This window comes from Diadema antillarum, unplaced genomic scaffold (assembly GCF_040938485.1).
Source record: "Diadema antillarum isolate AM-2024a unplaced genomic scaffold, OU_Dant_1.0 seq00000738_RagTag, whole genome shotgun sequence".
In the NCBI taxonomy this organism is placed as follows: domain Eukaryota; kingdom Metazoa; phylum Echinodermata; class Echinoidea; order Diadematoida; family Diadematidae; genus Diadema; species Diadema antillarum.
This window is the reverse complement of record NW_027271636.1, coordinates 676,249-745,161: the sequence shown is the minus strand read 5'-3', so window position 1 is coordinate 745,161 and position 68,913 is coordinate 676,249. Positions and strand designations below refer to the sequence as shown.

At 38.5% G+C, this 68,913-nt stretch overlaps 2 protein-coding genes across 2 annotated transcripts; one reads left to right on the top strand and one right to left on the bottom strand.

Annotated features, from left to right (window-relative positions):
• The first annotated feature begins 11,873 nt into the window (after positions 1-11,873).
• Positions 11,874-43,618, top strand: LOC139738354 (transcription factor RFX4-like). The gene is made up of 15 exons (XM_071648991.1): positions 11,874-11,886; positions 13,143-13,224; positions 14,464-14,587; positions 20,835-20,896; positions 21,349-21,426; positions 23,544-23,682; positions 23,973-24,164; positions 30,672-30,822; positions 31,102-31,160; positions 32,281-32,428; positions 32,686-32,780; positions 33,589-33,706; positions 33,988-34,107; positions 34,826-35,118; positions 43,484-43,618. The coding sequence occupies exons 1-15, from the start codon at positions 11,874-11,876 to the stop codon at positions 43,616-43,618; spliced, it is 1,809 nt and encodes a 602-aa protein (XP_071505092.1).
• Positions 43,619-57,749: 14,131 nt separating this feature from the next.
• On the bottom strand, positions 57,750-66,435 carry LOC139738372 (F-box only protein 30-like). The gene is made up of 5 exons (XM_071649009.1): positions 66,306-66,435; positions 61,088-62,079; positions 60,170-60,490; positions 58,534-59,550; positions 57,750-58,042 (listed from the first exon to the last, which is right to left on the bottom strand). Exons 2-5 carry the CDS (start codon positions 62,075-62,077, stop codon positions 57,770-57,772), a joined length of 2,601 nt encoding a protein of 866 aa, XP_071505110.1. The 5' UTR covers positions 62,078-62,079; positions 66,306-66,435; the 3' UTR covers positions 57,750-57,769.
• Between the last annotated feature and the right edge of the window lie 2,478 nt (positions 66,436-68,913).

The window sequence follows — 68,913 nt, the reverse complement described above, 5'->3', positions numbered from 1 at the left end:
TAGATTACACTGACAGTGGACAAGCGCATACACGTGATCATAAAAAAAGAAACCCAACAATAAAATCCACAGAGTGTGAACTTGTGAAATAACCAATTCAAACACATCGATGACTTTAACAATGCGAGACATTCTTTATTCAATATCTGGAAAAAAACGACTCTTGAATATTGACGTTTGTAGAGCTTTGTAAATTTGTGGTGTGATGACTTTTCTAGACTCAACTGAATCTTTACTGTGAAATGGCATGCAAAATTCGATGCTTTATATATACCGTGCACCAAATGTATTTTCTGCATGCTTCATTGGAAATTACCTTTTCAATGCCTTAGAGGTGCCCTGAGGAGGGAAGGACCAAAGAATGTTGATTTCAAGAGACAAGATGTTTTCATAACTTCCGGTGATTGTCTTCTAATAAGGACCCAGACTCCTCAGTGGTCATGAGGTAATCTTGGTTACACTGGGGTTTGCTACAAGATACATATTTCTTGTAACGTGACCGGTTGTAAGATGAAGAAATCAACGTACCCACCTCCATTGCTAACATTTACAGTCACGTGACCCTTTCCGTCCTCTTCAGAAACCCAATAACATGGATTTCCAATTATCCTGTGAATGAATCCACGGTGAACATATCAGAAGGTTGTCAAAGCGTTCAGCTTCAACGCAGCAAAAATGTCGGGCCATCTAGTTCATTCGTAGCGTGCATTCATGGAGGTTTATCATCAATGACAATTCGAGCTGATCCTCAGCAATCCGTGAGTCCATCTTTTTCCTCCCTCCATTCACGATTTACCAACGGACGAGTATAGATCTCCTGAAAACTGGTGCACTTTCATTTTTCCCCCTAAACCAGATATTATTACGCCAATTTCCCTTTCCAGATTTATTACTCGGATCTTTACTGGAGGGTTCTACTAGTTCGCATGCACTGTGGACCAAAGGGAGGGATGGTAGTCAGTCATTACCGCATCTTCTTCGATACCCCGCTACCGCGAAAATACCCGATACCCCCCCCCCCCCATCCTGAGTAGGGTAAGTGATTGGTTGATATACGATGGTACTTATTTTGTTTATGGAAGTCCTAGAATTAAATCTGTAATGAGGACTGATGAATAAGGATGGCCAACATGCCAGCTGACATCTTTAAGATGCCACAACGAATTATCTTGGATGCATTTCTGGCCTTTTTTTGTCGGACGTTAGGCTTGATGTGACTTTTATAACCGGAGATATACAAGGGAGGATGCTGGAGAACGAGGCAAAGTGTCACTGATCAGCGAGTATGTGAAAAGCGCGACCTTGGCTTTCTTTAAGGTCCATTCAATAATCTTGTTATTTCTGCTGTCTCTCAAGATTATTATTGCACCATTCGCCCGTGTTTGTACGGTGTATGTATGTGTGCGTGTGTGTGTGTGTGTGTGTGTGTGTGTGTGTGTGTGTGTGTGTGTGTGTGTGTGTGGTGACCTGGAATCTGATACAGAAAACGAATTAAATATCGAGTAAATGGATGGGGAGATTTGGATTGACTGAGGGAAGATGTAAAGCCCCTCTGAAGTCAATAAGCACTGCATTGATTTGATGGTTTTTATGTTTATACAATACATTCGATACATCATATTTACGTTATATTCATGCATATATTTGTTATATATCTATTCATATATATGTGTATATGTGTATATAATCACATATAAACATAATTATGAGTATGTGTGTTTGTGTGTGGTGTGTGTTAGTCGCAGTGACATTGTTTTGGCATCGCAAAAAATGATTACTTTAACATTACTTTATTTATGACATATTCTGTTTTCTGTGCATATGAGTAAACGCTTACGTGAATAAAGTAATGGGATAATACCATTAATGCAAGAAAAATGAAGAGATACATGCATATTACGGTTTATTGAGGTTGTGGAGGATCAGTAGAGAGATTAAAGAATGAAAAAAAAACTTTTCCTCCTCAATTTATCATTTTTTCATCAACAATTTAAATTAGAGACCGATTTATCGATGCAGTGGATGTGGTGGGTAAATAGTTCTTCGGATAACAAATGATTCAATTTAATTCAACAATTTACCTGAATTTTATATCAATATTAATTTGGAACAATATTGATAAATTATGGAGGTTTGAGGTGGAAAAAGGTACACACGCATAGATATGGAGTACCAGTATTAAGCATGTCGTGCACATTGCTGTGTCTGTACAGGTTATGGAAGTTTCTGAACCATCGCTCTGATTTACTTTTTAGAACGGGTCATAAATTTGACGTCGATCTTCGAGACGATTTCGCTGACTGCGCTGTTGTTCCAAGCACCAGTCATTATCTGATAGGTTTAGCCATCGATTATTTCTGGAGGCAATATCAGCTGGGAGCATCCTCCCACGTCCCCTATCCCAAGCAAGCACAGACAGACAGACATGCACACACACACACACACACACACACACACACACACACACACACACACACTTTCTCATTGTATATGAACACACATGTGTATACAAGACGTGTACTCGCCACAGGAGTCTCTGCGGGTGCTCACGCTGGCATTGCGCGGGAAAATAGTTTGGCGGGCAAACGGGCGAGGACATCCAAACACTGAGATTTCAATATTGCCCCATCACACGAGTTTGTGTATTCTATGTCATTTCTTAAGACGGTTTAGACAGAAGAATCAATTTTCAAATTGCAGGTAGGTTGATCGTCATGGATTTAACAGGATATTCTTGTCAAACAGCAGGAAAGAAATTGATTAATAATTGATTATTTCTTCGATGCGTTATATATATATATATATATATTATACAGATATTGTTGACTTATCAGAGGTGGAATATAACATTTGAGATCCTAGCGGGAAGTTATATTTTTGTCGAGGATTATCATATTTTTCCGAAGCGCGTAGCGCTGAGGAAAATTGTAATATTCCAAGACAAAAATATAACTTCCCAAGGAAATGAAACGTTATATTCCTACCGAAGGAAAAAGTCAATATCTGTTATATGACCTACAGTGAAGAAATAAACTGCTGTATAAAGCAAAACGACTTCTCCTTTTTATTGTCATATTCATGAACGCGCGTACCGCGTGACAACAGTGCGCTAGTGAGCCATAGGTAAAATAAGTAGATCTAACTACGATGGCTTTCGCGTACCGGTAATTCGTTCTTCCGTGCTTGGAGCACGACAGCTGCAATATTACCATCGCATGTTTGTTGTCACATTTCTAGAACAGTCGTTATTCAATCGTACGTAGGGCCTAGTTTCATAGCGGTATGAGAGCTAGATTTTGTAATGACAGCTGTAAAAATTGTAGAAGACTACAACTGCCGCTTTTGGTCTGGGTAAAGCACGTTGTTGAGATAACATTTGTTTGTGGTGATGTATGAAAGTGGTGAACTTTCTGATAATGTAGGGCCTAATCTCTTCTGTCTGCAGTCAGTGGTGCAAGAGCTGTAGACTACGGACCTGGCCCTGGTCCAGGTCCTGCGCTGGTACAAGTAGCATGAAACTTTACTCAGTTCAGGCGCTGGTAATGTAATGGGAAATCCTTGGCTTTCCTGTCACGACTGTTTGACATTAACTGGAATAGTAGGCTCTATAACTTCCAGGACAACAATTCTTTCTCCCTCAAGCGAAGCGCAGCTGCTCATCAAAGCTACTATACCAGTTTGACGAAAACAAATCTGTTGCAATTTCGTAATTCGGGCTCGTGTATCGTGTGTCTGTGTGATGCTCGTATCATATCGCTAGCGCGCTGCTGTACTACTAGCGTGGTACTGGTCGACTGGTCACGATTGTATTCGTGTGTGCAAAGCGTCTCTGTGTATGTTGCGTGCATCGTAACAATTGTTTTTTTTATTACGTCACCCCTCCAGACATAACGCTATCTGTTTAACGTAGTCGCTGTTATATTCCATGGTTGTACGTAATTTACGTCATGTTATGAAAATATAACGCTTCTCATCCTTGTGACCATGGTTACGTGACAGCATTTTGACCAATCACACATTGGTATCTATGTAGGTCATATAGTACATATGATATATATATATATATATACCTCGGAAGATAAAGAATATTCGCCCCCAAACAAAATCTTTATGGTCATAAACAGAAATATCCTTTCCCGCCGTGGGTACATGAAATATAACCTATAAGCCAGTGCGAAGTTACATTCTGCGCATGAGCAGACAAAGGTCACGTGAGAAAAAAACAAACAAAAAACAACGCAATGAGTTACAAATCAGCGATGTTTTGGACAGCACCTGAACGGTTTTGGGCATTGCAGTATAAGAACATTCTAAACATTCCAAGGGAGCTTGCTTACACAAAAGCAGGTTGGATTACGTAAGTGGGTGATATTTAGCTTTACAAATGTTTTAATGGTTCAAAATTCGGGGTCATTTGAACCAACGCCAACTGCTGTTTGTTCTATTACAATGTACTTTAAGATCGTAGCATTTTGCAATACTAATACGACTCTGAGATATCCAGTATAACACGTATATACTAAGACGATCAACACACTAATCATGTTAAAATGCCATAAACATGACATATTTTGTGGTGTATATGCAAATGATTGTTTCCTGCATTTTATCAGTGAGAATTAATACTCCTGCTGAAAGTATTGACACTAAAAATGAGGACATGAATTCGCACTCACACCTACAGTTTTTAGGTATGTCATATTTCAGATCTTGTAAGCTTATATTTTCTTGTGTCTCTTTAGTGTAAACAAATATTACACATACAGTTTTAGAGCTCCCAATGTCTTCAATTTTGTCTTCTAAGGAAACAGGCTTCCAATGGTATTTGAAATTTTACATTCCTCTTATTCATTGAAACATAAAAGCATATGAAATTAAGATTGTTTCAAGTAAAAACATAGTTTGAGTTACTATGAAGTGCTTTCCTTGTGTGAAATCACACCATATTTGAAGTTTGCGATATTCTTCAAATATATGAAGAAATGAATATCATTTAAGAGGGCAGATGTTGCTTGTAGAGAGAAATCACATACTTTAGATTTGTTTTCTTATTTTTGTTCATCTGTCAATCAATTTGATAGTGCAATATAGGCATGTCTAGCTGCTTGTGCCATGGTGTAATTGTAGTGTGTGATGATCTAGAGTTGAATGGTTTACTTTGCCTGTCTTTCTGCATACCTCAGTTTCAATGTTAAATGAATATTAGGTTTGATTTCAGTCAGTGTCATTTCTAACATCATTGAATGGCTGCAAGCATTGTGATAGAGAGTTACAGTATTTCTTGATTGGGAGTTAGTAACAAGTCATACAACATATCACTTCTTTTTATGTCGTCTCGTTATCACGGTTGCATTATGTAATTGCAGATACTCCATGGTAGACAAGTGCGGCGACTTCCCTATGTCACTATTTTAGATATTCTGTCTGTCATATACTGTATTTAAATGTATTTATAGCTCCATACACACCTACAAAAGCCCACAGCAATGGACAGCATATGAAGCCTGTGGAAATGAAGAAATGTTCAGGGTCTTGTACTGTGACCATCTATGAGAAACTTTGACAGCTTTGTTGTGGAAAGCAATAAAATAATGGCTAGGCGGTCATTCAGTGATGCATATATGAAACAGTGTGGCTTTGGTCTCATTCTTTCAAGTCAGTAAGAGATATACAAATGTATATGTGTATATATATCTATCTATCTATATATATATATATATATATATACGTGTATATCGAGATATATTGAGATATGAGAAAGGAAGGAGAAAATGGTGCGTAGCTTTGACATTATTATTCCTCTCACTGTTCCTCCTTTTCGGAAACGTGCAAGAGTTGAAAAGTTGGTCTCGAACCCGGGTCTTTCGCATGGAACGCCAACGCCTTCAACCGCTCGGCCACGGAGATGTCATAGTGGTTCAGGCAGAATCAAGCTCGATTACCTGACGGACCAACCTTTCAACCCTGTATGCGCATGTAACTTTTTTGGGGCAGAGAGTTATGAATATATATGTAATTTTATATGTATATGTATATATATATATATATATATATATATATATATATATATATATATATACATATATATATATATATATATATATATATATATATATATATACATATATATATATATATATATATATGCGTAATGTTTACATAAACATACATTTTTATATGTTTATATATTTTGTTTTGTTTTTCCATAATCTTTTTTTGATTCCATATTCAATTCAAATACTAGTATATATATGTATGTTGTACATGAGAAATCAAAATACATACAGTGTATATACCAAAATCAACAGATAGATAGACAGATAGATTGAGAGAGAGTAAGAGGCCGGCAAGGAAGCCAAATGTTTACAGGTAGTTGCCATGGCAACTGACAACAAGCATGTGCTCACCACGGATTAAAGGAGAAGTCAGTTGTGTGTCGCATTCCGATCAGTGTCAATACGTTGCCCGCCAATATTATGTACATACTAAACCGCATTGTCTGAATGTAAACTTGCACTTCTGTCGTGAGAATACCGTCGACCGCCGACTCAGGCGGTCCTTTACAACAATACACGAATTCATTACATACTAAAATGTTTATATATACATGTATGTCATATCATAATGGTGCCCTTGCCAACAGACCTATTGTCACCTTACATGTATTAAAAAAGTCATGTATTTGAATGCATTTTGCCAAAAAGGTTGAGAACGCCTTCACAGCAAAATCTTGATTATCAGAGGAGACATTATTTTGTTATTTAAAATGTCTTTAAATCTGAATAAACTATGAGTGATCTAGCAATGCAAATCGCAGTCAAAGTGCAGTTTGCCAACTTTATCAAAGTTAATGCATTCCTTCTTAAATTAAGAAGAGGACGCCGCTGACAAGAGAAAAGCTTTCCTTAGGATTGCCTGACATAGCAGCAACTATTGCAGGTAACGTGGATTCCAATTAAGCTTTGTAATACATCGAGAGGATTGAATAGTTTGTTATAAGAGAAAATGGTGCATAATATTTTAGTACAGATGATAGTCAAGCTTCTTGCATTTGCTGAAATGTGAACCAGTTAAACAACCAATCAGCTACAATCACTGCTATTATTCGTTGCTATGGTAACTGATTATTAGAGCTTACAGTTATAATTGCAAAAATGGGTTTCGATGAAGATAGTGCGTAGTCTCTTCTGACTGAAATATGAGTTAATTGATATAATCACTTACTCAAATGAGATGGTTGCGAGAGGAATAAGACATTTAAATGTTGAGCTCCTGAACCTTCAAAATTGAAGCACATGTAGCAAAACTCGTCGCGAAGAAAAGAGCATGGCATTTCCTATCCATTCACCGCGTCAGTCACAGTCAATGTATAGCACTTCTTGTGTGCAGAGCGTACAACAGTGTATTCTGTATACTGGGAAACAGTGGAATCGGCTTGTGATTTACCTACTATGTGCAGTTAATACAGTATAGACCATAATATGACATTCATTAACTAGTCCCGTACTGAATAGACAACGCTTATTTCACCACGACGGGTGGGGGATAGATCATGAAAAAGAACAAAAGCGTTTATAATTCTTGCTCCTCAACTGCGTCTGCTGATACTACTCGGCTAATGCTAAGGTTATCAGATAAATATAATTTTTTCTTTTACAGTGAGTTTCTAAAAGAGCCATACCTTGCTACCGAAGGACACCGATTTTTAGACCAGTGCTTGAGATATTGTTTGATTTCCTATTCGTATCACAATGAACGATTTACCAATATTTGTTCTCTAATCAACCTGACATCAAGATGGGATGAAAGCAAATAATGGAGCTGGCTATCTCCGGCTGCCTTCTAAATTTGACCTCGGGAACAATTTTTTTTTTTTTTTTTTTTTTTTGTGGAGTCCATTCCTTCATACACTTTGATACATGTTTCTCTTTGTATACTTCTACGACACATTGATCAGTGCTGATGGTAAGATGCTCAAAACATTTAAAGGGGCACTGAAATCCAAATGCATGTTGATTTGTGTTGATTTATGATACCCTCAACATCACTTTTGCGGTGACACGAATATCTAGAAACATTCCATATATTTCTAACGATTTTTCTTCTATTTTTCATCAGATTACTTGGGAACGTCCACGAAAACTGTCAATCATTGCTAAAGTACTGAAATGCTTAACAAAAGACATTGGGCCGGATGCATTTAAACGCTAGCAATTGCTTGTGCTAGCCTTTTACTCGAATCCGTATGCATAAAAACAAGCAATTGCTTGTGAGCAGAAGCTTTTGCTAGCAAGCACAAGCAATTGCTTGCTGCTCGCACACAAGCAATTGCTTAGAGACCAATCATTTGCTTAAAAATGTATGCATAAAACATACCTTTTACTAGTTCTTGCTAGCAATTGCTTACGCTTTTCCAAGCTCTGTAAAATGAGCTTGAGCTTTTGCTTATCTGGAACGTCCCCTTTTAAGTATGATTTTCATATTCATGAAAGAAAGACCACACTTGTGAAGGAGTGGTATAAATATACAAGAAATTACTCATGAGTAGAGTAAGAAATTTTTCATTTCAACAACGGGAATGTCCAGTGGTTAGCATGCAAAATGTGATGAAAAACATGTAGGATGTCTGACTTCGGTGGAGAGCAAGGAGACCTATCTCCACGTGCGATCTGGCAGATCCGGGCAATTGCAAGCAGTGATGGGAATCAGCCAGTAATGCGTGTGTGTGTGTGTAGTTGTGTGTGCGACTGTGTGTGCTTTTATGAGTGTCACTTCATAGCTCTTCTGCTATGTCAGGAAATGTTTCCGCACACACATGCCCTTTCAAATACCTGCTGCCACACTTGCCTTTGTTCTTGTGTTCGCACAGGCGTGACGTCCCTTTTGTTGAAAACGCAAGCAATTGCTTGTGCGGGACAAGCAAAAGGTATAAGCACCAGCAAAAGGTTATGCATATGGATTTAAGCAATTGCTTGAGCTAGACCTTTTGCTAAACGAGCTTGTGCTTTTGCTTGAAGCAATTGCTTACGAGCAATTGCTTGTTTTATGCATTCGGCCCATTGGAATGCACCTTCCCCTCGACTCAGCATAACTTGCATGTTCCCTCGCCATGTGATGTTGAGGGTATCATAAATCAACACAAATCAACATAAATTTGGATTTCAGGGCCCCTCTAAAGAAATAAAGAAAACAGAAAGTAAACAGAGTAAGCAAACTTTATGTAGTTCATTCAAGACAGATGATATTATACATGATCCTGATACAATAGCAAATAATTTTAATGAATATTTTGTTGATATTGGTTTGAAAATGAATGAGAATTTTTCTGAAAATGAATATGCTTTCACTATCAGAGTATATTAATACACCCATAAATGAAAATTTGTTTTTGAAACCTGTAACAAAAAAGGAAATCCTGGATGTATGTGCAAAAATGAAATCTGGGAAAAGTTCAGGATTTGATGATGTTGATGGTGAAGTAGTTAAAGGGGTAATTGATGTTTTTAATCAATCTTTTTCTAACGGTATTGTAACTGATAAGTTGAAAATAGCCAAAGTGATTCCCGTTTTTAAAAAAGGTGATTCTCAAGTTTTTAGTAATCATCGACCCATTTCAATTTTACCTTGTTTTTCTAAAATCCTAGAAAGAAAAATGTATAATAGATTTTACAAGTTTTTATTGTCCAAAAATGTTTTATATCCGAGTCAGTATGGTTTCCGAAAAATGTTTTTCAACTGAAATGGCTATCACTGAAATACAAGACCGAATGATTAATGAAATAAATGTTAATAAAAGTGTAATTGGAATATTCATGGATCTTTCAAAGGCTTTTGATTATTTTTCCCATTTTATTTTATTAAAGAAATTAGAGTATCATGGTATTAGAGGTATTTGTCTGAAGTGGTTTAAGTCTTATCTCTCTGATAGAATGCAATATACTGTTTTTGATTCTGTTTCTTCTGATTTCAAAATGATTTGCATCGGGGTCCCACAGGGGTCGATTTTAGGTCCTTTGCTTTTCTTGCTTTATATCAATGATATTGTTAATTCTTGCCCTGATTTCGATTTCATTTTGTATGCTGATGACACCACTATTCTTGCTTCACATAGTAATATAGATATTTTATATGATATTGTAAACAAAAATGTGCTTAAAATTGTGAATTGGTTTCAGTGTAATAAACTGTCATTAAATGTCGATAGAACTAATTATGTGTTATTTCAAAAGAAGAAGGGAAATGTGCAATTCATAAATGACATAACAATATATGGAAAGCCAATAACTCAATGTAAATCAGTTCAGTTTTTAGGTATTATTCTGGATGAAAATATTGACTGGCGTGAACACATAGAAAATGTATGCAGAAAAGTTGCGCAGTTTGTAGGTGTTTTATATCGTTTGAAGTTTGAATTACCATCTTTTGTTTTATTTTCTCTTTACAATTCTTTTATATTATCTCATTTGTTGTATTGTAATGTCGTATGGGGAAACACTTTTAATTCCAGACCTGATAAGTTATTTAAATTACAAAAGAAAGCAATTCGTAATGCTACAAAATCTCCACATTTAGCTCACACCTCTCAGTTATTTAAACGATTGAATACACTTAAGCTGCATGATATAAATAAACTTCAGATAACTTCTTTGATGCAACGTTTTCACACAGATACACTCTCTCCCTACATCATGAACATGTTCACACTAAATTCATATATACACACTCATAACACACGGAGCTGCAATAAAGTTAATCAATGGAAATGTTCTAGTACGAAATTAAAACAAACTCTTCGTCATACAGGACCAGTTTTTTGGAATGCAATAAACCCAGATAATTATAATAAGCAACATAATGATTTATTTAAGAAGCAGTATAAAAGACATCTTTTGTCTTTTTATTGAAATTACATTGATGTATTTAACAATCCTTTTTATGTTTATCTCGTTTTTTTTGTTCTTTTGTATATCTTCTGTATAAAACTGATTCATGATTTCTGAAAATAACTTAGATTCCAATTCTCGTTTTTTTTTTGTTGTTCTTTTGTATATCTTCTGTATAAAACTGATTCATGATTTCTGAAAATAACTTAAGATTCCAATTCTACATGATTTGTAACAACGGTGTATGCGCGCCTACAGGCCTGTGTGGCTTTTTATGTGTACACCATTTTCCATTTTACTTTTTGCCTGCTGTAATCTGTAACTATTTATGACTGTAATTCTGATGTCGTTGTGGTTTCTTTTATATGTCATTGTTTTTTATGTTCACCTGTAAAACGTAATGCTTCATGTTGTTTTTATTGTGATTGAAATGGAAATAAACGAATTGAATTGAATTGAATTGAATTGAAGATTCTGTATATCAACATTAATGAAAAGGCCAGTGGAAATGACCAGCCATTCATTCTCACTCTAAAAAAAGAGAGTGGGTTCTAGCTATTATATATATCGAAAATATTTGACACCAATGTCACTTTTGTTTGTTTGAAGATTAGATATAAGATGTAGCGCGAATTATTATCTTTTCTTTGTTTTGCTTTGTTTTATTTCGACCTCCAATAACACCCAGTAGGGCTTCAGTCTTTCCCTGCTTCGGATTTCTTTCCTTCACTCTTCTTCCTCTTTCTATTTGCTCTCTCCTCTCAGCTTTCTTCATGTCTCATTCGATTAGCCGCGTTCCTTCGACTTAAACGTGTTTGTCTTTGGATGTAAGTCAACAAACCGAGAATCACGATTGGCAAATAGTCTTATTTCAGTAAATCTCTCTTGCTCGTGTTCGTGTAAAGAACACAATTATTATCGCCCAAGTCATCCGGCTTTCAATCACATATCACTTTATACGGCTTGAAGCTCTTGATCGTCAGAGAGACGATGGATGCAGCAGGTAAGCAGAGAGATTGTTACAAATAATCATCTTATTACCATTACTTTGGACAAGGACCCTGATAGGATAAGTCAATTTCTTTATATTTTGCATCCATTTTCCTAGATTCATTGTCCTGTATCACCTGTATACTCGGCTGTTCCCACGTTTGTAGTTTGCTCCAGAACATTTCAAATTGACTTAAATAGGGTAATTGCCGCCGAAGGCGATATAGCAGGGAGGTGCTTCAGATGGAGTGACAACTTTTCGTAATTCAGGCAAACACATGTTTGGTTTCAAAGCATTTCAATGGGATGCCTAACATTTCTTTCAGCTCGAAGGCATCCATGGCTCCGCTCTTAAGCTCCAAAACGAACTTCGGAGACGACGCGAATGTTTCAAATTTCATCGAATTACAATCAAGCTGAATTTCAACACAACATTTGAATAAATTCTACAATTTATTTAGAACAGTTTAGGGAAAAAAAATCAGCACAACGTCAATAATATTATGTATTTCTGTGCTCCTGCAATGCGCAAAACTAAATTAAATGAAAATTAATTTCTCTTATAACAAGAAATATTTGCGCACGTTGATTTCATATCCTTTAATCTGGTATTATTATGTGGTCTTTTAAATAAAGTACTCTACTTGAGCGCGTTCCAAAGTGTTTTTAACTCTTTTTTCCAGTGCATTTTGATTCGCTACACCAATTCAAAGCGCACATACTAAGTAATTATTCATTGCTGCCAGCACATTGAAAGAGAGAGAGAGAGAGAGAGAGAGAGAGCGAACTCCAGCAGGAAGAGTCTTTTCTGTTGTGCAAGCACTACTCCTGCTCATAACTTCTTGGCTATAACCATAAGAGAGGTGCTAGTGGAGAAAGAAACCCTGCTCTCCCTAGAAATAATATATCTCAGCACTGCCGAGACGTTACACATGCGCTTAACTCAACAAGTGGTATACCTGACCCACTAACCAGTAGTCGCCACCAGCGAGGTTAACATTATCGTCAAGGAAAAAAAAAACTGTGCAAAATAAGTCTAAAGCTATTATATTTCATTGTTATTTTCTGAATTTCCTTTGTACGAGAAGATTGGCAATATGAGACAGTAATGTGAGCACACCATGTTGATCATAAAAATGCTTTAAATAAAAAGTGCGTAAAATTACTCACACGAGGCTGCACCTGACAATTCGTTTCATGTATAGATGTTGGACATAACTTCATAGCTTGTACTCAATTACGTCATCATTTCACTCAAATACGAAATAGATTCGACAGCTGACGTCATATCTCGTGCACTCTCTCGACCAGAGGTGGGATTACCCCACTCCACGTCCAAGACGTTAGTATGGTAAGCCAGAATAAAACAAGGCTTACGTGTAACAAACCTTATAGAGACGATGATATTGACATGATAATGATAATGATAATGATGATAAAAATGACAATGATAATGATGATGATGATAACGATAATGATAATGATAATGAATATGATAAGAATGATAATGATAATAATAATGATAATGATAATGATAATGATGATAATGATAATGAATATGATGAGAATGATGATGATAATAATAATGAAATTGATAATGATTATTGTAAGAATGATAATGATAATAATAATGAAAATGATGATAATGATAATGATAATAACCGCACTTTGATGATGATATTGATATCATGATACAACTTGTACCATTATGATATCAAGACCAAGAATGATAATAAAGAAGATAAAAAAACCACATCCGCTTTTTATATCATAAATTATCATCATTCTTTACATCAGAGTCCGATAGATTCCTTAAGATGACAAGACTTGTAACTGTGTAGCACTTGTAACCTCATGCTCTTACATGCAGTACGGCAGGGATTGTAGTATCCTTATACGAACAATAAAATTGAAATTTGCTGCATTGGAATTTCCGTTATGACATAAATTCCAAGCAAATTCACAAATAAGTTAGGCACTTTTAATTCGAATTCTCTACAAAAATCTGATGTAATAATGATGATGATGATGATAATAATAATAATAATAATAATAATGAAAGACACTTATATTGCGCAGCTGCTATGATAATAAATTATTCTCTACTGCGCATTACAAAGTAATAATCACGACATACATAATTAAATCATAGAATGCATTGTTCTAAAGATGTAGAGCACCATGCGTACACCAGGGGCGGCGCAGCCGTGGGGGCCGTGGGGGCTCGGGCCCCCACACTTTTTGTGCACCATACAAAGGAATACATAAGGTGTCGTCAATTTGGGCCCCCACACTTTTTTCAACCCGGAAGTACGTAAGTGGCACTAAAACGGGAGGGGAGAGAATGAGCTTAGGACCTTTTTTTTCTGCTTGTTAGCTGAAGAAACCCGGAAGTGGACGGGGAGGGATGAGCTGAGGACCTTTTTTTTTTTTTTTTTTTTTTTTTTTGCTTGTTAGCTCATGAAACCCGGAAGTGGGCCCCCACACTTTTGAAAACACTGCGCCGGCCCTGTACACTAAGGTCATTAACTTATCTCATTATAACATGTTCTGTTTGACATATTTTATCATCTTAATTATCTCTTGAAAGGTTGGAAGAAAATTACGAGTTGGCAGATGGAGTTTGCATCCCACGGAACGCCCTCTATGTTCACTATACCGATTTCTGCAGGAAAACCAACACCATACCGATCAACGCAGCAAGTTTTGGCAAGGTTCATCACACGCCTATTTAGAGACCCATAACCTTTGATCTTGTGACGATTTTCCTCCTACCTATAAATTGATAATATCTGTTAAATCATAGTCAAAAGAAAGACAATGGGAAAGAACGTGGGAAAAGTCAAATATAAACTGCACAGACCAAGCAACATCGCTATTAATCTAAGCAAGACTGTAAAGCTGTTTGAGCTATGAAGTTTATCTTAGAGTTGGCAGTTCACACCCCGAACAGGTACAGCAAACTGTATTTTATGTCTATGGACATGTTTACAGGGCTGCAAGCATTCATACATGAAAGGGGTGTTTTAGGGAGGTTTCACAAAGCAAACATTGAGATGTTTGAGTGTTAAACGCATTTCAATGTGGAAAAGTAATTTCCAAATCAAGGATGTGTCGTATTTTATAATTAGGACATGATAGGATTAGTTATTGCAGGGAGCTTCCTACAGACTTAGTGAGGTTTTGCAGCTCTGTGATTCGTTTATAGCTGCCATCTACAATCTACTGCCTCAAGCGGGTATTTTCTTTGAATCAATTACCGTTTTCGAAAGCAACTGCGTATAGGATCCTATCTAGGCATTGACGATATATTATCTCTTGGTAAAATCTCGTGGAACCTATACATCAGAAAGATCTCATCACTGATTTTACTATGATAAAACAGGGGCGTCACCAGCTTTTTTTCAAGGGGGGTGCGTTTTGACCCTAAAGCGGGGTTCCCACTATCACGATTGGCGCCACGATTGAAATCGTGGTCTTAATCGTGCAGCAAGCGTGATGGTCTTATCAGATTGTATCAGATCTTAAGGTCAATCGTGGCAATCGCGTTAATCGTGGGAAAATTTTGGACGGTTCAAAAATTTTCTACGATTATCACGATTAGTTTTTGATCGTGATCATCGCATCAGATCGTCTAGGATCGTATCCAAACGCAGCAAATCTCTTCTAATCATGCTTCTTAATCGTGTTGATCGGGATCGACTTTTTCCCTTTACTTCCGCTTATCATTATTATTATTTTTTGCCCATTTGCCCTTATTTCACCCATAAATTGATTTATTTTGTATGCTGATAGGTGGTAGCCTGCATCTTTAGATTATTATTTCCAAACGGTAAATTGTATGACGGTGTGGGGTTTAACTGTCGTAGTTTTTAAGGTATATTATCAAAATCATTTGTTTAATGATTTCATAAAATGAAAGCTGTATTACAGATTTTTAGATGTTTTCATACATAATGTTAATGATGTTTTCATTAATTAGTTGCTATTACCATTATACAGACACACAAAACAGGATATGGGATAACTTTTGTAACGAAAACTAAAAATGAGCAAAAATAAAATGGCAATTGTACGTCTGCACGTATTGACTAACGGCAGTACAAAGATGAGAATAATTTAATAAATCGTGCTTGAATGGGTACATATCAAAGGCAAATGGTTAATTTTTAAAAGTATATTACAGAGGGTTTTTTTTTTTGGGGGGGGGTGCAGTATCCTGCTGTTTGTGTATTGTAGATAGTAATTAAGAGTTGTTGTTTCATCAGCAATCGTTTGACCCCTTTACATCTATTTTGACACTTTTCAATGTCTTTTTTGTATGTTTGGTAGAGCATAATTTTAGAGGAAAATGGTTATTTTCAACTCTCATTGCTACTGCAAATGTAAAAGTGACCATTGTCGTGGATGTGACATCACTCGTATGATTATGACAATGAAGATCACTCTTATTATTTTTCACAGTTAGTTATTCAATAAGTGTAGCAATATACCCCTGCGAAATAATTTTGCGTAAAACCTCCTTTTTTGTTAAAAGGTGACATCATTTTGATTAGGGAGTCACTTTTCTGTTATGTGTGTGTATCAGTTATGTTAAACATTGTTAAGTAAAACACTAACTCAAGCCGAATAAACCAAACTTTTAATAACCCATGAGATAACGACATTTTGAGATAAAAAGGCATATGATACATACACTTTGCGAATATGAAATCGAACACATAAGCAATACTATCCATTCGGCCAACTTTCTTATATCAAGCGTATATAACACATAATACTATGTTACATAACATTAAAAATGATCCCATCCTCTTTCTTAGCTTCCATTTCATCATATAATTATTTTCTTCATGTATTGGAGAGAAAGGTCATTTTGTTTTGCTGTTTTTTTTTCTGGGGAAGAGGGGCATACATCTGATCTTATGTATTTGGGTTCGTTATTTCATTTTTTTTTGTGAGGGGGAGGGTGAGCATATCGTTTTGATAATCTATTAATTTCTTTACGTTTAATATTAGACGAGGGAATATCTGAGGTTATGGCTGGCCTGGGTGCTGCTTTCTCTCTGATAACATAATCGTCATTAGCAACACTGCAAAGGTTATGTTGTCATCATCGTCAACCTGTCAAGCCTTGCCATCATCAATGGTTGTGGATAAAATTAATAGGCCTAATCACTCTGCATAATTTAAGGGAAACAATGAAATGTATCGTCAGCCGGACTATAATATTCCCATTCGGGTCCAATCGCGCCTTAAATGGGGGTCGCTTCTGATCCCGATCGTCAAAGATATCGTATCTTATCTCAGCAGCCCGTATTGGTTCGCGGTATTCGTATTGGAACGTATCAGTACGTTGCTGCACGTACCAGATCGGGGATCCTGATCGTAATGGTCATGTTAGATCGGTACCAATCGTGAACTCAATCAGGACAATCCTGTCGGATCGTATTTGAACGGCAGACCAGATCGTGACAGATCGTATCGCTTGAAATAGGCCAATCGTGACCATATCGCATACAAGCGTACCAACACGTATTGACTCGCATAACCTCGTATCCAAACGTGATATATCATACGAGTTCAACAAATTTTCCACGATCAGTTACGAATGTCCAATCGTGGCGTTCGCAATGGATCGCACGACAGTGGGAACCCCGCTTAATGTATATAACGAGACTTTTTTTTAGGACAGACATTCGGAATATAGGAAGCTCTCAATCCCTAGACTTTTACTGTTGTTGAGGAACACCAAGCGGGGAAAGGGCACCGGCGTAGCTAGGATTTCATCTTTTACAGTAAAAAAACTACCATTTGGAGCTATATTTTTTCGCTTTGGAAATAAAGGGGGGAGGGCGCACCGGGCGCAGCTGCTGGCAATTACTGGCAGCAACATCAGGAGAAAGGCATAACAATTAAATGCGAGAGAGCGAGCTAGAATATTTTGACATTCTACAGTAAAAAAAAAAAAAAAAAAAAAAAAAAAAAAAAACCCTGCTGTTTGTTGCTATATTTTTTCGCTTTGGAAATAAAGGGAGGGGGCGCACCGGGCGGAACTGCTGGCAATTACTGGCAGCAACATCAGGTGAATTGCATAACGATTAAATGAGAGCGAGCTTGAAAATTTTACATTTTACAGTCCAAAAGCTGCCGTTCTTAGCCATATTTTTTCGCTTTGGAAATTAAGGGGGGAGGTGGAGCTCATGCCACCGGGCGCAACTGCTGGCATTTACTGGCAGCAACATCAGGTGAATTGCATAACGATTAAATGCGAGCGAGCGAAGAGAGCGAGCTTGAAAATTTTACATTTTACAACAGTCCAAAAACTGCCGTTCTTAGCCATATTTTTTCGCTTTGGAAATTAAGGGAGGGGGCGCACCGGGCGGAACTGCTGGCAATTACTGGCAGCAACATCAGGTGAATTGCATAACGATTAAATGCGAGCGAGCTTGAAAATTTTACATTTTACAGTCCAAAAACTGCCGTTCTTAGCCATATTTTTGTCGCTTTGGAAATTAAGGGGGGTGGAGCGCATGCCACCGGGCGCAACTGCCGGCAATTACTGGCAGCAACATCAGGTGAGTTGCATGCATGACGATTCTATGCGAGCGAGCGAAGAGAGCGAGCTTGAAAATTTTGACATTTTACAGTAGAAAAACTGCCGTTTGTAGCTATATTTTTTCGCTTTGGAAATTACGGGGGGGGGGGGGCGCACCGGGCGCAACTGCAGACAATTACTGGCAGTAACATCAGGGGAATTGCATAAAGATTAAATGCGAGTGAGCGAAGAGAGGGAGCTTGAAAATTTTACATTTTACAGTCCAAAAACTGCCGTTCTTAGCCATATTTTTTCGCTTTGGAAATTAAGGGAGGGGGCGCACCGGGCGGAACTGCTGGCAATTACTGGCAGCAACATCAGGTGAACTGCATAACGATTAAATGCGAGCGAGCTTGAAAATTTTACGTTTTACAGTCCAAAAACTGCCGTTCTTAGCCATATTTTTTCGCTTTGGAAATTAAGGGAGGGGGCGCACCGGGCGGAACTGCTGGCAATTACTGGCAGCAACATCAGGTGAATTGCATAACGATTAAATGCGAGCGAGCTTGAAAATTTTGACATTTTACAGGAGAAAAACTGCCGTTTGTAGCTACATTTTTTCGCTTTGGAAATTAAGGGGGGTGGAGCGCATGCCACCGGGCGCAACTGCTGGCAATTACTGGCAGCAACATCAGGTGAGTTGCATGCATGACGATTCTATGCGAGCGAGAGAAGAGAGCGAGCTTGAAAATTTTGACATTTTACAGGAGAAAAACTGCCGTTTGTAGCTACATTTTTTCGCTTTGGAAATTAAGGGGGAGGGGGGTGCGCCGGGCGCAACTGCAGACAATTACTGGCAGTAACATCTGGGGAATTGCATAAAGATTAAATGTGAGCGAGCGAAGAGAGCGAGCTTGAAAATTTTACATTTTACAGTCCAAAAACTGCCGTTTTCAACCACATTTTTTCGCTTTGGAAATTAAGGGAGGGGGCGCACCGGGCGGAACTGCTGGCAATTACTGGCAGCGACGTCAGGTAAATTGCATAACGATTAAATGCGAGCGAGCTTGAAAATTTTACATTTTACAGTCCAAAAACTGCCGTTCCTAGCCATATTTTTTCGCTTTGGAAATTAAGGGGGGTGGAGCTCATGCCACCGGGCGCAACTGCTGGCAATTACTGGCAGCAACATCAGATGAATTGCATAACGATTCAATGCGAGCGAGCGAAGAGAGCGAGCTTGAAAATTTTGACATTTTACAGTAGAAAAACTGCTGTTTGTAGCTATATTTTTTCGCTTTGGAAATTAAGGGGGGGGGGGGGGGGGCGCACCGGCGCATCTGGACGATTACTGGCAGTAACATCAGGGGAATTGCATAAAGATTAAATGCGAGCGAGCTTGACAATTTTGACATTTTACAGTCCCAAAACTGCCGTTTGATGCTATATCTTTTTTTTTTTTTTTTTGCTTTCGAAATTGAGGGGGCGCACCGGGCAACTGCTGGCAATTACTGACAGCAATATTAGGAGAATTTAAATGCGAGCGAGCGGAGCGAGCGAGCTTGAAAATTGTGACATTTTACAGTCCCAAAACTGCCGTTTGTAGCTATATTTTTTGCAGTAATGGGGGGGGGGGCGCACCGGGTGGAACTGCCGGCAATTACTGGCAGCAACTTCAGGACAATGGCATTACGACTAAATGCCAGTGAGCGAGCTTGAAAATTGGACATTTTACAGTCCAAAAACTGCCATTTGTAGCTATACTTTTTCGCTTTGGAAATTAAGAGGGGACGGGGGGGGGGGGACGCCCGGTGCGCCCCTCCCCCTGGACCCGCCACTGGTAGTCAAGGGTGTCGGTTTATGTTCATGACTGGGGGAGGTATCACCAGCGAGGTGGCGTCGAAGTGACCAAGTATGGGAAAGATGTCCAAAATCTATGTATATAGTCAACACTGTATAGAATACACTTGCGCTAGTAGATAATTATGTATAAAATCAGTGCTGCCAGAACCAGGGGTGCGAATTGCTTTTGCCCACGATTTTTTCTTTTCTTTGTTTTTGTCCCCGATGCAAAATTTCAAAAAAAAAATGATAAATAGATAAAAAATAATAATCATTTAGTGTCCGGCGTTGAGGTCGCTCGCAGACTATAGTTTTTGTTTTGTTTTGTTTGTTTGTTTTTTTTTTTTTAAGGGTCTGAAAGGGGGTGCGTTCGCACCCAACGCACCCCCCCCCCTGGTGACGCCCATGTAAAATTACACACATAAAATTTCCCTCCCGACTCTGCGTTGACAAATTCAAAAGGTGAATGATCCTATGCACCTTCTCGTTTCTTGGACATTTTGTTGCATTCTTTAACATTATACATACTCGTCTGCTTCTTTTATCCTTCTGATAACTTTCTCTCATCCACACCCCTGCAGATTATCCGACAACAATTTCCGCAGGTTACCACTCGGCGCCTCGGCACTCGTGGTCAATCCAAGTAAGCATGCAGGAATGAAACACAAATTCCATGACTTCCTCAAAATTTGTCCGAATAAGTTTAGCATATTCTCCTGAACGGATCAACTCGACAATACACATCGTATACAGTATCGGTAAAACATAACCAAAACCAAAACAAACCTAACGACAATAACAACAAAACAAAACCCCATGGCTTGTGAGTTGTGAGCTTTATTGGGTTGCCAGGGCTTGAACGTTAGACAGAAACGTAGCAGACGGCGGAGTTCATCACACAGTACACAAAATAGAAACTGTTTAACAACTGAGCACGGCAAACTTCCAATAACAAAGTCGATTCCTTCTACACTTATATTCCCTGTCTTAACTGATTGCTATTCTTTCCTTTTAATTGTTCAGTGAATATCGCTGTTTAATTCATCATAGCCTTTCATGATTTTTACTATACCCGCTTGATCTGTCTTCTATTAGGTACCATTACTACGGCATAGCGGTGAGGGTGTCGTCTGTTTATTACGACGCTACGTTTTCAAGAAAGGCTCAGACCAGGTATGATTGGCACTAGAAGAAAACTTTCTGTCAAGGAAAGTATACTATGTGGCATGACTAGTAAATCCACTAATCTTATTTACATATCATACACTTTTATTTCACGTAGTTACGAGAAGTGGTTTTATGGATGTAGCTTTTAAAACTATCGAAAAACGGATCCACAATCACACGAATCTATGTATACAGCTCAGAATCAAAGTTGGGAAATTAACGTGAAAGTATTTTGTCGGCAATCGTAGACATGGTGAAGAAGACAGAGAGAGAGAGGGAGAGGGAGAGAGAGAGAGGGGGGGGGGGGGAGGGAGAGAGAGAAGGGGGCACTTCAGGCTGGTAATCAATTTTATTTCTTCAGGATCGTGATATTTCTGATGTCTACAAATCACAAAAGATAAGGTGAGGAACTAAGTGTGTGTGTGGACAATAATATTATCGTAGATTAACACTAAATCTAACGGTATATCTATTTCTCGCAGTACTTGAAGACAGTCGTTCGAGCATGGGCAATAGAAACTTTAATCGAACATGACAACTATACTCTGATGTCGTTTACACGACATCAATTAACATGAGGGCGAGACTACAATACATCATTGTCGTTTTTCCTCAGCACAAATTCAAGTCTGTTTTATCATTCCAGACAGAAGTTATATTTCTATATCAGCACGGAAATTTAAGCCCAAATAAAGGAAATAACAATAGCATAAAACCACCGATCGTGCTACGGGCAGTCTTTCTCATACTTGAAGGAGCGAGAAAAGCTAACATGTTTCACCCGTCTCTCGTGGTGAAGTTTGTTGAGTTGATGGACTCTTCAAAGTGACAGTAATTGCCCTCAACACGAAGACACCTCAGCGTCAGGGAAACGAGAACAATGCAACCAACCAAATATTGTCATTCCGAAGTCAAACACTCCAAGGGGGGGGGGGGGGGGGGGGGAGGGTATAGATTGATTTGATTCTCCAGTAGCAACGCACGTGTGCAAAGCAACATTCCAGTTGTTATAGGCTTGCTGTCCTCCTAGTGGTTCTATACATGACTCATCGACGGAATGTGATAACATTAGTGATGAACAGACCTGAAGGGGATGTTTACCTCAATTTCAGATAGTGAAACATCAAATTGTCACAACACGCGTCATCGACGAACAGACGATGTTCTAATAAAGTAATAAAACTGCGGTTTAAATTTTTGTTGCCTGGCGAGAAGTGGTGCGGACAAAATACACCACAGAGTAAAGATGTACACCTTGTTCTCAATCAAAGTTGTCCCAGCATAAAGTACCAGCAAAACGCTGACACTTATATTGGGATTTTGCTGTATTGCTGTGGTATATACACATTTTCATACACGGCCAGCCCGGAGTCATTCTTTGTGTGCCCCGTCTCCACCACTTTTCATCTCATTCTGTTCATTGTTACTTATTCCAATTATATATATATATATATATATATATATATATATATATATATATATGTATATACATATATACATCTGTCATATATATATACATTGTATATATATATAGTTCATCTTGGAATTATGTATATAAATAATATGCATATATATACATACATATATATATATATATATATATATATATATATATATATATATATAATATGACGAAGTAGGGTGGTAATGCATGTCAGTCCAACAGTGCTATTCATTCAGACCAAATTTTCGACGAATACATTCGTCTTCCTCAGGGTCGACAAATGAAATGCAAAAAAAAAAAAAAAAAATGAATTACCACCCTACTTCGTCATCTTTTCTGTACTGGTACCAACACGCGGTATCATTACATATATATATATATATTTTTTTTTTCCCCCTTTTACGTGTAAACATCGATAATTGAAAGCAAGAATATTGTCGTTTAAAGAAAATAATGTGCTTATGGGCGAATCGGAAAGTTTCAAAGTGTGAATCACGTATAGAAGAAGGTCACGGTGCATTGAGGTGACGTCCTACTTTAAGTGTTCTCAACTCGCTTCCATTTTACGCTTGTCTCTGGAGTCTGACTTCATAATAAATATGAAGAAGTGAAGTGATGCAATCCATTTACGGTGATGTTGCGATTTACAATTTTACGGATTCATTTTTTTTTCTTCAAGCGATGTTAAAGAGAGCACCAAAAAGGAGCCGCCTAAACAGACCGTGTCCTATTCACCTCGTACCAAGCTCGGCTCGCTTCTGCCTAAATTTCCGGATGTCAGTACGATTAACCTACCCTCTGAAATCAACAAGGAATCGGTATGTACCGTCCCCATGATGTATCTTCGAATTCAACTTGTCGGATTTCCCTTTTTTTCCCACATGTGTTATGTTCGACACGTACTCAGTTCTTTTATGAAAACACATACTAGATCTGTAAGTTACAAGATCAAATAGTAAGGGATGCACTTTTATTTCCCGATTACACACACGGTTTTTCTTTTTTTTTCATAGTTTGCTTTCTTGATTTCTTATACGGAGCAGCATAATTATTTGTATATTCAGTTTTTATGACTTATTTCTGGAACTGCTTTCCAATATGAAAACAGGTTTCTACGTTCCTGGTCATGTATCGCACGCATTGTCAACGGATAGTTGACACGGTTATCCGGGCAAGCTTCGACGAGGTACAACACTACTTGCTACACTTCTGGCAGGGTATGCCAACACACATACTACCCATCCTAGAATCCGACAGTGTTGCTCGGATAGTTGGTATTTGTGACATCATTCTTTACAAGGTGAGAATGCGCGCGCATACAAGTCAGAGAGATGCTGATGTTAAGCTTTCAACGTATTTGTATCTATACTCTTACCGATAAAAGCCAGGGATGAAGCGATAACGATGAGGCTCGTGAGTTGTAGACTGTCAACAAAATGCCTGATGAAAACCTGGAAGACCGTTCCCAACCTATTAGACAGGGCAGAGCCAGGCAAAAACTGCCTTTTTTTCCAGTCAAGGTTTTCTCACTTGATTCTGGTACTTTAGACCATACTTAACAAAATAAGCTTCTGCGCCATCTTGAAATCTGTCCCGAATCCAAGATGGCCGCCAAAAATCCAAAATGGCCGCCAGAGGACCTAAAAAGTGCCTTCTGTGGTTAAGATTTGTCTGGGGATGGGTTTTTTTTACTCTATTTGATGATAAATGGTAAGAGAAATAAGATTCAGTGGATTAAAATTAGAATCAGTTTCTTTTTTATTGCGAAAATCCAACATGGCCGCCAGACGCAGCTCCCGAAATTAATAAATGTCATAATAACCGGAGGGCCAAACCCTAAAAACTCGCTTACTTAACGAGTGAGTTCCACTCTCCCTACAAACTAAGTAGACCATGCTTATTTTCAAATTTCTATTGCAACAAACAACATTCCACTGGTCTACCTCAAAAAATTTGTTGCGAAAGCCTCCAAATCCAAAATGGCGTCCAAGATGGCCGCCATATTTACTGAATTTGCTATTTGAAAGATAGAATTTGATAGAAACATCAGATTTCAACAAATGTGATGTCATATGAAAGAGAATAAAATTTCCTACAAGTTAATACCATTTTTGTGGGAGATTGTGATAACTGGATTGAGATTTTAAGGAAAAATACTCATTTTTGATATTTTTATGAAAAAAGGAAAATCATGAAAATGCTTGATTCAGCATAAATCCGAAAAAGACTGAAGGATTATCTTGAAACATTTTAAAGAATTTTGTTTAACTATAATTAATATTTGGAGAAAATTAGGGGTCAGTACCATATGCGGTTCAGGAGTTATAATGTCTCAAACTTGAAAACTCACTATGTAAAAATTTCCACTTTAGCTGTGACAAGACCTTGTTGGTCGTAAAGAGAGTCTGCACGCGCCAAGACTACTACACGCACCACTGGCACTGACGCTTGTAGCAGTGCCAGTGGTGCGTGTAGTAGTCTTGGTGCGTGCAGACTTTTTTGACAAACAAGAGTTTGTGCCTGCAAACTAACTTTTCATACCAAGTGGTAGCTCAGGTGACGCCGATCGCTATCATTTCAAAGTAGATTGTTCTGGAGCAGATGAGATGAAGCAAAAAATGTCTTTCAAATAGAGGTAGAAGCCTGAAACAACCATGCCATAGAAAGTTTAAAACAAAATTAGGATCAATCACTCAAAAACTTCAAGATTACAGGCCATCAAAGCTGACATAGTTTATGGCGCCAAATTAAATGTATTATTTTAATTTTGGTACAATTTTGTCTGTTGTGCTATCTATTTATAGTTTTTATATATTTTGAACATTGTAGTGCTATTTCAAACCGTCATGGGTTTTTATGGAGATATTTTTAAAACCAGTGATATTCTATACTCCGAAAAAGAAAAAAAAATCGAGTGGAAGTTTCATTTTTGAAGGAGTTAATAACGGAAATCAGTAAATTTAAAGTAAAATTGGAGTGAATTTTGAGTGAAAATTTTCATTTTCATTCATTTTAGAGTGACCTTAGGGATCACTCGTCACTCTTTGAGTGATCCCTGAGATCACTCTAAAAGGAATGAAAATGAACATTTCCACTCTCGAGTGATCCTGATATCTAAAATGTGAAAGCATCTACCAATGGCATTAGTTCAATTCAATTTTGACACTATAACCCACATGAAATCAGCCTAAAACGATGTAAGAAAAATCTATTCACAGTGAATACACTTTCAGCATGCTTATTTGTAAATTCAATTCAATTCAATTCAATTCAATGTTTTATTTCATTTCTTGACAAGAACATATAAACATCACTTCTTCTTTTTTGGTAACAGAAAATCAGGTGCTCAAAACTATGTAGGATGAAAAGAATACAATAATTGTAGCACCTTACAATCATTACAGATTATCATAAAACTCGAGTGATTTGAAGTAAGTAAACATTGTGGATAATTCGAAAAATGGAGGGACCCACTAAAAAGACAAGTCTTGTAGAATGTGGGCCCCTCAGAAATGTGAATATACAGCATGAATAATCATTCTGGACAGTGTTATTTGAACAATATACTTGAAAGTAATTTAAAAGCAACTTTGAGAAATTGCAGCCATGTCGGATTTTTTTTTTTTTTTTTTTTTTTGGGGGGGGGGGGGTGCTCGGATCAGAAGGGCCTTCAAGGACATGTACGGATCAGATATTATTACACATATGCCATCATCATTCACGTTTCTACAACAGCAGAGTAACATACAAGTTCAAAAGCATATCTTTGATACAGAAGCATTTCTTTTTTAAATCAAAGATCGGGCCTTACCCAAACACTAAAATGAGCTCCACCCCCCCCCAAAAAAAATAAATAAATAAATAAATAAATAAATAAACCCTTAATATGGTTTAAACAAGGACAATGATAGACAGCAATACAAGAAATTCTAAAAACATATCAAATTATTAATCAAGATTTGACTCTGATGCAACACACTAAAGGTATCGTTTACCATTGGAAGAGATATCACATTCGATTTATATGTGCAGTTTAGTTGTATCACAACACATTCTACCATGTAAGAAAAAAATATATATATAATGAAGCCTAAAACATACGGAGATATCACCATTTCTTTTCAAGAAACCATAACATTGATAACTGTTGACAGCTTAGTATAAAAAACTAGAAATGTCGCTACGGCGACTGGTATGCCTCCGCCATAATGCATGGTTCTCCTAATAGGTCTATAGTACAATGTCTTGACAATGTGTGATGACAGTTTCACACAATTGGCAAAATATTAAAATGACAGGTTTGCCACAAATGTGCTGAATGTTCACTTTCCTAGAACTAGATTCAATTGGATGAATGATTAAAACTTCAGAGTGCAGGTATTTGGGGAACTGATGATTTTTACTTGACTTTTGACCCTTTTATAAGTTTATGCATTGAGTAATTTTCAAGGTATTGAGAAAAAGTATAATTTCAGTATCAGATGGTAAAATAGCATTATCTAAACCTGGCCTTTGACCTTTGACCTCACAGTTCCAAAGAGAATCACTGTCGGGTAGAACATGCATAAATATGTAAGTTTCATGATGATACCTTGAGTTACTTTCGAGATATGGAGGAAAAAGTGCAATTAAGCACTTTCACTTGACCTTTTGACTTTTAACCTTTTGGCAAAAATTTCCCACAGAATATATTTAGTAATACATGCATACATCAAGTTAAAAAAAACAAACCTTCAGGCATTGCATAAATATAAGTAGTGATATTTTGAGGAGTTGACCTCAACCTTTGAACCCCCCTGACCTTTGACCCATGACCCCCAACTTTCCTAGATAATCACTGCCCATCGGTACAAGCATATATATACCAAGTTCCATGAAGATACCTTTAACCATTTGCGAGATATGGAGAAAAACATGAAATTTCAACCTTTTTTTCACAAAATAACCTGTGGCCTTTGACCTTTGACCCCATGACCCTAAAATCCAAACAAAGTATTATCCCCTAAGGATATACCCTCATACCAAGTTTGATGTAAAACCACAACACGGTTCTTGAGATATCGACAAAAACAAAACGGGACGGACGTCCGGACGTACGTACGGACGGACGGACGGACGGACGGACGACCCGAAAACATAATGCCTCCGGCCACTTCGTTGGCGGAGGCATAAAAACATATCAGAACAATCTTCTTTGAAATAATAACGATCAGCGTCACCTGAGCTACCACTTGGTATGAAAAGTTAGTTTGCGGGCACAAACTCTTGTTTGTCAAAAAAGTCTGCGCGCACCAAGACTACTACACGCACCACTGGCACTGCTACAAGCGTCAGTGCCAGTGGTGCGTGTAGTAGTCTTGGCGCGTGCAGACTCTCTTTACGACCAACAAGGTCTTGTCACAGCTAAAGTGGAAATTTTTACATAGTGAGTTTTCAAGTTTGAGACATTATAACTCCTGAACCGCAAATGGTACTGGCCCCTAATTTTCTCCAAATATTAATTATATGTTAAGCAAAATTCTTAAAAACGTTTCAAGATAATCCTTCAGTCTTTTTCTGATTTATGCTGAATCAAGCATTTTCTTGATTTTCCTTTTTTCAGAAAAATATCAAAAAATGAGTGCTTTTCCTTTATATCTCAATTCAGTTATCACAATCGCCCACAAAAATGGTATTAACTTGTAGGAAATTTTATTCTCTTTCATATGACATCATATTTGTTGAAATCTGATGTTTCTATCAAATTCTATCTTTCAAATAGCAAAATCAGTAAATATGGCGGCCATCTTGGACGCCATTTTGGATTTGGAGGCTTTCGCAACAAATTTTTTGAGGTAGACCTGTGGAATGTTGTTCGTTACAATAAAAAATTGAAAATAAGCATGGTCTACTTAGTTTGTAGAGAGAGTAGAACTCATTTGTTAAGTAAGCAAGTTTTTAGGGTTTGGCCCTGCGGTTATTATGACATTTATTAATTTCGGGAGCTGCGTCTGGCGGCCATGTTGGATTTTCGCAATAAAAAAGAAACTGATTTTGATTTCAATTCACTGAATCTTATTCCTCTTACCATTTATCATCAAATAGAGTTTAAAAAACCCATCCCCAGACAAATCTTAACCACAGAAGGCACTTTTTAGGTCCTCTGGCGGCCATTTTGGATATTTGGCGGCCATCTTGGATTTGGGACAGATTTCAAGATGGCGCAGAAGCTTATTTTGTTAAGTATGGTCTAAAGTACCAGAATCAAGTGAGAAAACCTTGACTGGAAAAAAAGGCAGTTTTTGCCTGGCTCTACCCTGTCTATATAGTAATATCCCTCTTGCCTCGTCCGTGAGGGAATGCTCACACGAGTCCATTTAGTTCATTGCACCAAACTCATTAGACATGGTAAAAGCGGGTGGTGGACTGTTGCGACGTTTGTGACTTACACCTCCAAGACCACTGAGCAAAGAGCAATTGTACACGTGACAAGTCTTAGTTCTGGCAATGGTATAAGGACAAAGTTAATCTCAAGTATTCCTTGCAATCAGCTGTGGCAAGGTGGAACGAGGCGCAAGAATGATTCCACTGCAAAGTATCATTTTAAAAAATCCAGACTTCTGCGCGTTACGGAGGGTCATAGTAAAACACACAAAATGGTGACACAGTCACACCAACTCACGCTCAATGTCCGAGAGCGTCCAGCTTAAACCATGAACACAGATGCAATATGTAACTGGGGAAACCTGTAGATAAATGATATAACATAAAGGTGAATTGGCAAATGCACGAAAGAGGGAGGTAACGTTGTAGTGTTGGATGCCCGACCCCTGGGTGGAAGCCTCCTGGATACTGGGTGGACTCTGCATGGGCCGAAACACCTCCCTCGTTGAAACCAGTGACTACGACGTGTTATTTTCCCTCAACGTAAACTGGAATTTGATATGCTATTCTCTTTTGGTGCGAGAATCACGAGAGAACAAAAAAGGTGAACATTGACGGAAACGTGGTGATGATTGGTCAAATGGCCAACTTGCCAGATACCACGTCAAATTCTGTGAGATCCAAGGTATTTGTGGGAAGAGATTGGAATGTCCACCTGTCTAATGCTGCCATCATGAATGGTATAGCATGCAGGGCATGTGTTCTCTGTAAGGCTGACCCATCTAATGCTTGTAAACAGGAAAGAATACCAGTGTATAATCGAATTTCTGAATAATTTCACGTATATACGAATGAGTAACAAGTTATCCCATCCACCTGTCCATTTTCGGTGCATTTCGATACTCGCATATCACTTTGCATGTAGGCTTATTGAGCGATGCTCTGTCGGGCAGCCCTCGAGTTTCTCATTCACCTCATATCTCGTTTGTCATATCACAATTGATTCCAACATTTAAAACCAATAATACACACATTAGGACCCCATGCCTCGGGGACCTTGTTTGGCGGCGTTTCGATGTCCTCTTGATTAGAAACAAAATTATACATTTCATCATTAAAAGAACTGATCAAAACTAAAGATGTTAGGCCTATATCCACAGCAAATTTTTCTTTTTCTGGTGCTGTTCTTTTCGCAAACATGAATACCTATAGGAAGCATCAATGCACATGTCATCTTATGTGTTTTAACACTCACACTATGTCGAGAATATTCCACATCCCTTGTCTGTGCTTTCCGACAATGTGCTCATTCATTACTGTCAGTCAGTCTGTCATCTGTTTGTCTGTCAGTCTACCTGTCCATCTATCTACGATGGATTTTTTTTTTTCACATCAAACCATTGGGGAATAACATGACGGACTTTATACTTTTTCTCTTTACCAGACGGTTTCATCGGTTTTAGTGCCATCTGCACTGCAGCCACTGCCTGAAAGTTTGAGTCACGTGATCCGATGGTTTGCCGGTGAACTGCATTCTTGGCTGGAGAGGGCGCTAGACAAGTTACCCCAAGGACTCAAGATCGTGAAATTTACAGGTCAAACATTTAATAATGATTTTGCATTTATTCATTTCCCCCAAGCAATTAACTTCATGGCACTAAAGATTGCAATAAATAATCACAAAACTCTTTACCAAGTGAAGGAATTTTGTCTACTGTATTTAGCTTATCTAAAGGCATGATATGATTTTGTTAAGGCTAAGGGTATCATTGTTTCCGCGCAGATTAAAAGAATAAAGAAACCATTTGCAATTAGTGAATGTCTCTTTATGACTAATTGTGAAATCAATAGATAATAATTCTTCTACATTTCAGAAGCGGAGAGGTTCTCATCACTCATGGGAAAACAAATGTCTCTCAACCATTTGGCTCAGGTGGGTTTTGTTCCAACATGCCCCTTTAGCAATGAGTCGTCAGCGTAATTTTGTGTCTGTTCACCACTCACCCAGAGATCCCCCCGCCCCCCCCCCCCTAACTCAGGTGGTCATCCGTATCGCATTCCCGATTTCCGGGAAAGGGGTATATTTTCGGGGCTCAGCTCGGGGAAAAATCCCCGAAAATTCCTTAAAATAGGTAAAAAAAAAAATCATTCCCCCCCCCGAAATATTTCTAATAGGGGTAGTTTACAAATCTTTCCCAACATCTCTCAGACATGTCGGTCTGTAAAAATCCCAGCCTGGACCCCGAATGAAAGAAAAGTGCTGCAGGACATCTTCTCTGGTACATTCAGCATGAGAACGTCCCTATGTATTCCTGTCTATGCAGCTGCTGAAATTGTGGACACTCTTTACCTCAGCACTCTTCCTTCATTTAGGGGGTGATTTTGTTAATTCCTATCCAAAAGCATGTGATGGGGGGCAATTCTGCTGGCCTCCCTTCCAAAACCCTAAAATAGAGGGGTAATTTTTGATGGCTTCCCTTCCAAAAGCCTGCTATAGGGGGTCAAAATCCTACCCATCTCCCTCCGTAAATGGGGTATTTCTAGGAATCTAAGCTTATGTGTATGGTCGACCGCCTGAGTGGGGAGGGGGACGGGCCAGAGATCCTATGCAAGCAACAATTTCTTCCATATACTTTGTTTACGTCTGAATTTCTGCGGATATCGAATCGACATAGCTTCAAGAGACTTCAAGCTAGGTCTGTGGATAATCACAACATGTCTTTATCTTTACAAGAGACTTCAAGCTAGGTCAGTATGGATAATCACATGTCTTTATCTTTACATAATGCATTTACATACTTGTATCCTTCACGTGTCCATAATAATGTATGAATTAACGGAGCCTACTATTGTGTTGTTACCTATTTAGTGCGGCTGCAACACATTCTTTTAAATTTGATTCAGTAAAGTTTATCTGTTAGTTTGTTTGTTGTTAAGATTTATCTGTTTCGTTTCGTATTAACCCGCATGTTTAAAATTTATTGTGCAAAAAGCACCCGATTGCTGTTTTACATATCACGCAGTATATGAACCAACTTCTAATATTCCCTCAGGCAGCGAGATCTGTGACCCAGGCGAGTGATGTCATCCTTCAGATGGCCGATGATTGGACGTTCCTCGACCTCGACGGTATCTGCAGACAGACAGTCGCCATGACGACAAGCCGAGATCCAGCCAAACGATACAACGCTATCATGAATTGTATGCAATCAACAATCTTAACATGTGTAACAATTGTGCATTAATCCCATACTCCTTCCCTCCATCTCTTTCCTTTCTGTTCTCTCACATTACGGATTCTTGGGAAAGATAAGACTAGTAATAAAAATTATAGAATATGGAATCCTCATATCTCGGTTAAAATCTTAAAGAACATTAATGCCAGTAACTTCAAATGCTCCATCGAAAGAGTGGCATTGTAACTCATGCTCATCTCAGTACTATGATTTTCTTTGTAGTGTGTGACGACTTTGAGAAAGTGCTTGATGATGACGTCACTCTGGAGAAGCTCATTGGTTGGCTGGACAGACTTCTAGACACCTATGTCACAAAGGTCACTCATAATCCATTCCTCTCTTATTTCGTGTATTGAGCAGTATTTTGATGGGATCAAACCACCCTGTAAGACGTGGCGTAACAGGCGATATGCGTCTTTCATTAGACTTTCAATATCTGATTTTGGTCTTGGCACGGCACATTATAGATGATAATTACATGAATTTGCTGTTGCAAGTAGGCCTACAATGTGTATAAAACGTTTGGTGTACATCGTATCCATGAATTTAGTGCAAAATATCGACAGGTTAGTATGAAATTTACTGCACAACCTTTGAATAAAGGCCAGCCTCACGTGATGGTGAGGTCGATTGCTATCTATATCCTCATTCTGTTCTTTTTTGAATACATAATGCAACAGAGTACAAAAATTAAGAGTGTTGTTGGATTTGAATGAGTAATGTAATTATGTCCCTGTTTTGTCTTGGGAGAAAAATGATATGTAATGCTCGATAATAATGAGCAGAATTAAGAGTGAAATACATCAACATGATAAGAGACGACAATCTGGTGCGATATCTCTTGCAGAACTACATAAGCAAGTGACATAGTCACATGTTTAAATTGACTTTTTTGGATGTCCACTGAATAACCATGTTACCAAAAGTCCAACCCGATGATTCGACTCAATATTGTAATAATGTTCTATTTCACATTGATTAACCTTCCACATTGTGTGTGGATAATTTTCATATCTTAATTGCGCGTAAGAATTTCGCGGAATAACGCACTGTCCGTACAGTCACCTCATTCAGCAACATTGTCTTATCACATTGTCCTTATCATTTTGACATTTCATAACACAGCCCGGTAGCAACCTGTCTGACAATGCCGCAAACCTGACCCGGAAGTTCTTGCTGACCTGGTCAATCATGAGCACAAAGGTCATGCGTGATCTTACATTGAATAGCGCCCCCAGCTTCGGTGAGTGTCTTTTGACAATGATGATATCCTTTGTAAATGATCGGTGTTGATATGAGAAATCGTTACGCATTTCCGTGCTGGGAGTGAATTTTGGTATATAACAACGAAAAATGACAATGATTATGAAGAATTGGTGTTAGCGATGTTGTAAAGCGACGTTCCTTAAAACTCACGCATATATGTGCATGCACTAGCTGGGCGGGTGCATGCATGTTTGTGTGTGAAAATGTGTAGGTATTTTGATTTTTTTTAAACGTCGACACATTCTGATCGATCCGTAGGTTCCTTCCATGTGCTTCATTTGGTTCTTGAGGAGTACCTGCTCTACAAGTCTGACCTCATCCTTGCTGAATGGAGGGTCAACATGTCTCTTCGTCATCTCCAGGGGGCGCCTGTCGAGGGTAGGCGTCAAGACAATCATGAACTGTTCTAGTTTATATCTCTATGACGGAAGTAGATTGCTCCTCCTTCGATTTCTGCAGGCAATATCGATAGTTATCACATTAAAAGGATGGTATAGTTTTGGTTGAGATAGGGATTCAGGTTTTAACTTTGTGCGAGATAATCAGAGACCACTTATATGAAATAATAAAGAGCACACAACTTTCAGAGGAATCAAATATTGATGAAAACAAAGCAAAACGAACTGACTCTAATGAAAGGTGGGACCCACCTTCTGTTAAGACCACTTTGTTTTGCTTTGTTTTTGGATGTCAGCCACATCACAAACCGATTTTCATCAAATAAACTTTTTAATTCCGCTTAGAATATTGTACGGTATTTGATATTTCATATAAGTGGTTTCTAATTATCACAAAACCCCTCTCAAACTCTCATTTTTTTTAAAATCTAGATTTAAAAAGGAAGTGTCAATTCCTGTACTATATTCTTCTCTCTCGCCCTTTCTCTTTTCCGCTGTAATGATTACGTCACTATACTATAATTCGTCAGTTCTAAAGTCTTTTTCAAGTCTATATTACTGTAGTGAATCATGTTTATCCTCTTTAGCCTGTTCATTCGAGTCTTTAACGGATCATAAATGTTTGTTTGCATCAATGGAACATTCCTATTTGACGCGGCAGCACCATCATTATTGCGTTTATTTCATCTACTTTGAAGGTGAATTGGAAGACTTGTGGGTTGGTCCGCGGAGAGGTGCTCATGCGCCCCACGAAGTGCTTCCGTTATCGCCTCGTGGCGTAGCCAATCATGCATCTCTGTCGTCAACCAATGAGAACGCAGCACGCGCAGCGGGATTCAGCTATTGGTCCAGAGTTCAGACCAGCGACGGCAGCAGTACGGATGTAAACCGAACACACTACGCTGTGTATCAGCAACAGCAGCACGACTTTCAATATGGGCCATACGAGCATGCGCACCGTGAAAGGCAACTTTCATCGAATGCTTGGAAGGTTTGTTCTTCATCGGATGTTGTGCACGTGGTTGGGTATACAGTAATGTAAAAAGTACATGTAATTTATGAAAAGGGCCTCCGTGCCGCGTAATGACCCAAACGCGTCCTCACATGCGTGAGCTAATTATATTCCGTATTGGCTATCACTGATATACAGAGTGCATCAGGGGAAAGACAGCGTTTCATCTAAAAAGTTCGCTAAGACCGTGTCTTGGAAAGAATGATGGATGTGAATAGTCCGGGAGCCAGCGGGGGTCAGCCTAGCTGAAAAGGTTACCAATTTTTATGTGTATAGCAATTTAGTACATATGCCCCTGAGTATGGAAATGCACGTCTGGCTGGTCATCGGTGGTGGGTGTGGCCAGGAGGGCCACAAAAACGACCCCCCAAAATTAGGCTAGCCTAGCTGGAAAAGTAACCCCATGAAAACAACTGGAACTTGTTCGTTACACTTACAGGATAAATGAATGACCATTGCCAGACGTTTTAAGTGGTGGGGGGTAGCCGCCAGACGCTCTTAAAGGCCCAACTCCAGCTAGGCTAGCCTAGCTGAAAAAGTAACCTCATGAAAACCACTGGAACTTGTTCGTTACACTTACAGGATAAATGAATGACCATCGCCAGACGTTTTAAGTGGTGGGGGTAGCCGCCAGACGCCCTTAAAGACCCAAATTTTTCCAGCTAGGCTAGCCTAGCTGAAAAAGTTACCTCATGAAACCCACTGGAACTTGTTCGTTACACTTACAGGATAAATGAATGACCATTGCCAGACGTTTTAAGTGGTGGAGGGTAGCCGCCAGACGCCCTTAAAGACCCAAATTTTTCCAGCTAGGCTAGCCTAGCTGAAAAAGTAACCTAATGTAACCCACTGGAACTTGTTCGTTACACTTACAGGATAAATGAATGACCATTGCCAGACGTTTTAAGTGGTGGAGGGTAGCCGCCAGACGCCCTTAAAGACCAAACTTTTTCCAGCTAGGCTTGCCTAGCTGAACAAGTAACCTAATGAAACCCACTGGAACTTGTTCTTTACACTTACAGGATATATGCATGACCGTTGCCAGACGTTTTAAATGGTGGGGGGGGGGGGGGGGGGGGCAGCCGCCAGACGCCCTCAAAGACCCAATTTTACCAGCTAGACTAGCCTATATATAGCTGGAAAAATAACCTCCTGAAACCCACTGGAACTTGTTCTTGTGATACACTCAAAGGATAATTGAATGATTGTTGCCAGACAATAGCCGCCAGACGCCCCAAAGACCAAACTCTTACCAGCTAGGCTAGCCTAGCTGAAAATTAGGAAAGTAACCCCATGAAACCCACTGGAACTTGTTCTTACACTTACAGAATAAATGCATGACCGTTGCCAGACGCTTTAAGTGGTGGGGCGTAGCCCCCAGACGCTCTCAAAGACCCAATTTTACCAGCTATAAGGTTCACATATTTCAGAAATGATAGCAGTGTAATTCCATAACAATACCGCTTGCTTGCGAGTTCACCTGTCTATAATCAATGCATTGCCTTATTCTTTTGTTCTGCTTCCTTGAGCCCCAACTCATGCATTCTTATGGTGACTCTCCCATGTCATCATCCTTGTTCATTGCAATTTGTTCTATTTTTTGAAAATATTCTTATTCTTCATCCCAATTATCACAAATTCTGAAACTCTGTCCTCAGTATAACTAATTCATAGTTGTACAAATGTAAAAATCTGAGAATCACCCGGAGGTCTCCTTTAATGGGGGAGTTTCTTGAGCGCACAGGGAAACATGCTTTGAAATATCAATAGGGCAAGTGTTGAGACGAAATACTGTAGAAATATGAGAATATACAGTGCTGTGGTTTTGGTAGAAGAAATAGGGTATCTGTATTTGTCCTCAGTGATAATCAAAAAAACTTATTTGGAAAGAATAATAGACATCAAAAAAGAATTGCCCAATCAAACATGTCGGGATTTTTCTCAAGCATCAGTGTTCTCATTTTCTTTGCAGTGTAAAACAAAAATGGAAAAAAAAAAAACAACAGGGCCGGGTACAGTATCCGGATGGAAATTGGTGGGATGGGCGTAAACCCGCGGGTATTATAACATACTGACGTAAAAAAAAAAAAACCAAGACCAAAAACTACTTTCTTTCTGTGCCCTGGGGAGAAATATTCATCAATTGCATTTTGGAAATGTTGAAAATCACAACTTTTAATGAAATTGTGTCCTACAGTATCTCTTCTTATATGAAGGCTTTTTTTATAATCAAGTTTCTTTCCTCTATGACCATGATAAAACAAACCCCTGATGATTAAAACAAAAGACAATCAAAACTTGGCAAATGAACTCTTTGGACATTAGCAAAAGGGAATACATTAACAGTTTTTGCAAACACTTTATACAATTGTCTAATACTCCATCAAGCTCATAAAAAATACAATTCTACTGCAACAAGAAATCCATTCAGTAAGACTCGTCCTCGGTGTACATAGCTTAAAATGCCAACTTTTTAAAAATAATGCCCCAGCTCTTAAATTTACTTAAAAAGGGGGAAGTAAAGCTCAACACCTTTGGCCTATGACTTTTTAGGTACCGTATCACCTTACGGTTGAGGAGATGGGTTAAGAAAAATTATTAACGAAATAAAACTTATTGGAACATGCTTCACATGACCTCACCGTTTTCTTCTCTTTAAAGAAAGAAACGAAATCTGAAAATTGTTCAAGAGTGTTTTTGAACATAGTACATTGCAAAAGCAGAAAAAAGCAGTGTTTTTAAGAAACATAACTCACAACAACAAGGAATTCCTAGTCTAGTATTGCACGTTTTTGGTTTGGAGGGTTTTGGATGCTAATATTTCAAGACAAGTTTATGCTCCGGCACTTCAATGAACTTAAATGTAAAGTAATGATGCACCTCTCTTGCCAATAAACTCAACATTTGCTGTTCGTCAGTAAAGCATATGACAGAAACATATATTATGAGAAACATGTCTAAAATTCATATGAATAAGCTCACAGCAACAACAAAAATATTATGTTATCTATAAACTAATACTGCGTGTACTTAGTTTCGAGGGATTAAGATGCAAAATGTTATGACAAAAGCCCCTACGTGGCTACCAGCAATTAAACATCCTTCAACTTCTTTAGCAAATGAGCTCATGTGTATCATCTTCTTGTTGAGAAGACGAAGATGGGTAATGATAAAATAACCAAACTATCAACTTTCCTTAACATGTTTTACATGAAATCATTCTTGCCTTCTCGTAACGAAATTGAAAAAACCAGAACATCTGAAATTGTTCAAAATCGCTTCTTGATAACGATGAAAGCAAAGGAGACTTAGTGTTTGTAACCACTATGACACGTGTCTACAGATCTGTCATGCTCATAAGAAACGTAACTCACAGGAATATAATTTTATACAGTAAGTACTTGGTTTGGAGGACATTTAGATGCCGACTTTTCAAGAATAATACACCAGCACTGACATTAACTGATGAAAAAAAAAGGAATGCCCAGCTTCTTTATCCAATTAGCTCATAGGTAATTCCTTGTAGTTGAAAAAAAAAAAAACGAGTACACATAAAAATATAGACTTCCCGTAACATGTATCACAGGTCATGATCTCCACATTTGCTCCTCTTAACTTAAAAGAAATGAATATAATATCTAAATTTGTTTTAAATGACCTTTAAACAATATGAAGAAAAATAAATCTGTGTCTGCAAAGGCTTGACACGTGTCTAATACTGGGTCACGCTCATATTAAATGTAGCTCACAGGAACAAGGAATTCACGTGTGTATAAAATAATACTGCAGAGAGGGTGCAAAGTTGAACCCTTTATTGAGGGTGCGAAAATGTTCCCTTGGGTACATCTTTCCACCCACACTAAGTGGTGCTAGATTGCACCTCTTCTTGAGGGTGCATCTTTCCACCCACACTGAGTGGTGCTAAGTTGCACCTTTCTTGAGGGTGCGATCTTGCACCCTTTACCTTTCGGCGCACCTTTGCACCCCGTGTAGCCTTTACATCTTGGTGCAACTTTACATCCTTTCGTGAGGGTGCAAAGAAACACCCAAAGTTCCAAGATTGTGCCTTGTTTTGAGGGTGCAATCTTGGAACTTTGGGTGCTACTTTGTACCCGCAAGAAAGGGTGAAAGTTACACCCTCGGGAGCAACTTTGCTCCCTTGAAAAAGGCGCAACCTCGTACCTTTAGGTGCAACTTTATGCCCGAAGGATGCAAGAATGTACCCTCTCGTGAGGGTGCAATCTTGTGCCTTATTGGTATGATGTTGCACCTATGTGGTGCTTATTTGCTCCATGACTGCTGCAAAATTGCTCCTTTAAAGGAGCAAGTCAGTGTCACTGCCTGCTCCTTTATAGGGGCAATATTGCCCATCATCTCAAGGTGCAACTTAGCATCACGTAATCGGGTACGATTTAGTTCCTTAACTACTCTAAACCTTGAATAGTGCGAACTGATATATAACTTATGTTGTTGTTGAACTCTGCAAAGTAAATAGGATTAGTGTAACTTGAATCTTGTGAATCATGAAATGTGTGTGCGTGTGGAATTTGTGAGTTGTGAAAATGTTAATGTAAAAGTTAACTTAGTTGTGTTTGAATAATATACTGAAACCAAAAATTTACCCAATTACCTTTTCAATAAGGTGAGCACTATATCTATCAAACAGTTAACCTTCTCGGCAAGAGTATACATCTGCATAAAGGAAGAGGTGAAAATATGATATGCAGTTGTCTGGATACGTTTTATTCAAAACGTTCTTGAATGCGTACTTATTCACATAATCTATAAGAATAACATATGCTTCTTATACTCAAAGCCTCTAAAACAAGGGCATGCTTCTTACACTTCTAAAGTATACACCATATCTTAAAAACAAAATGTAAGAGGATTTAAGAAGCGGTTTGTATGCATTCAAACGAATCCATATTTCTATCTAAAATCTAAAACGTGTCTTGTAAAAGGGGAATTCGTTTTATAATGACGATGCCAAACCGTTTTTGTCTTAAAGTCCTTATCTCGACATGTCTTGGAGTTCACGCTTATTGAAAACATGAGATTCTTGGCACGTAGATTACAACTATGGTTTAAAGAGTTAACTGAGATACGCATATCGTACACGGGCATTTCGATGAAAACATTAAAATACAAGGTACTGTTAATAATATGAAAATCAAACTTGATACCAGCCCTTATCGGCAACCAATACAGACTATGGAGGACTGCAGTTATAATTGTGTTCAGATATTGTTTTGGGTGATATACGCATGCCGACTGATTTGGGATCAATTCGAGTCCCTCGAGCTGAGATTCCGGAACTGCGATGAGCAAACCATCATTATGCATAACAAAGTGACTGAGAATAATGCATGCACCAGTTTCTGTTTCGTTGTTCTATACACAGAAAGTTGTTTCGTTTTCCAATCCTGTGCAGGCACACAGAGATTTACAGAATTCAATCATCTTTGGCTATGACGCCATGGTCGCGTGCAAAATGAATGCAGCTTATCTAACTTAACCTGTAGTTACTGAATAGGGGACTACTGTATATTCAATTTATACATTATTATTCGGATGATAGAACCTGTCAAAGAGTAAATTGCGGATATCATATACCATTGTCAAATTCACTTTCTGTTCTATACATAGTATCAATGGAATGTTATGAACCACTTCAGCATTACCAAATCATGAAGTAATATATCATGATTATTTCCCTGAAACGGCTACATTTTGTATGAGCGGGAAGAATTTGGCATCATACATAACAAGAGTCGTGACTACAAAACTAAATACATGTATTATACAAGGTTTTAGGACACTTTGAATCATGCCCCCCCCCCCCAAAAAAAAAACAACAACAACAAAACAAAACCAACAACAACAACTTAGTGAAATGTTGTACAATGTATGCCCTACTTCCATTAACCTATGATCTTTGACCTTTAAATACATGGCCCGCATTTTTTCAACGAATAGGCATTTGGATGCCAACGTAGGTATTATATAAAAGAAAAAAAAAAAACGTTTTAGGAAAATACCTTTAACCACTTCAGAAATAATAATGGAACAAATAGCAAAATATTGACACGTTCACTTCTTCCGTAATGACATGACAGAAAACTTTCCTCACCGAATCGTTCTGCCGTAATTCATGAGCAAGTCATGGATATATACTTAGTTCGATTAAAAGTATACATTGAGTCATTGCAAAAGCATCTAATGAAAAGTATGCTTCAGAACTACATCATTGTCATTTATTCTATAACACTAATAATATAGAGCTATTGGTCCGCCATATTGCCTAACAGGTCGTTGTCCTCCTACCACGTTTGTTTAGCAAATAAGGCACAGAATTTATTTTTGCACTTGTTGCCAAAGACTCTAATCTTCTTTATCGCTATTCTCAGACATAATGCTGGTGCTGTATGAATTAGAAACGGAAGCTTACAAATATTCACGGTCTAACAAGGCAAAAGCGAAGTGATGTCTCGTCCACGTATCGACTTTGTGATTACAGAGATTTTCAAATGGAAAAGGCCTAGTTCATTGACTTTTTGACTGTTGACGTAGTCGGACTTCACCAATATTAACACTTGATAGCAATCAGATGATCTGAGGAGTGAATTTGGTGGTCATATAGCTCAAAAGTGTGGAAAGTTATTGAAAGAACACCAGAATACTATGTCGACAGTGTTTATCAGGTGAGATACAAACATAGAACAAGTTCCAGTGGGTTTCAGGAGGTTACTTTTCCAGCCAGGGCTATAGTCTAGCTGGTAAAATTGGGTCTTTGAGGGCATCTGGGGGCTACCCCCCCCCACTTCTTAAAACGTCTGGCAACGGACATGCATATATCCTGTACGTGTAAATAACAAGTTCCAGTGGGTTTCATTAGGTTATATTTTCAGCTAGGCTAGCCTAGCTGGAAAAGGTTGGGTCTTTAAGGGCGTCTGGCGGCTACCCCCCACCACTTAAAACGTCTGGCAATGGTCATTCATTTATCCTGTATAGGACTTTTTACACTTGTAAAATTTTGCTTAGCCCCGGACCAACGGTGGGGCTAAGGGGGGGGGGGGGGGGGCCTTAGCCCCACCGTTGGTACGGGACTATCCTTAGCCCACTTTCTGTTTACACTCGTTTTTGCCAAAGTGGGCTAGCCCCACCGATAGTACGGTACTATCTGGCCCTGCAAAATAGCAGGGGTTAGCACCGCAATTGCGGTGCCAAGCAAGTGAGTGTAAACAGAACGAAAAAATAATCCTGGGCTAAGCGACGGAGACGAAGTCCGACCCTCACTAACCAATCAGAAACGAGGTAATCAAGTGCTGCCGGTGCGTGCGTGTACGTGTACAGTACACAGCGTAATTATGAATATTCATGTGGTTTGGAAAGTCCGGGGCTAAGAAATACGAGTGTAAAAAGGTCAGTTTTCTCCTTAGCCCCGGACAAGAGATAGTACGGGACTAATTGGCGAGTGTAAGAAGCTGAAAAAATGGGTACTGGACTAACGATAGTCCTGGGTCAGAGAAAGTCCGGGGTTAAGAAACACAAGTGTAAAAAGCCCTTAAGTGTAACGAACAAGTTCCAGTGGGTTTCATGAAGTTACTTTTTCAGCTAGGCTAGCCTAGCTGGAAAAATTATTGGGTCTTTAAGGGCGTCTGGCGGCTACCCTCCACCACTTAAAACGTCTGGCAATGGGCATTCATTTATCCTGTAAGTGTAACGAACAAGTTCAAGCGGTTTTCATGAGGTTACTTTTTCAGCTATAACTAGCCTAGCTGGAGTTGGGCCTTTAAGAGCGTCTGGCGGCTACCCCCCACCACTTAAAACGTCTGGCAATGGTCATTCATTTATCCTGTAAGTGTAACGAACAAGTTCCGATTGTTTTCATGGGGTTACTTTTCCAGCTAGGCTAGCCTAATTTTGAGGGGTCCTTTTTTTGGCCCTCCTGGCCACACCCACCACCGATGACCAGCCAGACGTGCATTTCCATACTTAGGGGCATATGTACTAAATTGCTACATACATAAAAATTGGTAACCTTTTCAGCTAGGCTGACCCCCGCTGGCTCCCGGACTAGAAGTTGACGTTCCTTCACGAGCTCCGAAAGATTGATTTTCGTTTTTATAAATACGTTCGGGAGCTCTTACCCATCTATAAAATGCTTATAATGATGCCCACGTAAGTCCTATAATGACAGAAAACTCTAGAAGAAATAAGCTTATACGAATGAGTGTATCTGCGCTATTAATTATGATTCAGTGTGCATGTCCTGGTGTTGATATTTAAAGGGCTTTGATTATATTCATTACACACTTGTTCACTTTTCATCTGTTGAAAACAGGGTTTCGAGCATCACCATGTGGGAATCATGTCCGCTGGTTCCATCATCCATCCGTACGGCCCCAACCAGCATCAACACCACGGCAGCCCGGCTCCACAGCATGCCTTCGCCACCACACAGCTCACACACTACTAATTTACTAATAGCGAACTTCCAGTCTCCGACGGGAACGCTAAGACGACGCTAGTTAGGCCAAAAAATGATGTTCTGCACATGCGCTAGACAGCTGTTTTCATTGTCCAACCCGGGAGACTGCGTCGTCTAATAGCGTTCGCGTCGCAGATATACAGCTCACTAATATCACAGAGTGTTTATACTACACCACATCAACCAGTATCGCTCACAATCATATGGAAATTAATGAGGGAAAACCATAGCCTAGTGCCGCCCATCCGTTTGCTCATTGATAAGTGTCGTCTTTCTTTTTCTTTTCTATTGATGATTTGCAAACTGTAATCCCTCCTCTTCAATCATCATAAATTCAATGGAATAATTTAATGCAAAGAGATATCATATCTTCCTGTTGAATTCAGTTTAGTAAAGCTTTGTATGCAGGTCAATGGGAGGTTTGTGACAAAATGTCGTTACCTTTTCTAACCTTTCTAATTTGCGTCATTGTGACATGCACTATTTGCACACATGTGAATTGTCAAAACAAAACATGTACTATTATCACACCTTCATGTTTCACTTTAATGAAAATTTCCACTATTTACATTGCTTTACTCTATACTATTTTTTTTAAAGTCAATTTTGTGACATAATGTTTCACTTTAGCCTACATGCCCATGTAGCATTGAATGTGGCACTCTTATCAAACTTCATAGTTCTGATAGTCTTTAAACTATATTCAGATGCTTACCCAACTCTTGAGCTTGAGATAAAAAATGAAAACACTGCATAAGCCAGCTGTTGTAGATAGCTTCACAGTAAACTATCTCAATTCCGGAAGACGTTATGACCTTGAGACCTCTATCTACTCCGATGACCACAACGGTATCATCCCTGTCACGTTATTCAATCCCTTTTTAAGACAATAGCTTCCACTGCCACAATTGAAAACAAAACAAAACAAAACAAAAAACAAAGTAAGGTCATCCCTCTCCTTATCTTATGAGAAGGAAATATGAGTGGTCTGAAAGCGGAAGAGAAGCAATCATTAATTTATCTTTCAGAGATAAATTACACCATGCTAGATGGGTGTTTCAAGAGGGAAAGCTTGTGGTATCTGCAGCATTAAGTGTCATGCTCCTTAATGAATCGTATTATGTTAACCATTTGACGAACACGGATTACACTTACTTGAGGTTGGTTTCTATTGATAAATTTAGGGATGTGTGAGTTGTATCATGCTGTGCCTTTCATGTCCCATTATGATCCATTGTTTTCACAGAAGTCACATGAAATAAGCAGCAAAACTCTCTGATTGCATGATTTAGTTACTTAGGTTTTATTCAATAATTTATTCATCAAACAATCTGGACTCACATGCTACACACAAAAATCTCGAAATCTAGAAGGAAAATAAGAGATGACATGGCTATTGCATCTGTTCAGATATGAATAAACTGTGAATCTAATTTCCTTTAATAGCTCTACCACAATTTAAAGCACTTTTAATATACCTCATTCCTCAACCACAGGCAACTTGGTCCAGATAACATTCACTGAATGCTAATCTCATCATATCAAGGTTTCCTCTGTAATCTACTTTTCTGATACCATTTAATACAATTACAAATCAGTTGGTTTTAAAAGAAGCCTGAATTCAGTCTCTACCTCTCTCTTAAAGGTGCACAATTATATCCGGACAGTCCTGGACTAAACTGTACCATGAATGTAAATTGGAGTAAGAACCACAGGCTGATTTGCTTGAGACATATACATTGTACATATATGTCTGGTGGGATTGGTGTAGGCATGGAATAACATTGTACACCTGTTTGTTTTTGTTTTTTCCTAATCACTCAGTACTGTAAAGAGGTGGGTAAAAGTGGGTATGAGTACAATGTATTTATACAATACACTGCTAATCACATGGCACTGTTCAGTGTACATGTGTATCATTATATATACTGATAACCTCATGATATGGAATTATAGAGGTATGCCAAGGCATGATGTATATCACTTGATTTGGTTTGCTTTGGCTGTGTTCAATCCTAGTTTAGGAACTGTTACTGTCCAGGTATAGCATGCTTTCAAAAGAGCAAGAAAGACCTAAACATATCCATTACTGATCAGTGCATATAAAGACATAGGCTTACTACAATTGCCCTTTGTGGACATCTTGTAAAACAATCAATAAAGATTAATTAATTAAGGGAACTACGTTCGAATACTCGTGCGTAGAAAAGCGATATGGCTGCGCGTGCGCAAAGCGGGTCTCTCAATGTAGTCTCTTTCGGAGACTCCAGAAGTAAAACAATCAATAAAGATTAATAAACCTTCAATTGCAAAGAGAACCACTAAAATCTTTTGCCCACAATTTTCATACAGATCAGCCTGAGTAGAGTATGACATGCATGTACACTCTTCAAATATCTTCTCAACATTGAATAATCAACTTTATCTCCTTTTGACTCACACTGTCAACTGATTCCACACTGTCAAAATGCCTGCCAAAGGCTTGAATATGGTGTGTATCAAATGATTATTGTTATTACTTATTAGTTAATATTGTAACCATTACTTTGTTTATCATTATCATCATCAATGGTATCATTTTTTTTTTCATGATCATCATATGTAATTGATACAATCATTAAAGATTGTACAATCATCTAAATTCAAGACGCTTAGCTTTGACAAGGATTCTGTCATGCCCTTTCTAATTATATGAATTATATTTAGTGCACTCACTTTTGCAAAACATACAAAAATAACAGGTTATACCTTTTAGGAAGAGGAAAAAGTAATTGAAATCATGAAGATAATTATTGAAATCAATAAAATATGTGAGATTACAATCATGTAAATCTCCTTAAAGGATGACAACTTTAATGGAGGTAAGGAGTTCAGTAAAAAAAAAAAATGTCTTGCCAATCTTTATTGCATAATAATGCCATAATGTTAACCACTGTGTGAAGTAGAAAATAAGATTACTTTCTAAAGGTGGAAGAAGTTCATTCCACACGATTCTGTAGCAGACTGACCAACTTACTGACATACATTGTACTCTAATTGCTATGTTACTGTACACCTCTTTAAACTCAGTTTGACAGTAGCACCAGCTACTTCATCTTACACGTATTTCAACATAGACTACTTCACTTGTAAGCATTCTTGCAGAACTGCATAATTATTGCTTATGGTTACATACCTGTCATGTTTGCAAACATTTCTTTTCAAAGAGATACTTGATTCAGTTTTGAATACAATGAGACAATGTAGAGTTGTGCCTTACAATCAAATTGTTTTGCTCAGATTAAAACAATCAAGCACTTTTTAAACAAGGCTCTGTTTCTAAACAAATTTCTACAATTGACACTTGAAAAATACTTGTGAACAGAGCATGACTATCCCTGTCTATCTTTGACAAATTAGGTATATGACAGCACCAATTAAACCTAAAATATACAGCACATCCTTAGTTGCAAATGACATTAAATCATTTTACCCAAGGGTCTCAACCCAATAGGTCCAACTGAATTCAAACGTCAATCCACTGCAAAGAATGCATTTGTCATGGATGTGGAGAGTCATTTTCATTGAGTATTGACTTTAACATTATTAAAGAAAAAAATATGAATCAACAGCTTTCAGTGTCAAATGACATGTTAAGATAGTGCTGCCTCTGTACCTTGGTACATCAACATTTCCTGCTGATGACAAGTCTTTCTAATTAATAAAGTGTGAGTTGGATCCAAAGGCCCAATCGATTGAGAGGTTCGCAGTCATCGAAAGCTGCAATAACTTGCAGGCACAATGTCTGTAGCCAGGACACACCCATGAGCATGAGCATTTAAAATCTGTTGTTGCTGTTACTGCAATTATTTCCACTAAAGATTGGCTGTAAATCTTGAGCTGAGATGCAGTCATAAAGGGAACCAGAGTAGTACCAGAACAGAAATTGACACTGAAAAATTGTAGAAAGTTTACTAAAAATTAGGAAAGAAGTCTTGAGGATGACTTAATAGTGTATTTTACATTCTATACAATCTGTAAAACTGATTTGTAGTGTAAGACATTCAGACTATTGCATGGCATGCACATATTGCATGGGGAAAATAATTGATGTGACAGTCTGACTGAAATATGTTTGTTGCATACAAAATGTACACCTTGTTCGTTTGCTTTTATTCTTTTACATTAAGATTGTATGTGTCCTTCATTAGTAACTTTACCAATGGTAGCAAAACTTGCCACAAACTTAACATGAAAATGATGATTGTAATAAGAGAAAGAAATGTCAAATCCAGTTAGATTAATCAAATTGAGTGATAATGATAAGCCAAAAGAGACAAATTATTGATTAAATAAATGCATCATGATTTAGTGGAGGATATAATACCTCACAGTGGCAGTGTGTGTACAATGTATTTGCTTATTTAGATTTTGTTCACAAACGTTGAAAGGAATGGTACAGTATTGGTGAAGATGAAAATTGGGCTTTTAACTTTTTGTGAGATACCAAGAAAACACTTATGATATAGTACAGAACATACCATTTTAAGAGGAATTCAAAGTTTATTTGATATAAATCGGGTTTGGAATGACTGAAACATACAAAAACAAAGTAAAACAAAGCAATCGTAATAAAGTGTGGGTCCCACACTATATTAGAATTGCTCTTTTTTGGATATCTCAGCCATTTCAAAACCAATTTTCATCAAATTAACATTGAATTCCTCATAGAATTACTTGCTCTTTCATATTTCATAAGAGGTTTCTCATTATCTCGCAAAAAAATGTTAGAAACCTGACATTATGTCTCAACCAAAACTATACAATCCCTTTAATGCATGTTACAAAGTATCGCATCTCATCAGTGCTTTCATCCTAATCAACCATTCTACATGACAGGATGATCTACACAACCTGCATAATATATCAAATTGAAAAAAAAGGCCTAACTGCTGATAAACCCTTCAAAAGACACTATACATAGTGTACATGATTTGATTTGATTTGAGACAGTGTACTGAGACAACATTCTTGCCCTACCTTGGTACACATGTCATAAAACAGCCCTGCATCTCTGCTCTATGGCAAAAATAAAACTTGTAATGCTAACACAAGTCTTTCATTCAGCTTGAATTCAGGATGCTACCATGTTTGCTTAATTTTCTATTTTGTTTACCATTCTTTAAAGTACCCAACCTCTCTTAATGACAGAATGAGTAGGGTAGAAATATGGCAAAATACATGCCCCAACTTAAATTATGCTCCCTACTCACATTCAACCCTGCTCTGCTTATAGGAATACAATAGGCCTACATTAGATGTGTACATTATTTTATGTGACTGCACATAGGTATGGTCATAGACCCACAAAGCAATGGATACACTGCCTTACGGTAATAGCTTTGTGTAATTATGAGCCACAGGTACTGGTCTTTTTTGGTCTAAAAGGTAGGAACGATAGCATACGGATTGAATGGGTGATCTTTGTGGGCATGGCAGAAAAATGATTTCTGAGTGAAAAAACAAAGAAAGTTCACCCTATTACAAAATAATTTTATATTCAAAGCACTCAGTACAAGAAACATTCCCAAGAAAGACACAACACTGCAAATAAAAAGGATCAAATCTTTTGACTCCATGAGCCGAGCAGTGAGGTACATTTATAATAGTTCAATATACTGTCCTGGGGTGGTATTCTGAGACTGTTTTATCTCTGTTGTAAGTCTATTGTAACAAATCGGTATTCTGAACACCGTTTTACAATTTGTATCTCTGTTGTAACTTCTGTTGTAACTTCTGTTGTAACTTGTGTTTTATCTTGCGCACTCTTTGCCTGCGCATACCATTGTCTTAGGGTATGCGCACGCGCGTAACAGTGGGCGCAAACCTGAACACCCATTAGATTACACGGTATTCTGAAAACTGTTTTATCTTCTGTTGTAAGTCACGCCCCGAGCAAATTTATGCTTCTGAGATAAAACAGGGTGGAAGGTGTTTTAACTCCGTTGTAACTTTCGTTTTAACTTATGTTAGATAGTGAGATAATTCATCAAGTCAATATTGTGGTATGCGAGTTCAAAATAAAAAGATATACAAAAAATAAAAGCAATGTATGTACAGAAAGGCAAAAGATATAGCAGTTTGACAAAATGTAAACTCATTCCACAATACAAAATTTGGTAACAGTAACATTGCAAGTACATACGCGTTGCATAAATAATGCACATAGATAAAAACACAAACACATGAACAGAAAGGTTACTGGCACCGTCGGCAATTTGTTTTAAGCACTATTCATTTCAAAAATGTCTTTCAAAATATTAAACATTTTTTTATATGATTTCACTATCTTCACCAATAAGAATTCATTATCAGTACCTTTGGGTGTTTCAAAAATATTTATTGCTGGGGATGGCGCGAATCCTGAGAAAAGTATTAGAAGTCCAAGGTTCCATGATGGAACTTGACGTGATATTGATCTCCAAGAGATATCTTGTGAAGATAGTGACAACAACAACAACAATGATAATAATGATAATAATAACATGGCATTGCAAGGACTTAACTTAATTTAGAAGCGTCTAGTTCCCCATAAACCATGAAATTTGGGTTCCTCTTATGAACGCCAGATATCTTCTTATTTTTTTAGACAAAATTTCAAATAAAAAGACTCAATCTGAGATAGCTTTGCGAATCCCCTACCGCACGAACTATATGTCAAAACCGGTAAGAAGGCATAAATGATCAAGCTTCTGTTGTAACTTTATTCTATCTCTGGCTCTCTTTACCTGCGCATGCCATTGTCCTATTTGTGCGCACGCCAGAGAATGAGCGCTTGTTAAAACGCGCAGAGTTAAGCAAGGCGCACTTGCCCAAGGGAGCAATCTTATTGGTTGAAATGTTTTAGATGCTACTTCTAACAATATTTCCTATTGGATATGGTTATTGCGATGGGCGGGGTTATCATGACTTACAACACCGTTAAAACAGTTTTCAGAATACCGATTTACAACTGTTTTAGCGGTGTTGTAACTCACAGACTTACAACACAAGTTACAACAGAGATAAAACGGTGTTCAGAATACCACCCCTGGGTTTCAATAGTCTGTTCAATATACTGCTCTGGGTTTCAATGGTATACAAATAATGTATGTTTATAAGTGCAATGGACAGAATATTTCATGAGGTGAAAGATGAAATAATCCATTCAACAAGGCGCAGCCAAGTTGAATGGATCAAACATTTCATCTTTCACCGAATGAAATATTCTGTCCATTGCACGAATGAAAAACATTTATTATTTGTTTTGTATAACGCCTAAAATAGATCCTTGTCATTTGAAGATTTAATTTTCAAACAAGAGAGAATCTCGGATCGAAAGAGTACTCACTGAGCGCTTTACGCTAGAGCGCTGTCGCTTACACACACTGCAAACGCAAGTGTTTTACACGAATAGCGTGCCAAGCTCTCAGCTAGCGTGCAATGGGCCAAATCGTATGGATCCAAAATGGAACGGTACATTGTAAATGGAACCACGATTGCACGGATGATGACATCATAGTGAAATGGGCTAAATGATCAATGTCAAATAACCAATCAAATTACAAGGATCTCTTCAGGCGTTATATAAATCAATATACTGCCTTGGCTTCAAAAACCAGGTCTCTATACTGTATAGGATTATAAGTATAATTTGGTTAGTTTGATATATTGCCCTGGGTTTCAATTGTGAAGGTAAGAAGACTATGTCCACAGTCATTAGGATGCTTGCTCTCACATAGAGACAGCCCACATATGGTGCATCGATACACAATGAATTTTGTAGTGCATCGACAAAAAGAAAAGACTTGATAATAAAAATAGAGATAACGACCTTAGTAACGACGAATACCTTCATCACTCATAATGATAGGAGCAAAAATTAAACTGATCCTAAGTAGTATTTTTTTTTGTGTGTAAATCTACAAGTTTGAATGGAAAAAGTCTTCGCCAGGGCACACAAGCATTCTTCTTTTTTTTCTTCATGCAGCACGCTCACATCATGATGAAAACAAATCACTGCATTGTTTTATATACCCTGCAGCTTTAAATAGCAGTATTTTTTTTCCCCCTGGATTTGAGGCTAGTCATTGGCACATGCTGGCTCTGATCTCATGAGTCATTTGATTACTGGTGTGTTTGATATTCACAGGCAGGAGTAGGCTTGGAAAGTCTGTCTACACAATAACTACAAAATATTTGACATACAAAATGTAACACACTCAAAAACCTGTGAGAGGAAGTATGTAACAAGTAGCTGATATGCTTCACATCCATGATATGCACCAGGTCATGTGTGGTGTTAACCCATTATCCCTGTTATTAATGTAAAACCAAAATTTGTCTGTTTTTGTTTTTATTTTTGCATGAATGACACTTTTATGAATTTCACAAGGAGCCAAGATCTGCAAAACTAGAGTTAGGACCAGAAGAACATCAAAACAAGAAGAGGTTGTTTAATTATTGTTGGCTGAAGTTTATTTTTGGGAGACTGTGCAAAAGACTAACCAACCTACAAAGTAATGTCAGAGGTCATAGGATTTTGATCTTGAGTTGACATGTTGACTATTTGTCTGTCAGTGAGGGAGGCAACACGATGACTAACTCCAGCACAATGTCTTCTGTTTGCATATTAGTCTACCATGACATGCACTGGCACTAAAATACCCTGGATAGTCACCCACCAAGCTTCAAGCAAATGTCACTGAAATACCAGTGTACCGTATGTCCCCCAAAAAATTACAATGGGGCCCTACGCAATGATATCTTTAAAAACATTGCATCGATCTAAATACAAATTCAGGGTATGAAACTATAACTCATTGCCCACATCTTACAGAAAACCCCATTCGATTTGCTTCAGTGGTCAAAGAGAGATGAGGAATTTTGTAGAGGATGTCGGGAATCTCTTTTGTCCAAGTTCTGTCTATTGTTCACACACAAAATCATTGAAGTGCTAAACTTGGAAGAATCAGACTCATGATATGCTTTACTGCAATCCCCATTTCTCTGTGATCGCTTAACCAAATTGAATGGGGATTTCTGCAAAATAGAGCTAAGATGTTATATTTTAAGACCCTGAAGTAGCATTGGAAAAAAAAAATCATCATATTGGATGTTATCAATGCGAAAATCTGATTGTAATTTTTGAGGGACATACTGCAGTATGTCCCTCAATAATTACAATCAAATTTTCGAATTGATAACATCCAAAATGATCGATCTGTCTAAGTGCTACTTCAGGGACTTAAAATATAACATCTTAGCTCTATTTTGCAGAAAACCTCATTCAATTTGGTTAAGCGGTCACAGAGAAATGTAGATTGTTGTAAAGCATGTCATGAGTCTAATTTTTCCAACTTTAGCAATTCAATGCTCTAGTGCATGAATAATAGACAGAACTTGGACAAAAGAGATTTCCGACATCCTCTACAAAATTCCTCATTTCTCTTTGACCACTGAAGTAAATCGAATGGGGTTTTGTGTAAGATGTGGGCAATGAGTTATAGTTTCATACCCTGAATTTGTATTAAGATTGATTCAATATTTTTAAAGATATCATTGCGGGGGTCCCGTTGTAATTTTTTGGGGGGACATATTGTAACATTGTGTCTGTAGTGAACCAATCCATTTAGTGCACCATCAACTTGTCCAGCAATCTACACCTGTACATGTTTAATTACTGTATCTAATACATACAATATTAAAGTGAAATTTTCCCATTTAAAGTTTGCCTGCTGAAGGGTGTGATGGATTTTGTGATGGGAAATATGTGACAAATTCTTTAAGAAGTACATTAATAAATACAAACAGTCACAATCAAAACACTGTCCCCTCTAGTTACTGTAAGCTGAATATTGTACTGATGAACTGGTGTCAATTACTCACTTGTAATCTTTTGCACAGTCATTATGTCAGACAATGAATACAGTTGATAATATCATAGACAAAGGGAAATTGAATCCCATTCATAACTTGCCATATCACCTGCAATCATCAAAGTGATTGAAATCAACTAAAGTTCAACCAAAAGCAGGGCTTTGTAAATTCATAAGAAAAAAATATTCCAAAACATTGCTTAAAATAGGACAACAACAATGGTCTACATGAACATGTAAAACTACTCTAAGAAGCAAAGTTATGATTATGCATAAAGGGTACTTTGTAGACAGTACCACTTGTAATTGCACTTTACAGCAAATAGTCAATGGCTTTATGGGCTTCAATTGTGACAAATGATATGGTTTCAACAACCATTTCACACATGGTCTTATGATCAAGTCCATAAGAACAATAATAAACACATTTTCATGCTATGGCCACTGGATGATAGGGTAGTACAATGTACCTCGTGCCCTAAAAAGCAAATTTTACAATTTCATTTCCTATGACCTTCTTTCTGGGGCACAGATCTCAAAACAGTAGAATCAACCAAATACACAAGTAGTTGTAGCTCTCAGCTACATAAAACCCATTCAACGGCTCTACCTGGAAAAAGGAGTTAAATTATGAATTCAAACATTTCACTTCGCAGACATGCACACACAAATATCAACATATATTAGTCCATAGTGCTCTAATTAATTTCTTTATATTTCTACAAAATATAATAGCTACCATACATTGCAAAATTATCAACCTACGTTTGCTAAGTGAGTCTTCTCTAACATTCTATAATGGCAAGATTCGTGCAGTAACAAATCAACCAAATTTCCAACAAATTTTCACAAACAAAACGATAGAATGCATTAAACAATTAGAAAAAAAAGTAAAAGGAAGAAATAAGGGATGGAATTCACCTCTACTGTCATAATAGAAACAACAGACTGAAGATAGGAATAAGTGAAATTTGTCAAAGAATCAATGACATTAGAATGACAATCTTACACTTTCCATGACAAGAGTTGAAACACTGATTTTAAACTTAAATTGAAATGCATGAAATGAAAAGACGACTGCTAACCCATGCATAGTACCCATACTTATTTGTTGATAAAAAGAGCATTGTATCAAAGTCTGCATTTTTTATTCTATAAAATGAGAATTCATTAAAGCAGCTAGAACAAATGCTTTTTGTTCAAATAATCTTGACCTAGAATGAATACTGAATGAGAGCAGGTATCAAAGCAGGTTGCATTCTGGAAGCAGTGCTTTTATTTCAATGTAAAAAGAGTGGAAGCAAATACTGTGTTCAAAATAAAAATGGAAGCATTTTGAAAGCTTGGCTCTTATGCAACACATCACTGGTTTGGTTATGCACAGAACATCAGCACAAAATATCAGCACATGCAGACCTGTTAAAACTTTTTGCAACATTTTTTTTTCCATGATAAAGTATGCAGCAAGCTATTTGGTGCTTTCACCCTCGTTTTGCTGACTGCCAATACATGCATATTGCAGCATTCATACAAAACTTATATGATGTGATTTAATCAAAGAACTATTGTAAGATAAATTGTCTCAGTTTGGATTTCACAATTGATAAGGGCAAGTTTAGTGCAGTGCTAACAATTTGCAAACCCTGATTAGGTATAAAAAATATTCATATTTCATCTTTTGTACTTGATGAACTGTCTGCCTACCCTACAGAGCAGGAGCTGTGGTTAACTCTACATGACTCATGCTACAAATCTAGTCTCTGATCCCAGGTGTTCTGCACCATGTTCCAGACACTATCACACACATTTATAGACATCTGCTGCAATGTAGATGGGCATTACAGCCTGTGAAAAGTCTACTGAGATTATGTTACTGAACCAGCCTTTGTTAGCAGGGTGTCACTGAGATCCACATGAGACAATTGACCACAGGAGGACTTGATGGAAGGGAAATGTTAATTCTAATTTGCTCTTGAGTCTTAACGATGGTGTTCCATTTCCCTTAACTGCATCAAGCATGTGATGAAATGCTTGAATTACATGGGAAATCCAGACAGTCTAGAAATCAATTCCTGTATGTGGAGAAGGAAGTATGTGTAGTGCGCATGTGTGTCTGTGTGTGTGTGCATGCACGGGGGGGGGGGGGGGGGGGGGGGGGGGGGGTGTTAAAGTTTGACAGTAAGGATTTGTTCAAGCAGGGTACAGACAAACATTTCTGCGAATTGCAGAAGGTTCATTTCATTATTAAGTGACAGACAAATGTTTCATAAAATATTAGCATTAGCTCTTCTAAATTAGATTTCTGAGTTTGCACTGAAGTGGCCTTGGAAGTCAAATTTCTTGTCATTATTCCATTCACAATGTCCATCACAAGTGTGACTACGAAACTTTGACTATACACTTATACACAGGAGGGACTATTCTGAAAGCTTTTGGTGACTCTAATCAAATTAGCTAATTGAATTAATGCACTTCACTTCCAATACCCCCAGAAGGTCTGGCCCTTGATCATATCTGTATGACATTACATGGTGTACAAGTTGTATTGTAGAATGTCCCAGCTGGTGTATTACCTCATGCAGTAATTAAAGCAGTTTGTTAGTGTGAACACCACTGACAACCTCACCTAAATGCAAAAGGACTTCACTACTATGAGATGACATACACAATAACATCACAACCTCTTCAAGTCACAGTATCACTCCCTTAATCCAGTGCCTACTGGAACCAGGCAGTACCTGTATTCACCAAATAGAAGATTTCCACACCTTGGAGGCAATGAATTAAGCTATAAGTGCTACTGACCACAATCTCATCAGTAGTGTCTTAGTCATGAGGGGGGGGGGGGGGGGGGCACTAGAAGAATTGAGAGACTTTGATATAAAATTTCCCATTGGGTCTGTGTAAGAGATTATTCTCTTGTTACTTGAATGAAGCTGAACAAATAATCATAATACTGGTAACAGTGGTAATTGCTTTCTAAAGATGAAGAAGCATACATGTACACATGAATATAGGTAGGCCTACTCTTATCATTTCTTTGCCTGCATCAGCAAAATACCTACATACAGGCACATACATGCATGCAAGTGTGTGTGTTGTGGGGGTGGGTTGGATGGGGGAGTCAGGGGCGGATCCAGGAATTCTGTAAAGAGGCACCTTTATAAAGTGAAAGGGGGGCGCACAAGCCCCCCCCCCCCCATTTTTTTCTTTTGTTTCTTTTGTTTTAACCAAAAATAAAGAGGGGCGCGCGCCGGGCGCGCCCCCCTCTGGATACGCCACTGGGAGTAACACACATTTTGAAAATTCCTGAAAATAAGTCTAAATCTATGCAGTTTTCATTGGTACATATTAGACATGCAGCCATTACAATCACTCCATTTCACAGCATCATGGATGCATTCTGCAGTCACAATCAACTCCCATTTATAGTGGGCAAATGTGACACATACGATAGTCAGCACTGCATATCAAAAGTTGAGTCAACTAGGGTAGGAAAATATGCTGCGGTTCAAGCAAAATTCACCATTTTGCAATGTGATCCAAACAAATTCTAGTCTTGTAATTTTCTTCTACTTGGGGAAAACAAAATTCAAGATATGTACCCATTGAAGACGAGTCCCGAGTATAATTGGGCAGGTGACTGTATGAAATGCGTGTTATAGTAAAATCAGTCCATCCTCAATGGGTTAACGTATTAAAACAGAGCTGACAAATGCATCCCACATGACTGTATGACACACCTTGCTCTAAAATACTTGTAATACTCCAAACTGAAGCATGGCATATGCATGGGGAATTCCTTGAACTAAAATGACTCATTTTTAGATGTGAATTCAGTTGCCCTCTGTCTAACAAACCAAAAGTCGTAAAACCACAAAAAGATGCAACCCTTTCCCATGAAATGAAGACTCATTCATGAAGAGAGTTTACAGTGCAGCTAGACTTCCCTCTAGTACAATAACAGTCGTGTACATCTCAGGAAGTCAACCATGAGATAATGAGTACAGCCAAAGTCGCTGCAGCGATAATCAAATTTTCAATCTGTGAAAGCTCATGACACATTCAGGGAAGCAAGGCAGAGCATGACAAAGAATATAACCTCAAGAACAACTTTCCAACCATTTACATGCAGAGAACTGAGCATCTTAAAAAGTGTTTGATCCTAGCAGGGAGGTGTTTAATAAAAGAATACCCCTGGTACTGACATTACTTGTGTGCAGAGTTGCTAAAAAGTCATTTTTTAAGTATTACTTGCATCAATGACGTCATCATCAACACCTGCCTCTCCTCTGGTGATCTTCTTACCCCGTGGTCCCTTTCCCTTCTCATCTGAGGAGTGCTCGTCGGGTGTGGCCAGGTCAACTGATGTAGGGTCGTGACCCATAACCCTCACAGGGTCGTGGGCAATGTTACGGATGTTGAAGGGGCACGTCTTCAGGTGTTCAGCAATAGGGGGGTTGTCACAGAAGCCCCAGGAGGTCACAGGGGTGAAGGCGGTACTGAAATGCCACACCTATTGAATGAGCAGAGGTGCAAACACACTCCTAATTGGTCCACGGTCTTGATATATTGGTTCTTGATATCGCAACACACATTCTCAAATGTTTCATTTAAAAATATATACTTTAAATTTCATAAAGTTGACAATCTGTTTGAAATATTGATTTTCACCCTGATCCTCATGGCAGTCAAATCAACAGTTACAACAATATGAATCACTGATGATCTACAGTGAATGGTTTGTAAAAGCATGTTAACTTTAAAACCTATAAACTTTCTTGTTTTTGTCAGCTTAGACGAAACTTACAATTCTCTTTGCTCAGCTCTCCTTTCCTAATTTGTAATCATACTCCCATGATTGAGTAGAGTTTCCCTTTTTAATCACACTCATTCTTACGAACTGCTGACTGTGTCAAACTGCTTCTATTCTGCTCCAGTGAAGACGATGAAAGTAAAATGACTCAGACTCCATCATTGCTACTGCCATCCCTGCCCCCAGCTCACCTTCATGGTGGTTCTCCAGCGCCCTCGATGCCTCTCCCACTGCAGGACCACCATACCCCGCTCCTCCAGGAGGCTGCAGCACACCTGACGAAGGAGCTTGGAGACCATGGCCAGGTGGTTGATGGTGAAGGAATCCAGGAAGCGCAGCAAGTAGCGCAGGAGCTCAAAGGGTAGCTGGCTGAGATGGTCAGTCTCCTTGGAGACTTCTTGGGAGTGTTCCCCAGATGGCAGACAATCCTGGTGGGATCCACCTTCCACCTCCTCAACCTCCAACTTCTCCTTTTCTATACTTTGGATACCACCATTTACAATCATGTCGATGCTTTGATCACCTGCATGAAGATGAACATGTTCTCTCTCGGAGGCACTGGAGTCAGATGTGGCAGGAATGGAGGATACCTCCACTCCAGATTTCTTGCTGCTGGTTTCCATGGAAATGACAGCATCTTCCTCCTCATCCTCCAGACCATTCATCCCTGAGCCAAGGTCTTTATCTAAATCTGAATTGCACTTTGTTGGTATACACTTATCACTGTGAGCATCTCCTGGCATTCTTGTACCTAATCCATCATGTCCTCTGTCATCCTTGGCATTATTGCTGCTTTCGCTGGAGCTAGAATCAATCACTCCATTACAATGAACTCCACTGTCATTTTCCTTTCCACCAATTCTCTGGACATCCCCGACTGGTATCACAGTTGCCGTACTCACAGAGTTTTCTGGCACCCCACACGTGTCTTCCTCCATGCTCCCAACACACAATGATTCCTCCAACAGTGCAGGCCCACTGCTGAAACCCGAAGAATGGACACTCTCGTCGAGACATAGGCCAAAACTCTCCAGGTTTTCACTGTGCACTATGTGAGCGCCACGGGAACTGGGAAAGAGGCGGCGCTGCGAGTAGGTGCAGCCATACGGTGCTAGGGGGCAGCGCTGCTCCATCCATCCATTCAGACCACCATGGATGTCACTGTGAACATTCTGGAAGTGGTATGGGTATTCATCCCTACGAAATTCCTGCAATTAGAAATGTTTCACAAAAATATACACTTTATTCCTGTACATCTGTGGGGCAAAAATAATCACTCACAAATTGGAACCACGCCAACTCCAAATGTAACTGTATTCACGTACATGTACACATTCTAAACACATTCATCGTGGCAGAGATACGGGTGCAAAAACACTAGAATTTAAGAGAGCTGGGCATATATGCTTTGCAGAATACACTGTTATACAGAATTTATACATGAAGGTGCATTTTATCTACAGTGTAAGTAACATGATTTATTATGCCATATTTGAACCGCCACTTCAATTTGACTGAAAAAGTGTGTGAAGGTATTTGTAAGAACTTTGCCAAGTCTACAGGTTAGCAATACAGGCATTAATTTCCTTTAAGTGAAATTTATTTTCTCTTTTACTTTTCATGTACCTGTATGTATCTTCTGGTGGTCTTATGTAGAAAAGAGTTAAGACTGCAAAGCATATCATTATCATTTTAATACTGCATTGCATTATAGTGTATAGCATAGAAATGCAATCTTATTGTCTGAGAGGTCACTCTCTTTCCCTTTCCAATACCAGGGATAAGTTTTAACAGTCAGTTTGTAGGACAATCTCAGCTCTTACCGACCTGTGCACAGAGAAAAGTGTACATGGAGTCCGGCTTGGCCTGATATCTAGTAATGGACTCTAGGGAGAGGTCAAGGCTGAGTGAGTGTCGGCTGTCCACTGAGCCGTTAGAGGACGACGAGAGGCGGTGTGACTTGTCCGAGGAGCTGGACAACACCGTTGGTGGCTGGATGATGATGGGCTTGGAGTGTCCGCGGGTTGGCGCTGCTGAGACGTCCCCGGTCCTGGACTGTGTGACAAAGACGGCCGGAGTATGCATGTCCAGATCTTCGCTGGACAGAGTGGAGTTGAGTGAGGTTGGCTGTAGGATGTCTGGGCTCAGCTGGTGGGATGTGAGGTAAAGAGGACATGAGTATGCTGGTATGGTATGCTGGAAAGTAGGCGTTTGTTATCATTAATGTTTTTGGTATTAAGATTCCTTTGGTGAAACTGTATCACAGTTGCCAATATTTCAGACACATGGTCACTTTTGTTCAGTTCTTCAACTCTTATTTGTGTATTTTCATCTACCATCAAGTGTGCAATTTTAAGACCTATGATATATCAATTTAATTTGATAACTAGCTTAAGTGCAATAGTCTTTGAGATACGGTATCAAAATGCAAAGAAACAAGTGTTGTGTTCATTGTTTTATTACCGTATTTGAAGATAGCATTAAAGAGAGATCATGCACTGATAGTACTGAATAAAAGAACAGGCTTATGGTATTTGATCGAGATATAATGAGAAAGTCATATCGTGAGTCTACTCTTGACTTCACTATACAAGAAAAAATGATGCATGGATTTGAAGGTCAGGTTTTCTCTTTACATCATATACGATGCTCAATGAATGCCTGCAAAAATTAAATCAGGAAATAAGGTACCATGGCTGGATTGAAGAAATAATTGTTTTAATTGTTAGAAGTCTTAAAATATACCTCCCCACTGGTATCCATGAAGACATGCTCTTCCTTCCCATTATGAAAATGAGTTTTGTCAGCATACGGGTCACTTGTGATTCCATTGTGATGTTTATGTTCAAGTTTATGATCAGCACATGAAAGATCGCCACTGGCTGACCCCTCCAGTCCCCCGGTAGCACCAAGTGATTCACTTCCAGTCTCCTCCATCTGCATAGCATGGTGGGAGGCCAGCACCCTTTCCATGCGCTCCTTACGCCGTGCACAGTGTGAGCAATGGATGAAAGGGTCTCTGGGCGGTGCCACCTGTGAATATGGGTACGCACCTCCATTACTGGCACTGCTATCGTGGTTCTGACGGTACAGTTCGTTGCATATACTGCGCTGCAGTCCCGGAGGAGTGCGGGCTCTCTCACGATCTGCTGCTTCTTTCTCATCCTGCATTGCCTGCAAGAGGTTGTCCAGTTCTTTGCGCTCTTCTTCAGTGTCATGCACCTCATGAGAGGTCAGTTGCGCTGCGAGAGGCACCGCTGGGTGCCTACGGTTCAGTGCATTGGTAAGGATCTGCCGTGTTCGCTTTGACGCTCTCATTGATTTTGTCAGCATTCGCTGATCTCTCAGTGCTAGAGCAATGTCCAGTTGGTTGTAATTATCTGGTACCAGCTGCAAGGGTTGTTGTGGTTGGCGCTCACTGGCATACACCGGCCATCGGTTCCATTCCATGGTGCAATTTATGACACTGGCGGGGCACACCTCAAGATGCCTGCATATAAGGCGGCGCTGCATCTCCACTGGGCAGCCATAGATAGAATTCACACACTCAATCTTGGCATTCGGACAGAGCTCACGATGATCCTCAGCTTTACACCGATGGAACCGTGCACCACAGTCAGCGTCACAGTTTACCAGACTGCAGGCATTGCCCGGCTGTGGTGATACCGAGCAATGGCGATCATAGCAGGCATCACAGTGGCCATGGGGAAGATCTGGTTCCACTTCCACCACCATGTCTGTAAAGGGATGTATATAAAACAACTTAATGCTTTCAGGAACTGGATGTCTTGTGTCTCACATGTAAAAGGCAGAATCGCCATAAAAAAGAGGTCAAAGTTTAAAGATGATAAGGATAATCTCACATAATTCATCAATGTGGTAAGTTTAATCCAGAACAAGAGAAGTTATTCTTTTCAGTGAGGATCTCAATCTGTGGCATTGAAGTATCTAAAGCAGAAAAGGCAATTATGCAAATCACTATAAAGTATAATCTCAGCATGGCCAACAAACTTTATTACGATAATTTGCATGCACCATGTCAGGTGGAAAAGCTAACTAAATGTTTCATTACAGTGTAAGAACACTTGCCAAGTATCAAATCCAAATGAGCAAAAGTAACAACTTGATACAGCGCATACATGCACACACACACACACACACACACACACACACAGTGCACATGATGTATTACGTGTACAAATTAACACAGACACACAGGCATGCACACATGGGAGTCTGCAATGCAGAAGTGACTTTTTTTTTTTTTTTTTTTTTTTGTCGATGCCAACTATGGCATACATGTGTGATGTAAAGTTGGTCAAAGGCTGGACACTTTAAGAAGACTAAGAAGCCAAAGTACACAGTGTGTACACATACACTGTCCATGCATTAATTCACAGGCCTTTTAAAATTCACCACTTTAATACGTGAGCTGTACAGAATTCAGTGCCTCTATGATGCAATGCGCAGATTATATGAACATTGGTTTTATATGGGTAATCAACATTTACAGACAGACCAATTTTTATGGAGTGGACCATGGTGGGGTTGAGTGAGTCTACCAGCAAAATTTCAAGCTAAAGGTGGGTACCAGTGTCACTGATATTTTTTGAAGGAATTTCAGGATAAGTTTCCCCCAATAAAGTTCTGATAAAACAGACAGAATGTCTGCAACAGTAGTACACTGTACCGGTAGTTCCAACATTAACCATGGATTTTGTAAGCCTATACCGGTAAATGAACATCCTGTAGTATTGATGCCAACCTGACCTAAAGAGTATTGGGAAAGGAAGGGACAATACAATACCAGGTAGGCCTACAGGGTGCTACTTAAGCACTTGCCCGATTGCCCGGGGCAAGTGAAAATAAAATTCGGGCAAGTTTTTTTAACAATGATAACAAATGCTTGCCCGAATTGGGCAAGCAAAAAGTTTTGAAGCCACGTTTTTTTTCACTTATTCCCTGCAACAAACCCACAAAGTCGACCATACAGAAGCCCAAAGATAATGGCTGTTTAGTGATACTGCAACACACTCTATACACAGTATATTTCATTCCAACACGTATACGTGAAGAAGCCCTAATGCAATGCAACGGCAACACTTGATCGGACAGAGTTTGTTACTCTGTTGTGTTTAAGCATGCAAATCAAAGTTTGCTGTGTATTCAAATGATTGTGTTTTATTAAGCCCTTGACTATCACATGATTTTCTATATAATTATTTCCTTATATTTTGGACTTTCTTTTCGGGCAGGTAAAGTACTGTTCTGGCAAGCGTTTTGCAGCAAATTTGAAAATCTGCTTGCCCGACCGGGCAAGTGGTAAAATAAAGTTATGTAGCACCCTGGGCCTATACTCATACACAATGCTTGCATCTAAAAAGAACTTACAATGTACAGTCATACAGCTATTACCCGACACAGGCATGATATTAACAACGGCATTGTTCATTTTCTAATGATACTGTGCGGTGGAACAAATAAACAAATATGATCCATCAAGGACTATCTTCTGACTAGCTAGATGTATAATGTAGACTGTACACTTGTACATGTGTAGCACACTTGTGAGGTTTGTGAATGCACATTTTTTTTTTTCTCTCTCTGACTGAATTTCTAAAAAAAGAATCTACAAGGCACAATCAGCAATGAAAAAGGAATTCCTTCACAGTTAGCTACACTTGAGACCCTGGAATTCTTTGTCATTATTTATTGTTAAACAGTTTTGAACTGCATACTATTGCCACTGTGATTGATATTTCATACTGAAATCTTTGAAGACTTTGATGGATTTTTGAATGTTCAGTGTCTGTCACTCTTATTAATCAATTTGATTAGAAATATTTTCCTTGTTGAGAATTCTTCTCATTTAAGAATGTATAAGCCAGAGACAGCAGATGAGCAGAAGAACTTGTACAATGTAAATCCAAAGAATGCTACAATGTAAGTTAACATTTATTAGCTCCACCACCAACCCCACTTCTATTTCTGACTCATTATAATTCCGTATGTTAAGTACAGGGACCAATGTTCCTACCACACAAAATTCTATGTACAGAGTGAAAACATAGATCTTACAAGTGTGTGACATGAGTCAGAAGTAATTTAATTGAAATCTCATTAAAGGGAACACTCTGAATGATTTAATGAAAGGGAAGTTAGAAGAAAGGAGCAGATTTTACCCTTGAGGAAATTGGGAAGATTAACAAACCACCACCACCACCAACACAAAAAACTTTGTTTTTCCACAAAACTGTAAATTGGCATTTTCAGCTAAATACAAGTTGTAGGTCTTGTTAATTTTTCTTTTCTTGTTGATCAAACAAAAACAATTTTTGTACAAGGGAACAGCATCATCACTGGGAAAATCTACTCAGCAGTATGAGATTGTGGTAAAAGTTACTTAGCAGTATGAGATTGTGGTATTAAAAAGTATAATTTTTCGAGAACACACGTGAACAAGATGAATTCCCAATTCCAGTTACATTTGTATTTCAGTTTGATTTCATGAATACTCACAGTTCTTAGAGTTACAGTACAATTCATGGCATTGTTTTTTTTTAAACAGAGAAACCTTTTTTTTTTTTTTTGGAAATACAACTAGCATTGTGCGGGCTGATAACAGAACTCTGACAGTTCATACCGATCAATAAATCAATAATTAAAAAAAAACAAAAACAAAACAAAAACAACTAACACAGACCATGATAGACTAATATAATGCATGTCATTCAGGCATTGAGTATATACTGCTACATTGTTTGGAAATATAAAAAAGAAAAACAGATTTTAATACAAGATTGAAAAAAAAACACACCTCCAAACATTTAATCCTTTCTCTGTCACATCATTGGATAATGAGCAATTTCAGTTCCAGTGTATTTTATTTCAGCTGAAGCCATAATTGCACTGATTGGAAAATTCAATGTCTCAACCCTTCCATGCAAAAGTGTACATAATTATGAAATTTAAATTCATTACAGTCTGATGATCTAATTTCTTTGTAAACCAAAGTCAACGAATCCATCCTTTCTTTGATGGATATGATTCAGAGTCCAGACAAGATCTCTCTCCATTAACTGATCCCTATCATACAACCAAGTACCGGTAGCCATTCGTGTAGATTTGAATAAATTTACTCATATCGTATGACATTTATCTTTCTCTCTAAACATGTTTACATTTCTAGCCATGGAATTATCAAAATCAATGTCATTGAAAAACATTCTACATAATCAATGCTACCATGGCTTTTAAAAAAGAGCTCCTGATCTGAGTATGCACCTCAAGGTCAATGGACAATGGAAAGATGTCTTAACATTGGTCATTAGGATTTTGATATGAGAATGGATTTATTTAAAAACAGTGGGATAGGATTAGTGAAATGGTTTAAAGCAATAGGATGGTGTTTGGCTGATGCATGTAGCATCAATGCATCAGATCTTGCATTGGTTATAGTATAGCTATTGGATGGTCACTTCCTAAAATCACATGAAGTCTTTTAGAACTAACAGTAGGGGGGTAAACAACCTGACGTTAACGTTAGAAGTATATCTTTAATACAACAGAACGCCAGCAAAGATATTCACAGAGCATCATGTACAGTGTACTAACGTGCCAAATATGTGATGGGCGTAATCAAACGGGCTGTGAATATACACTGTAGATCTGACAAGTGAACGATTGTAAATTAATAAACAATCATCAGTCACCATCATCGCACCACTGGCACTGCGACGTCCAGTCTCATACTCATACATAGGGATAGCACACATGATGTGAGTGCATGTCGGTTGTAGAGTTCATTCATTCATTCATAGGCCACAACCTACGGTATCGTACGCGACGGTACCCCGCATTGCTCTTCGAAAGTTACAGTACGTGCACTGTACAAATGTGCAATTGTACGAAACAAACACGAGAAATAATCATTGGGAATGAAACCTGAACGACTTAATCTTACCTTCTCACAGTTTCTAGCACCAAAGACTGAAATTCAAAGTGTCACTTCATTCACGAACATTGCCTGTCTTATGCTCGGACATAAACAAAGGTGATTTTGTCCGAGTCATCGGCCCTTTGTTTGCGCAATGCCTCCCTGTCAAATAGTTGAGATGTTTCCCAACGAGTTATTTACCTTTTACGGAGAGAGCATGTGTGAAAGGTCATCGATAGTGATATCACCATGACCGATCCCAAGATCGATCTTGTCTGCGATCGTCAGATTAAAACGATTTCACAGACACGACTGATCTTGAAGTTGTATTTTAGATCACATAAGATTGCAAAACTTTATTTAGTGTAAATCTACGATTGGAACCTTTTTATGCCTTACCAAATAGTGCGTTCTGTTTTTGTTGTTCTACACTCTTGAATTACCAAACAGATTCACAAAAATGGTTTGGATTTTGCTTTGGTGCCCTCTTTTGTCAAAAAACAAAAAGGCTACACAACCTGTTTGTGTTTCTTGTAGCACAAGCATTGCTTGCGTCGAAAGAAAATTTGACCGAAATCTGTCGACAAGCTGAGAGAAAAAAAGAAAAGACAATATCAAGAAACCTATTGCCTGAGCCAAATTGATAAAAGGTCCCCCGGGCGATATAGGCCGACTTTGTTGCTGATTTTTGAGTCAGTCAACTCTGTCACGTTGGTGGCGCCCATTATGAAAGAATTCATTACCGGGTATCGTTGAATTTGCATACTTGACTGTGTTTTGTTTGATTTTTATCTCGTAGCTTTCGTTGATCAAATCAAAGCTCTAGGCCCACATCACAGACTGTTGTGATTGCACGCAAAATTTGGTGATGTTTCAGACAGACTTGGAGACTGTAACTTAATACTATACTGGAAAAAAACAAAACAAAACCCCAAACCTCCCATTTTTCAGGTTGTGCATGAAAGTTGAATTACATATTACTTGAAACGAACTCTTTATAACGTCATGTGAATTATAAAGGGGTATCAAAAACAAAATAAAACAACAACAACAACAAAAGAAACCATTATTCCTTGATGGCCCTACAAGGTAATTTCAGAATGTATTTTACATTGCAGTATAAATAATTATTACGCAGGGGCCGCGGAACGTTTTTCAGTTTGGGGGGGGGGGGGGGCTGCGCAGCCGGAGGGGGGTGTATCAAGGTCAAACCCCCCTCCCCCCACCCCCACCCCCAACCGCTTAGACGCACCGGCGTATATAGCCTGGATACTACACTGTAAAAACATCGGTGTTAGATTTAACACCACGGGTGTTAAATCTAACACCGATCAAACTTCAATAAAGGACCACACCCAAAGGTGTTAAAAATGCACTGTGATGGTGTTGAAAAGTGTTCACCTGACACTTCGTGGTGTTAATTTGACACTGTACCTGGTGTTATTTTGACACTGTACTGGTGTTAATTCAAAAATGACACCACATGGTGTTGATTTGATGTTTGTTGGTGTTAATATCAATGGTTTAACACCCGTCCAGCTTCAATAAGAGACCACACCAGCTGGTGTTACTTTGGTGTAAATTTATTTTCACATTTTTTCAAAAATCTAGTATCTTAATGTAAAATTCTTGATCGTCTTGTTTAAATTAAAAATCAACAAGAAGTGCAGTTACTAAGAAACTCTTCAAAAAACAGTTTAAAATTTAGAAATGACACCCGGAGGTGTTAATTTAACACCATAAATGAGCACCGAAAATTTAACACCAGCTCGGTGTTCACTATTTAACACCGGACTTTTTGCAGTGTAGTAATGATCTTGTGATCTTTGGAGGGTAGCGATTAGGCTGCGTTCACATAGAAGTATACTATTCGGGTATTCGGGCTCGTTTTTCGAGGGCACGCAAATAGCTTGAATCGAACGATAGGATTTCCTGACACACCGGTTCACATAGGAGGGCACTGTTCGAAAGTTCCGAATAGCTGCGAAAAGTATAGCAAAGTGGGAATCGAGCTTGTTCGATTTTCTTGCAGCGTATACCGTCTCTCGCAGATGAAATAATGACAATTTTGGTCTGGATTTGCCCTTTAGCAAAAATAAGCATGTAGATTGACATTCTGATGCAGTTTAGAAATTGTTAATAAGATTTGCTGGGATGTAGGAGGAGGAAATCCTCACTGCATGGGATGGTGAGTTGACGGTGCGGGTGATGGTGTATTCGGTGCCCGAATAGCGAATAGCGAATAGCGAATAGCGAATACTATATGTACCGAATACCGAATACTTCTATGTGAACGCAGCCTTTTACTATGCGAGGAAGCCAAGCGACCGAACCCGAGCGAGCGGAGGGAAGGGGGGGGGGGGGGGGGAAGGGTGTGGGAGGGGGTTGTTCCCCCTCCCACGGGGAGAACTTTTTGCATTTTGATGTTGTAAATGGTGCAATTTGATGCATCTTTTTGCGTCTTTTATCGACATGAAACCCCCACTAATAGACGCACCGGCGTAGCCTGGATAATGATCTTGTGATATTGGGAGGGGCGGTGGTTACTATGCGAGGGAGCGAAGCGACCGAGCCCCATCGAGCGGAGGAAATGGGGGAAGGGTGTGGGAGGGGGGTGTTCCCCCTCCGACGGTGA

Bases quoted from the DNA above. Each gene is read 5' to 3' on its own strand.
- LOC139738354 (XM_071648991.1), top strand. The intron at 13,225-14,463 runs GTAAGCCAGAAT...ATCTCTTGAAAG, and splicing joins ACGTCCAAGACGTTAGTATG to GTTGGAAGAAAATTACGAGT. The intron at 32,781-33,588 runs GTCACTCATAAT...TTCATAACACAG, and splicing joins TAGACACCTATGTCACAAAG to CCCGGTAGCAACCTGTCTGA.
- LOC139738372 (XM_071649009.1), bottom strand. From the start codon at position 62,077: ATGGTGGTGGAAGTGGAACCAGATCTTCCCCATGGCCACTGTGATGCC. The intron at 59,551-60,169 runs GTCGGTAAGAGC...TTCTAATTGCAG, and splicing joins ACACTTTTCTCTGTGCACAG to GAATTTCGTAGGGATGAATA. The intron at 58,043-58,533 runs GTGAGCTGGGGG...CTCATTCAATAG, and splicing joins GCTGGAGAACCACCATGAAG to GTGTGGCATTTCAGTACCGC.